At 35.7% G+C, this 72,089-nt stretch overlaps 1 protein-coding gene across 1 annotated transcript; it reads left to right on the top strand.

The window, feature by feature from the left end:
- Nucleotides 1-37,323: 37,323 nt before the first annotated feature.
- LOC124885741 lies at nt 37,324-37,866 on the top strand. The gene is made up of 2 exons (XM_047393994.1): nt 37,324-37,440; nt 37,558-37,866. The coding sequence occupies exons 1-2, from the start codon at nt 37,324-37,326 to the stop codon at nt 37,864-37,866; spliced, it is 426 nt and encodes a 141-aa protein (XP_047249950.1).
- The last annotated feature ends 34,223 nt before the right edge of the window (nt 37,867-72,089 follow it).

Genomic DNA, 72,089 nt, shown 5'->3' with positions numbered 1-72,089 from the left:
ATATTTGTTATACGAAACTCATGTTGTCGGCATTCAGACTCAGGACTGTCTGATACAGTCAACCAGATCAGTTTTTCACAGCCAAAACTATCTGAAACAATCATTCAGATATCCATGTCAGTAAACTTAGTTATTAGCCTACTAGTAGTATAATTATTCTGTATTCCAGTACTATAAACTCAGATATCAGTAAATCTATGTTATCAGTAAAGTTAGTAGTCAAAACTCAATATTCAATCCTAACACGATTCCAGTTACAGTCACTTAGTCATGCATGAATTCTCATGTTCATGTTAGTCAGTCAATTAGTATTGTTCATGATTATGAACCCCTTGCATTTAGCCTACCTCACTTGCATACCAGTACATTCAAAGTACTGACACATTTTTGCTATGGTGTCTTATACCATAGGTTTAGAAGCACGAGATCCAGGACATCAGTAGCATCCTAATTCAGCCATCAGAGTTAGCAGTGAGTCCTCATCTTTTGAGGAGATAATGATTACCTTATTATTTTAGTTTCTTAGTTTACTTCAGTAGTTGGAGTTCGTTGGGGAAATGTCCCGCCAACTCCTTATTTAGACAGCTTAGAGGCTTTCATACTATCATGTTCAGTTAGTTATTTTAGTTGTTTTGGGTATTTCATACCCCACCCGAATGCTATATTTTATCAGTTATTATGTTACAGTATTGGACCCTATGTCATTTCAGTTCATGTTTCCATATTTATATAGTATATTATGTAGTGTTCAGGTACAGATATCAGTCATGGGTTAGTTTGTGGTCCTTAGGGGTCATGAGCACTATGTAGCATTCTAGTTACTAGATTCGGGGCGTTACAAACTTGGTATCAGAGACTAAGGTACAGTGTCCAAGAAAGTCTAAAAACTGTATCTAGTTGAGTCTTGTACATGGGTGTGTTGTGCACCACACTTATGTGCAGAAGGCTATAAGATGTTTTAGGAAATAGTTTCCCTTCTTTCAGTATTTATGTCATGCCAGTGAGCATAGGCTCATAGTTAAACTCTCATTCTAATCCACTTCTTCTCTTTATTTATAGATCATACCTCCCAAAAGGGCTAGCAAAGGGGGAAATAGAAACCAGTCAGCGTCTCAGCCCATCTAGCCAGATTCATTGGATGAGCATGTCTCTCATGAAAAATTTAGGACTATATTTACTATTCTAGCCAATTCAGTCGCAGCTCAGAATGAATGGCCAGCTACTGTTCCAGCTAACCCACTGGAAAATTCTGCTGTAGCCAGGATTTGAGACTTTACCCTAATGAATCCTCTCTTATTCTCTAGTTCTAAGTTAGGAGAGGATCCACATCAGTTCCTCGATCAAGGTCAGAAAGTCACAGAAATCATGGGAGTGACTTCCAAAGAGATTTTATAGTTAGCCACCTATCAGCTATAAGACATATCCCATACAGTGTTTAAGCCATAAAAGTTAGACAGGGGTATAGATACAGAGCCTATAGAGTGGGAAGAGTTTGCTACTACCTTCATAGATAGATTTTTTCCCCTAGATCAGAAAGAAGCAAAGGTATTAGTGTTCACCGACCTCATACAAGGTACCATGAGCATGAAAGAATACTCTCTTAAGTTCACTCAGTTAGCTAGGTACGTTCCCCATGTAGTAGCAGATAGTAGATCCAGAATAAATATCTTGTGTCAGGGCTGTCAGGTAGAGTAGTTAAGGAGTGAAATACTGTGATTTTGGTTAAGGATATGGACATATCTAAGCTTATGGTCTATGCCCAATAGATGGAGGTGCAAAATCTTAAGAAGAAGAAGAGAAAATAAGAGAGCCAAAACAGGTAGTTATAGTTTTGCTTAGTCAAGGTGGCAGGATGGTTATTGTTCTCTATTTTTTAAGAAATTTTCAGACCCAGTTCACTCTTCAACTTGTGCACCAGTACCAAAGTTCAGAAATGATCGTAGTGATGGGGCATCAGGTTCTGAGGCCTAGGGTAGTGAGAGTAGGACTCTTACTTATCTGCTTTGAGAAGAATGTGGTAAGCATAATAAAGGTGTGTGTAGAGCATAAAGTAATGTGTGTTTTTGATGTGACGAAGTAGTCCATAAAGTCCGAGATTGTCCTAAACCCGTTCCTCGAAGTTAGCATGGTCATTCTTCAGCTCAATCCGATCGCTCGAAATGACAGGGTACCATTCCAGTACTATCAGTGGGCAATGCCCAAATAGACTCTATGCTCTTTGGTCCAAGCAGAATCAAGAAAGTCCTCCTGATGCAGCTACTGGTATGTTACAGATATCTCATTTATATGTTCACGCTTCTTCAGATTTATGATTTTTTTTTCTGAAACCTTGCAAAGCAGTTAAACTTTGGAGTCAGAAAGTCAAGCCTTCAGATTTTAGATATAGTTCCAGTATGTGTTGATAATTAGTAAAGGAAGACGATTCCGAACCCATTCCTGCCTTAGTGAAAAGTTTTGTACTATAGTCATCACGATATTTATGCATGCTACCCTTTTTAGTTCCACGAATACAGCTTATATCCACACGCTTCTCATAGAATAGTATGTATTTCAAGTTCCTAGTATAAGGAATTCCAGTTCACTCAGCGTTACAAATCATGTCCTATGAACATAGAAATTTAAGACTCAGGTCATGCAGCTCAAGACTCATGTTCCACCCCTAGTGCTTAGCCAAACTCAGCTTATGTCAGGTATACTCTCAGTTGAGATTCCTTGATAAATCTGTGATGTTGATGGTCGTCCCTCAGTCCTCACTTACAACGTCAGTTTAGTAATTGATATTCTATAAAGGACTTAGATAGTCTTACGGGACCATGGCTAGTCATTATCAGTTACTTAGCCATTTGGATTTAGTACATTAGTATTAGTATCAGCCCCATTTACTAGCATTCGGCACCTACATGGGTCTCAATTACAAACTTAGTTATAGTCTCTACTACAGTCTTAGTTATAATGCCAACTTCAGTTCAGTAATCAGATTAGAAACTCAATTCAGTTCCATACTTGCTTGCCTAATGCTATAGCTATCAATTACTCAGTCAATAGTATTTTAGTACCTCGGTCTATAGAATGTTTCCAAATTATGCTAGATGCCTAGCCTTTCATTCTCGATGTGATATAGTTTTTGCTCATTCATGCTCAGTTACCTCATTTAACCAGTCAATCATTACCTCCTATGCATAATATTCTACAAACTCAGTCTAGTTATTTAGACTAAGTACAGACCAGTCTCACGTGCTCAGTATTCAGCTATCAATTATTTAGTTAATCGGATAAGTCGGTATGTTGGTGCCTTCATGCTCAACGCCCTTATGAATATTTCAGTAGTCTCAGTTGCAGTGCATGGGGCTTAGTTACTTCATCTTAGATGATGTTCTAGACCTCAACTCATCTTGCCAAATCTTAATCAGGTTATGATTTTGTTACTCAGCTGTTTTATACAGATAAATTAATATAGTTTGTTTTCCATGTCCCCAGCTATGCGCCCTAGCTAAAATCTCATGAAAGAATGTAACCATTCTAAGATGAACCAATCAGATAGGTGCAAGCTCAGCTTAGTTCATGTATCATGCCTCAGTCTTAGATCTCAGATAATTATTATCAATCAGTTCCTAGGTGCCTTGTGCATCGCCTCAGTTTCCCTAGTAGCTCAGCCAAGTCAGCATTCCTAGTGAGACATAGTGTCCCAAGGGGGAGAAACACTATGAACCCCGAGCTTTATTAACATAAGCATCCCAATCTCTCTTCTCACGTAAGGAATTCAGTATGTAGTAAGAGATACTCATAAGTTGACCCTCAAGATCCAACTTTAGTTGTGAGCCATGTACTTAGGGGCTCAATTCAGTTTATGAAATTCATTTATGTATCATATTTCAGTCCCAGTCATGTTCTCATGTTCCCGTTCATGCATGCTCCTAGTATGATCATGGGTTTATTAGTATTCTCAGTTAAGTAATAGGTTTTTATCGAACTTACTCAGTTCCATGTTCATATTTCCATTACAAACTTGGTATCAATTAATATTTGCATATTCAGTCATGCATTCATATATCAGTTCAGTCAAATAATCATGTATCAAACATGTATTCTCATTGTGAGAACCCTAGTTCATCAGAACATTCAGTCATGTCAGTCATGAGATCATGCTCCAGTCGTCCATGTTCAGTATGTATGTTAGGTTGTCTTCCCCCCTCTCACTCAGTCTCATTCAAGGACGAATGTTCTCAATATCGAGAAATTGTAATACCCTATACTTTTCCTAGCTTGACACTATCCCAAGAATGTTAGAAACTTACTTTGAAAGATGAATCTATTTTTGTCCGCGTAGAATTTTTAAGATTTTAACTTTTTTCCATGTGGGAAATTGAATTATCTTTCCAACGATACCAATTTCATTGAAATCCAACATCGGAAGAGAAAGTTATGGCCGAAATACAGAAGGCAGTAAAACCATCCAAGTGCGATGGTGGAGGCCGAAGGACTGTCGGACTAGCAACGGACAGTCGCCCACGCCATTTTAGTAAGGTAGTGAGACCACACTCTGTCTAGGTACGACAGCATAGGCCGAAGAACCGTCAAACTAGCTACGGACCGTGACTCAGGCCATCGCAAAGGAGACAGTGAACCCCCTTTCTGCCTAGGTACGACGATCAGGACCAGCAGACCATCGACCCAGCGACGGACCGTTGCACCCACCATCGCACATCCCGCTCAGTTATTTTTAAGTCATTTTAAAGGTGATTTTTGGTCTTTTACCACCCATTTTGATCCCTAATAATATCATACCAAGGCTTATGCCTTTATTATTCATTCATAAGAACAAATTAGGGTTTCTCTCCAAGATTAATCCCTAAGAATAAAAAACCCTAGGTGATTAATTCCAAGCCAAGGATTCAAGTTTTCCTCCACTGATCTTTAAGAAATCACAACCTAGGTATGTATAGTGTTCATTTATGGACTTCTTTCATCCATAAAGCCCAAGAATCTCTTTTCAAAGTTCAAATGTATGGATTTTTATGAATTTCATGTTGGGCTTGCTTTTATTCATGTTGATAATGACTCATTGAATTCTAATCCATGTTCGGTGATAAATTTCATTTGGAATTGATTAGTATAGGTGTTGATTAATGTGAATCCATGATTAAACCCTTGAATGGTGAGGTTAGAGTTGAATCATGATGTTTACTTGTTGTATGATGTTGTCTACATATACAATGCTCACCATGTGTTTGATTAAATGCCTTTGTGAAGGAAAATTTCCCTACTAGTATGATAATATGAAATCCCCGTTCATGTACAAGTTCATGCATGTCAAGTGTTTGATGAAATGTCTTTGTCAATGTATTATGAATGTATGTGTGGCCATTGTGGTACTTTAGAACTTGTACTTTATGAATTCTCGAACTTATTATATTATGGCTTATTGATGTGATCATGTATTCAAGAAAGTTATGCTTTGTTAGTTTCATGCTATCGAGTCCTGGGGGTACTTGTACCGGATAATTTAGTTGTGTTCCTAGAGCCAGTGTCATGTTTGCACAATACTCTCAGTCAAGCCATGATCCATAGAACTCTGTTAGTCATGTGACTCAGGAAAACTCAGAAATCTCAGTAATCTCAGTGATCTCAGTATTCAGTAATCTTGGTAACCTCAGTATTCCTAGTAAATCTCAGTAACTTTAGTATCCTCAGTTGGTCCTCAGATCTCAGTAGCATTCCATCAGTCAATGAAACTCACTGAACTCAGTTTAGCTCCACTAAATAATACCATTAGAATCAGTTTAGTTCAATTAATTATGTTCAGTGTCCATTTAGTTGGGAGTAGGATTTAGCACCGAGTGAACCCAAGGATGGGGACTCACCTTTTATTCAGTGGAGAATGTGATCCTTAGAAGCGATCCTTGCATTCTAGAACTATGTTGCCAGTGTAGGTTGAGATATAGCCCTATGTGTATGGCTACTAATATATCTCGTTTGGAGTTATTCCTACAAAAGAGTTGATGGAAGAGCTTCCGATAAGAGAGGGTTACCTTACAGCTTGTCTTTTACCGTGGCATGGTATTGACATCCTTCCAGCTGGGGTTCAGGACTGTCAGATACAGTCAACCCAGTACAACACAGAACTCAGCTATTTCTATCATAACTTAGTCTATAAAATACAGTCACTCAGTATCAGTATACTTTTATAGGAAACTCATGTTATCAGCATTCAGACTTAAGACTGTCAGATACAGTCAACTAGACCAGTTCTTCATAGTCAGAACTATCAGAAACAATAGTTCAAATATCCATGTCTATAAACTCAGTTGTCAGTCTACTAGTAGTACAGTTATTCTGTATTCCAGTTCTAGAAAATCATATATCAGTGAATCCTTGTTATCAGTAGACTCAGCAGTCAGAACTTACTATTCAGTCCTATCACGATCTCAATTACAGTCACGTAGTCATTCATGTATTCTCACATTCATGTTAGTCATTCAATTAGTATTGTTCATGCATATGAACCCCTTGCATTCAACCTACCTCACTTGCATACCAGTACATTCAAAGTACTGACTCATTTGCGCTATGGTGTCTTATACCATAGGTTTAGAAGCACGAAATCCAGGACATCTGTAGCATCCCAATTCAGCCGTCCAAGCCAGTAATGAGTCCTCATCCTTTGAGGACATTATGATTACCTTATTATTTTAGTTTTTCTATTTACTTCAGTAGTTGGAGTTAGTTGGGGACATGTGCCATCAACTCCTTATTCAGACAGTTTAGAGGCTTTCCGACTATCATGTTTAGTTAGTTATTTCAGTTGTTTTGGGTATTTTATACCCCACCCAAATGTTATATTTTATCAGATATTATGTTTTAGTATTGGACCTTATGGCCTTTCAGTTTATGTTTCTCCATTTATACAATATATTATTGTAGTGTTCAGGTACAGATATTTGTCATGGGTTAGTTTGTGGTCCTTCGGGGTCATGAGCACCTTGTAGCATTTCGGTTACCAAATTTGGGCATTACATAAATTGTCCACCTTCTCTCCATAATCCCAAAATGCTTCCATACTATCAAAATTGTAATCTGCACATCTTTAGGAGTAAAACGAGACTCATATTACCATATTCTAGACGGGTCTAAAAATGAACACCAAAAATGGGTTAAAAATAAAAGGGGTTAAAACATAATATTATTTTAGTAATATGTTCTCCATAATTATCAGAGTCTATAGCTGAAGGCCCAAGTTAAAATGAGGTTCTAATCAAAGATTAACCATTTTCAAGTTTTACAGGTAAAAACCACAAAACCCATTTTGAAATCAAGAATTTGAAGTTTTTTTACTATGAAATTGAGGGGAATATGATAATATAATATTAGAAAACTTACCCATGGAAGAAATCTCGAAAACCCCTTTGGAATCACCCAAATCTGAGCTCCCAAGCCCCTAAAATGGTGAAAATAGGGTTTTAATACTCAACTTGGGTGAAAATCAAGAAAAATAAGATAGAAGTTATTAGGAAATGGGGAAAGTAGAATTCTAAATTGATATACAATGATTCTACAAAAACAAAGCATCAAATATCATCAAAATCAGAACTTCATAGATCCCAAAATATCAAAAATATGAATTTGGGTCTTATACGCAGGCAATGGCTGCTAAAGTAGCCCTTTGACCGCTAAAATGGTATGGTCAGGAGGTAAAAATACCGCTAAGCGGTCATATTGTCTTTTTAGTGGTCTGTCAAATGGTAAACAGCTACTAAACCAGCCACACCAGCACATCAACATTTGAAACTTACTTTGACCCTTGGAACTCATTCAAAACCCTATGAACATTAACTAATAGTGTAAATTGATTATAAAACACATTCCGGATCCATTGGAATCATCAAAAATTTCATCCGAGATTATTTTGACTAAATATGAGGCCCACACATATAGTTTTATTTTTCATATAATTTGTCTAATAGCCCAAAACATATCTAAAAGTCTCAGGACTAGAACCAAGGGTCCCCCATCTTAAAATCAATCTTCCATACCTGATGGTTCTGTCAGAATTCTCATTCGAGGTTATATACTAGGATTTTTGGTTTGAGATAAAATCCTAAATAGAAAAAGTTTCAAAATGAGGAAATGAGCCTAAAATCCAAATGGAGTGTCTGATAACCAAACCTACAGTTTCGATAAGTCAAAAATGGCCTATAGCTGTTGTGCGAAGGGTTGAAATGCTAGAAATGCATGCAAATCAAGGAAATGACCTAGAGGGCCATTATAATATCCACTATTAAAATGAATTTTGTCTACAAAAAGTCAATAGATATAAAGATCACAAAAGCTCAAAGGGACGAGGTACTGGCCCCTCATGCTCCGAGCATGACTTCCTCGATAACCTCCAATAAGAATTAATGCTTCCAAGGGATTTTGCAGGATCTTTTCTAACCAATTTTTGCACTTCAATATCAAACAACCAAAACTCATCCTCAACTACTAAACGGTCTCCAACTAAATCGAGGAACACAGATGCACGCAAATCCAAACCACAATACATTGATTCTACACTGATACCATCATAATTAGATAAAAACTCATCCTAGCCAAACACACACCAAGGCATGAGTCATGCAACTAACTCCAAAGCTAACTATGACTTTTTTTGGCTTTCCAAAACTGTTATCCACTCCAAGCCAAGAAGAAATTCACCCGAGTCCTTCCCAAAAACTCCATCACACTAACCTTGAAGAACTAAAGCTAATCCACTAAAAATCTATAATGGTAAGCTTGAGAATAAGACCATAAGACACTACCTGGGAACACATATGGGGATAACTAAGGTCTGCAATCTATGTCGATGCTACAACAGGTCAGGATGACCATCAAAACTGGAAGCCAGGAGTCTGAAGCATAACTACTCACCACAAAATAATCCTCTCCCAGAGGTACCATCAACCAAGGATAAAGCCATGTTGAATCCAAATCAATCATACTACTCCTACTGAGTAGATTATCCAAAATCCTAGCAAAAATTGAAACCTAAGGTCAAATCTAAAGAACTAATACCATGCCAATAGACTATCATCTGTACACCTATCAACCATAATCCGTCTGACCTGAAGAAGTCCAAAAAAGCTAGATAAGGTGTAAGCTTAGTCAGCCTATAGGTGAAATACCCATTGAGATAATTTTGAAAATGAAGGGTGCATCCAAGGTCTACAACTTTCTCAAATTTAAGGCTAAACTGCTCGATCTCATATACCCAAACTAAACTTAAAGATGGACAAGCATCCTCACTCTAAATCCATCATAGCTTCCAAATCGCCATCCCTAGGTGTCAAGTTTGATACTGAGCCAACATGTGTAAACTAAGGTCAAATACTCAAATCAACCTTATTATCTAAATTGAAATATCCTTACTAAATAATGCAAAACCAAAAGCAAATCGTAGCTGAATAATAAAATTACCATAGAGGATAAATAATCGGTTGAAAACACAAGCAATCAAATCTATATTTGCTGGAGAGCATGAACCACCAAAACATTCTTAAGAACTCAACAAGGCTGCAAAATGCACTAGTAATAGTAAAAATTCTAGCAACTTAGAGAAAAGCAACCTTCTCCTGAAACTGATCAATCCAATACTCCATCTAGGCAATGAACACTCAATTCACCAACTCAGGAAATGGTCACAAGAAAGATCACCTGTCTCTAACTCTCTAAGTTCACTAAAACAAGAATTAAGTATCATATTAAACAACATACTTAAGGTTCAATAGTCTCATATATACCTAGATGCCAACAACCAAGAGTAATAATGTCCTAGAAGCATAATTAATATTTCACCTTGAGGTTCAATTTCCCTTCTAGCCCTCAAACTTATATATTAGGATAAGTCACAATGTTCTACCCAATATCATATCCTAACATCGCTATCTAACATGCAATATATAGAATGCACCATCTCATGAAGAGTAGTAGACAGAAGTTTACCTCGATGTCGAACTACAATTCATGAACTACCCCATAATTTTTCACCATCACTCCCCATCCCAAAATGCCGCCACGCTATCAAAATTGTAATCTACATGTCTTTAGAAGTTAAACGAGACCCATATTGCTATATTCAAATGGGTTTAAAAATGAACCCCAAAAATAGATTAAAAATAAAAGGGGAAAGACCATACTTTTATTTTAGTAATATATTCTTCATAGTCATCAGAGTCTATAGCTAAAGACCCAAGCAAAAATGAGATAAAAATGAGGTTCCAATCAAAGAAAACCATTTTCAAGTTTTACCTGTAAAAACCCCAAAACCTATTTTGAGATCAAGAATTTGAAGATTCTTTAAAGACTAAATCGAGGGGAAAATGATAATCATATGATTAGAATACTTTCCCATGAAAGAAATCTCAAAAACTCCATTGGAATCACCCAAATTCAAGCTCTCAAGCCCCTAAAATGGTGCAAATAAGGTTTTGATTCTCAACTTAGGAGGGGGAAATCACGAAAAATAAAATAGAAGTTATTGGGAAATATGAAAAATAGAGTTCTAAATTGATATATAATTATTTTATGAAAAATGCATCAAAAATTTTAAAAATTAGAGCTTCTTAGCTCCCAAAATATTAAAAATATAAATTTGGGTCTTATACTCAGCGATGGCCGCTAAAACACCCCTTTGGCTTCTAAAATAATATGATCAGAAGGCAAAAATACTTCTAAAGAGGTCATCTAGTAACTTTAGTAGTCTTTCAAACTGTAAACAACATCTAAAGCAGCCACACCAGCACCAACAACTTTTGAAACTTTTATTTGACCATCGAAACTCATCTTGAACCTTATGAACTTGAACCAATGTGCAAATTGATGGTAAAACACATTTCAGATCCAATGAAATCATCTAAAATTTCATCCAATATTATTTTGACTAAATGTGGGGCCCACACTTACAGTTTTAGTTTTCATATAATCCACCCAATAGCCTAAAATAAGTCGGGAAGTCCCGTGACCTGAACAAAGGGTTCCCTAACCTATAATCAATGCTCCAGAGCTGATGGTTATATCAGAATTCTCATTCTAGGTCATATACTAGGATTTGTGATTCGATACCAAATCCTAAGTAGATAAAATTCCAAAATAGAAAAATGATCCTAAAATCCAAATCGACTATCCGATAACCAAATTGACAGTTCTGATAAGTCATAAATTTCCTATATCCATTGTGGGAAGTATTGAAAAATTGAAAATGCATGCAAATCAAGAAAATGACCTAGAGAGTCATTAAAAAATAAAATATTAAAAGCAATTTTTTTCGCAAAAGTCAATAGATATAAAGATCACGATAGCTCAAAGGGATGAGATACTGAGTCCACATGCTTCGAGCATGACTTCCCAGATAACCTACAAAAAGAAATGATGCTTTCAAGGGATCTTGTCACAAATATCCCCTTTTTAACCAACGTTTTCACTTCAATCTTAGACAACCAAACTCGTCCTCAACCAACAATTAGCCTCCAACTTTATTAAGGAACATTGATGCACGCAAATCGAACCACAAGACATTGATACTATAATGATACCATCATAATCAAATGAAAACTCATCCAAGACAAATGCAAACCAAGGCATGATTCATGCAACCAACTCTAAATCTAAATATGACTTTTTTTTACCTTTCCAAACCTACTATTCACTCCAAACCAAGATAAAACTCCAAACTAAGGCATACTCTGAGAATGAGAAGGATCATGACAATCACTTCTAAATTGTAGTGCAGACTCTTACGAACCAAAAATTGGATGCAAAATTACTAAGTGTTGTAATTTTTAGGGGTATGTTATTCGAGTGGGGGGATCAAGGTGGATCCATGGTTATTAATAAATGGCCTAGACCTATGACTCTTATCGATATTAAGAACTTTTAGGGCTTGTTTGGGTATTATAGGAGATTTTTGGAGAGTTTCTCTTCTATTTTTGCTCCTATAATGATGTTGACTCAAAAAAAGGTTAAGTTCTTGATTTTGATGATTTTGATGGTAGTATTAAGAAGTTGAATGATAAGTTGACTTATGCACTAATTTTGACCTTGCACAAGGATACTGATGGTTTTGAGGTATTTTGTGATCCATCTTGTGTGAAATTGGGTTGTGTTTTGATGTAACATGGTAGGGTTGTGTGATAGGTCATCAATTTGGTGACTTTCTAGCACCTTATGAACCTAACAATCATACTTTCCCACTTATTTGATGTCAATCTTTTACTTAATGCTCATTTGTGTAGGTAAAAATTTAAAATGGGAAGATGGGCAAGTAAACTTGATAAAAATAAGCTGAGGAAAAGGTGAAAGAGAAGAAATATGAGTATGAAGAGCCGAAGATGGAAATCAAGACTAGGAGTCAACCCTAAAGTACCGCGATCGCAGCTTGAGGATCGCGATTGCAACATAGAGTCAAGTCAAGCATCGATATCATGAGGTAACCACCATAATCGTGGGGGTCACGAGTGCAGTCAAGATTGCGCTATCACAATGAAGCATAAATTTTCAAGGGCAGAATTATAATTTGCTCAAGCAAATCAAGAGAAAGGTGACCATTTTTGTGATACTTGGCAAATGTGGAATTAGGGCTTAAATCAAGGTTTTTAGCTCATTTTTTATCATCTTACATCTTTTATCCATCATCAATTTTTCACTTTAGAAATAGTGTTGTACCACTCTTGAGCTAAGAAGACATTAGAGTAATTACTAAGTGAAGGATTAACTATTTCCATTGAAGATTTATTGAAATTTAAAGTTTAGATTTTCATTCTTTTTATCTTTAATGGATTAGTTTGGCGGAAATCTTGGTATATTCTTACTTTCTATCTTTATGAGCGGCTAATTCTTCATCATGAGGTTATGCTTGATTAGATACTGATTAATGCATGGGTGTTGTTTATTTATCTATCTAATTAGCTATTTATGGTGGATTTTTATTTTATCCCATATTTAAACTAAGAATTATGGGTGAAAACCCCAATTGTTTAGAATCCCATACTATCCTTGAAAGAAGGGTATTGGGTGGTGGGTACTTGCGAGCCGTAACTTGACTTATCTTATGGGATGACATCATCTTAGAAATAAGGGTGTTGTTTAAGTTAACTCATTTGATAGTGCTATCTAACAAAAATAAGTTCTAATTGAGGTATTGGATTGGTTGTTTTACCACATTCATGAGGTGTTTGAAAGAACCCACTAATGAAATTTAGTATTTTAGATAAGGATTGACACTAATACCCATAAATCTAGCCTACCCATGACTCGATATAAATTTGGATAAATTCTAGATTACCCATGCATGCGTTTGAACCTAGAATGGCATAACCCGATATCCGCTCCTAATTGATTACACTCTAATTATTCTTAGCCTTGAGTTAGTAATCTAGAATCTCCAAAATTGTTATAATTTCAAAAACGTTCAAACTCCCCCAAATACTTGTATCCTCGATTTGAATTTAGCAAGTTACTTTATTTCGAGCTTATTTGATCATCATTCATATTATTCCTCATGGATTTGACCACGACTCAAAGTTAGGTATTATATTAACAATGATTGCCTTACACTTAAATCAACGCGTGAGTTGAGCATTATCAAAAATGGCGCTATTGCTGGGGAAAAATTTTGCATTTGAGTTAGTTTGGAATTTTAGCTTACTTATTTTGATTCAAACTTGTGAATATGTGTTTGTGATTTCTTTCATTTCTTATGTTAGAAAGATTTTACTTTTTGCCTACTTGTCACTATGGAATCATGGAACAAAAATGCTTTTGGTGGCTGCAAATCTTATCTTGATGATCCATGTATATATTGTAGTGGACCCCTCTTTGAAAAAATTATAAATATTCTCCCCAAAAATAGGTGTGTGCACCATATCGATCCTCTTGGGAGTATGATTGTTCTTTATGTGGTAGTCGAGATGGAAATTTAAGTGATTGTCCAAATGCCCCCTCCCCTAGTTATGCTAAAAAAAATTCCAATTTTTCTTGTGAGTTTGATAGGTCTAATGATGTGATAAATGAAGAATAATGTGCCAAAAAAAAAGGCATTGAAGCAATGCTTCTAACTATTTTGGACCAGGTGACTACAATGGAGGAGGACATTCACCTCTTGCATCAATCCATGACAATATTTGGAAAGGAAAGTGAAAATGAAGAAAAACTTGACAAGGAAGAAATCATGAGGCAAGAATGGCTAATGAACCAAACTAAACAACTTGAATTCCATAAGGGTCAACTTGAGAGGGTGTTACTACTGGTGGAAAAATCCCACAAGTTGTATGTTGAGCGATGTCAAGTATGGATTAAAAATTTGAAATGGCCACTCAAAAACTTTAAAATCAAATTAAATGCAAGAATTGAAGCATATGATGTCCAAAGTCAAATGAATATGCATGATTAGGTTAAAATGGTTTCCAATTAAGATAAGAGTGAGCTTGATGTTGAAGAATTCTTAGTGTTTTGCCAACCTACCAAACCAAAAACAATGAAGGATGCCTCAATTAAGGAAATTATACTAGAGTTGTATGAAAAAGCCAAGAAAATTCTTCGTGAAGGATATAGCTTATTTTGAGGCGAGAATTTCAAAAACAATGCGACTTCGGAGTTAGGTAGACGACATTATTCCAATCAATTTTAGACATTATCTTGGTAGATATGACAAAATTTGAACCACCCAAGCAAATGATGAACTTTGGAGATGAGAAAGAAAATACTTACATTTTGGAGTTTTCCATTCTGAAAAAATGAAATAACATCCCTTACTTATAGGATAGTAAGTAGAAAATCCAATTTTTAACTAGTGGTTTATTGATGTTCTCACCTATACATAACAAGCCTATTCGAAAGTTTAATGTGAAGTTGGGAAAAAGTTTCAAGTCTTCAAAGTGGCGAGATAGAATGTGTGTCATTGTGCCCTTACCTTTTCCCAAGGTACCTAAAAGTTATATTGGTCAAAACCAATTCCGATGATTCAAATCTTTTAAATGAAGACATAGATATTAGTCAAAAGATGTAGTGCCGCGACTGTAACTAAGTCGCTTCTTCGGAGGCAATCCAAGGAATTTTTCTAAATATTTTCTAATGTTATTGATTCAATTTTCAGCTTGTTTTTTGGGTGTGTGTAGGTGATAGCATAAGTTGAAAAGGGCAAAGGACAGGGGCTCAAAACTATGCCCTAAAGCCAATTTTAAGCTGAAATTTTGCACCAAAATTAGTAGTTCCAGGTTGGAGGATTGTTTTGAGCCGAGTTTCTTTAGGAGTTTTACTTGTTTTCAACCTCAATTCAAAATCTTAAGTTCTTATCTCAAGAATAAAACCCCGAATAAGTATATTGGACTTTTATTTTATCATTTTCCTCTCTTAAGTAAGCTTACAAGGTATGATCTTTCATTAAATTCTCTCTAGAGTACAAATGATAATCACATTCCATTGTTTCTTTTGATTTGAATTTAATTCATTTGAGCTTAATTTTGTAGAATGTCATTGTTGGGATGAATATTTTTGAATGTGTGCCTTGTTTTACATACCCAATAGATAATTCTTGCTTCCATACACTAGTGCACACTATGTGTTCGATGAAACATCGACTTGTAGTTTGATTGCTTAATTGAGTGGTGGGTGATTTAATTGGGTTATTATGTTACAAATAGTGTGTCTGGTTATGAATTGGTACATTGAGTGAAACACCCTAGTTTATGGATTTTAAAAAATCTCCTTGAATTCTGATCTTTGTACCTAATACGACTCATGGGTACGAGTTGTATGATAGGGTACAGATGGTATGGTATGGTCGTATACTGACTAGTGTTGGTTAGTAGGATAGATTAAGGTTACTGGAATGGATATGACTTGGGGGTACGGGTTTTATTGTTAGTAATGGGTCATAGTTTTCCTTAACTTAATCTTAGACTTGGTTACTTAGGTTGGATCCGAGTATGAGTGGCTCATGATGAGCCATTAGCTAGGGAACAAATTATACCAGGGACTCGTATGGTAAATGGTGTTCAATTCCCCAGGTGTTTTATTCTTCCAGGAATACGGGTCATGGATACAGATCGTATGTTATAGTTACAACTTGGTTGGATGAGTCATATCCTGGACAGTTTTTGATCCAAAGGTTGAGGCTTAAATATGAGTAGAAGATACCAATCGTATTGGTAGGGTACGACTAGTGAGGGCAAGTTGTATCCCTATGACGAGAATTTATGCAACTTAAGTGGGGGTATTCTGTATATTTTCCTACTTATCCTAATAAATCTCCATGACTTCTAACCTACTTGGAAGGTTATTTACCCTAATATTCTATTCATTAACACTTAGAAACTCTTCCTAAACACTTCATAATTCTCTTAAGAGCTATTGAGCAAGGGGAGTTAGGATTTCAACTAAGGGATCAATTTGGGGCTTGTCTTGGTGATTTCTTTCCATCACAATCTTTGTTTAAGGAATGTTTCTCTTCCCTCATTGTTAATTTAATTAAAGGCATTGTTTGTATAAATGTTTTCATGGTTTTACTATTGCATGGTTTTGACTTTCAACTATGATTTGGGGGTTTTGATGTTTATGGCTTGGTTATGGTTTACCATGGTTTTAATTATGCTTTTATATGCATTAATGGAGGTTTTAGATGATTGGATTACATGGGAATGGTTTATTGGTAATTGGAATTTGTTTTGGTTATGTTATGCCCCTAATGTGTTTGACAAAATTCTTATAAAGATATGCTCATTGCATTGAGTTCTTTTAATGGAACTCTTGCATGTTTTAAACTTGGTAAAGGAATTATACATGGTTTAAATGGTTTAGAAAGGCTAAAGTCTAATTGATTATGCTTGTGGGAAACATGGAAGTCTCCCAAATGGTTTAATATGGTAAATAGAAGGGCACTTGAAAGTCCCCTTAAACTTATAAATGGTTGGCTATGGATGATACTTAAAAGTAAGGATTGGTATGATGATACCAATATCAATGGCCTTTGTTAATAAATCAATAATGGTTTGGTTATGTGGAAACTGGTTTTATTTGGTCAATAATAGTGGGATATGTGTCAAAGCCATGGAAGGTGAAGGTCCTAGGGGGACTAAAGTAGGAAACTCATATTTACCGATATGAGGGTGGGCTTAGTGACCGTGTGTATGATGTCACACTTTATTTTAGGGATGTACTAGTTATCCTATAGGATATTTCCCTAGTCATGCGGGTACACACACTAGGGCCCTTTCAGCAAGGGGAGCTGAACCCATATAACCCATGGGTGATTTAGGATGACAAAGCTACACTACCCAGGTAAAGGTTTTAAAGACATGCTAAACCCAGTCCCTTTTTTCCAACATGTTTATATATATGTATAGTTATGTGCATATGGATGGTTTTACTTAATTTTATAAATGGCATTATTTATCCTTATCCTAAGATCATGCTAGCGGTCACTCGCTAACCTCGTCTACTGGCGTTTGTATACACATACTATGCAGGAATCGACTGTTCCACTCCTTCTATATGGTGATTGACTCAGGGACAACATTTGGACTAAATGGTGAGATTCCATCCTTTTGGAAGGCTCCATTTAATGTTATGGATAGTTTTAGACATTTTGACTTTATTTTGGATATTGGATTTGGCTATGGTTGGGGCCATGTCCAAATCAGATTTCACTACACTTTTAGATAGAGGCTTTGTGGTAATTATATGGGTTGGTATGGGTGGGATCGATATAGGTGTCGTCCTTGGCATTAGAATAAGCCGGTGGGCTGACATTATGGACGATACTGTTGGTTATTCCATCTTATTATATTTTGGGATTAATTATGTTATGTTTTGGAACATCTTTTGTTATGGCATTATTTGGTGTGCTTTGGTATGGTTGGACTCAGTTGGTTTTGTCATGATTGTGATATATTCACAGGTTCTTTCTGTGGGTAGTTACACTAATAAGTTTCATGCTCAGAATTCAGCCAACTCAAGGTAGGCGGCTAGAGGTTAGGTTGGGTAATGGGGGTGGTCTCTAGTCCTAGTCAGACTTGGGATGCCTAATACGACAAGGTACTAGGGTTGGTTGTGAGCATGTTCACGTGTGTAGTTATTCTACCTTTCAAGCTCTTACCTTCATGCTCACCATATGTTTGTTAAAATGTCGATAAGAGAGAAACTCCTTATATGCTTGCAAAGGTTAATGTGAAATTTCTTGGGGCATTATGCGATCATTTTAGAGTCCAATTAGTCATAAATGTTAGATAACTAGTGGGTTTTGGTTGAAATTTTTAATGAATGTTGTGTCTATGGTTTGATCCATAAATGTGCTTATAATAGTATCCTCGAGTGAAGTCTAAGTAACCCAAGAGACATGAAGGTTGCCTTCCCATATAATAGATTAAGTGACATCATCTTTAAAGGTAAAGGGTCGTTTATGTTTCTATTGGTGCCATGAGTGTTTTATGAGCCAAATGGTAAATATATGAAGAATGTGTGACGATGTTGAGTTCAAAGAGTTGAGCATTGTGAGGAAAGAGCCCCATGAAGTGTAATGATAAAGTTTTCTTGAATCCACCTAAGTTTTTCTTTAATTATTTAGGAAGAGGCAAAAGTTCAAAAATACTTTCAAAATGTCATTGGAAGAAATGGAATGATTTTGAAAAAAATCAAAAATATAGTTTTATTTTTTAAAACGATCAAGGATGCTTTTGAGATTTTTTTTAATGATACCATTAAATTCAATTTTTGCCTGTCTCTTTACAAGGATGATTCATTGACTCGGAGTAACTTATGAAGCTTAAGTTTCTTAAATTGATTGGGAGGCTAACTTTTTGCTCTATGAGTATGATTCCATGTGGCAAGATTTTTGAATAATTCTTGTACATATGTGTAGTTTAGAACTTGCCCCGAGTGTATTCAAAGCAAAATTCTAGGCAAGTTTGGTTTGGAGGATGACTCGAGGCCATTTTTTACCCGTCACATAGCCAAATTCCCACCTTAACATTATTCCCTGGTAAACCCCTTTGACCCTTTTTGACCATCTTTATTTCTTATTGTAATGATAACTATTCTAAAATACCTAAAACCCTAGGAAAATCTATCTTTTGCACTTAACCTCCTTTGATGCATCACATGATTCTAAATAGTATATTATAGGGAAAAGCATAATTTTGAGGGGTTATGTATTTGGGAGAAGAATGTAAGGGTGGTTCAAATTCCTAGTTTGGGGAAAGAATGTTGTATGCTAAGATGATCAAAGAAAAGTGTATGTAAGTTTGTCAACTCATGTGCTTAAAATACTAGAGATGTGCTTGATGATAAAGTAGAAAATCTCTTGAAAAGGTTTAAGAAGTGAAGAAAGAAAATGGTAGATTTGAATTATTTGGTAAATCTTAAACAAAAAGTTAGGAAAATATGGGAAATGATTTGAAGAAGAATAATGTGAATAGTTTTAAATTTTTGGGGATAGAAAGGGGTGTGATATTGAATTGAAGGAGGTCTTTTAGTCACTTGAACCATATATATTCCTTTCCTCACCTTAAACCTTCATTTTTACCCGTAAGACCTTGGTAATTCCAAACTAGGTAAGTCTACATTAGTGGAAAAAACACAAAGGGAAAACTTATGGTTATACTAGTTGTACTTGAAATTCTTTGTGAGAGCGAGTGTGAATTCTTTTAATTTTTGAGATCCTTTAAGAATTTCAATGTCTTATGTGTGTGGAGTTAACTCTTGCATATGAGTAGCATCGATGCTTTGGGGTAGAGGGTGAAGTCTTACTCTCGGTTTGGGTAAATGGGTGAAGTAAGTTGCATTATGAAGATTGAGACAATCTTTAAAGATTTTATGTCTCCTCTCCAGATGCTTTGTTGATCTAGAAGGTTAATTGGATACAAACTTACATCCTTGCATCATAAATATGTTCTCATTGAAAAATTTTGGTTTGCTTGTTTCCATGATATGTTTGGAAAGTCTTTGAAGAGCCTTGTAAGCTTATTCCATTAGTATAGCTTTTTTTTGGATGGATTTGAGTTAAAGCCCCATCTCAATGAATTATTCTCGTCTGCTTAAGGAAAAGCAATAGTTTAAGTTTGGGGGGGGGGGGTGAAAGTTCGTCAATTTTATGACTTTCTAGAACCTTTTGATCCTAAATTATCATGATTTTCTATTGATTTGATGTCAATCTCTTACTTAATGCTCATTTGTGTAGGTAAAATTTGAAATGGGAAGATGAGCAAGGAAACTTGGTAAAAATGAGCTGAGGAAAAGGTGGAAGAGAAGAAATGTGAGTAAGAAGAGCCAAAACTGGAAATCAAGCCCAGGACTCGACTCTCAAGTACCGCGATCACAGCTTGAGGGTCGTGATTGCGACATGGAGTCAAGTCAAGATAGGGTGATCACGATAAAGCAGTATTTTTAAGGGCAGAATTGTAATTTTCTCAAGTAAATCATGAGAAAGGTGGCATTTTTGTAATATTTGGCAAATGTGGAATTGGGTCTTAAAGAGGGTTTTTAGCTCATTTTTTTTCTTCTTACATCTTTTATCCATCATTAATATTTCACCTTGGGAATACTGTTGTATTACTCTTGAGATAAGAACACATTGGAGTATTTCCTAAGTGAAGGATTAACAATTTCCATTGAAGATTTATTGAAATTTAAAGTGTGGATTCGTATTGTCTTTATCTTTCATGAATCAATTTGGTGTAAATTTTGGTATATCTTTACTTTCTATCTTTATGAGTAGCTAATTCTTCATCTTGGGGTTATGCTTGATTAGGTGGTGATTAGTCCATGGGTGTTGTTTATTTATCTATTAATTAGCTATTTGTTGTGGATTTTTATTTTAGCCCATATTTAAACTAAAAATTATGGGAGAAAACCCCAATTGTTTAGGATCCCATACTATCCTTGAAAGTGAGGTACTGGGCGAGGGGTATTTATGAGCAATAACTTAAGTTATCTTATAGGATGGAATCATCTTAGAATTAAGGGTGTTGTTTGAGTTAACTCATTTGACAGTGCAATCTTAGAAATAAGGTTCTAATTGAGGTATTGGATTGGTTGTTTTTCCATATTCCTGAGGTGTTCGAAAGAACCCAAGAAAGAAATTTAGTGGTTTGTTGAAAGATTGACACTAATACCTATAAAACTAGACTACCCATGACTCTAGCTAAGTTTGGATGAATTCTCAATTACCCATGCATGAGTTCATACCTAGAAAAAACGCCTACAATTTTCTCTCTAGCTGATACCCATGGCTACCTCTTCCGGTGGGATAATCCCACTGAAAAACTCTGAAAATTTGACTGTTGTTGACAAGGGAGGTAGTTCCAATGCAGATATACAAAAGTTCTAAAACCTATGAATAATCATGAAAAGGGGATTCTAATCCCATCAAAACCTGTTGTTTTAGTTGAAGGAGAGCCGAGTATAACATGGAAGGCTTCAGAAATAAGGAATTTGATAGTACAGAAGAATTTACAATTTGTAATTATTGGTAAATTTTCCTATGGAAAATCTGATGTTAATGAGTTCAGAAAAGAGATACCGAATCAATGTCGTATTAAAGTAGATTGCAATATTGGAGTATTGGATTCACAACATATTCTTATTAGAATGGGAATATTATAAGATTGTGTAAAGTTATTAGCTACAATTGCATATTACATAAAAACTAAGGATCAATTCTCAATAGCCTCATCAATAGGCAAACCATTAATAGTTTATTTAGCAACAATAAATCAAACAAGGCCAAGTTGTGCTCATGTGAAGGTGAAAGTAGATATGATAGATAAACCACTTTAAGGAGTAAAGATTAATGAGAAAGATGATGATACAGCGGTTATAAATTCAAAATGGATTCAAATTCAGTATGACTATATGCCCAAGTATTGTAAAGAATGTAGATTATAGCGATATGATGATAATCAATGTTGGAAGAAACATCCGGAGATGTATGAAGAGAAAAAGGAGGAACAGAGGAGACAACTGAAGCAATATTTAGAAGGCAGGAAGGACCAGCAAGAAGGAGATAATATGCAACAAGGGGGAATTAATTATAATCAATAATGAAATACAAGGAGGATCAAATATAATAAATATAAATATGACCATATAATTGGAGAATTGGAATCAGAAGTGCAGAAACAAGTCCTAGTGTCTCATACTTTTGAAGCTTTAACAAGTAATGAGAATCAGGACAAGGAGAAGGATACAGAGAAAAGTGTAAGAAAGCAACATATTCCCAAAGAAAGTACAAAATATTAGGTTAATAGTACTTTTAGGACAACAGATCACAATCAGGCATTAGAGAAGAAGGAAAAAAGAAAAGATTGTCAATAAATAAACACATTAGTATCAATGGATCAATAACAGAGTGCAAAATTAGTAGATATGGAGCAATTAAATAAAGCAGCAGTTATGGGGGAATAATATGAAAGCAAACAGTTGGCAATAGTATAATAGCAACATACAGAAGAAGCAGAAAAGGTACTTGAAAATATATTACCTTGAGCAATTCAGGTGGAAAATCAGAAATAAGTCAGTGATGTGAATAATGTAGACTTAGATGGAGGATATTTGACTAAAACCATAGAGAAAATAGGAGTGCAAGGTAATTTGTCTATAATGAAGATGAAATCAAATTAAGGTGTACAGAAGCAGAAAGATTAGAGAGTTAAAACTTAATCAATACAGACAAGGAATTCAATTAAAAATAATTCCAAATGAATGCTCTAATCTAGAATATCATATCAGTGAACACATAGAAATCATTCACTAGACTTATCACTTTACAAAAAGGATACTATTTCACATTTATAGGTTTAATGGAACCTTTCCAGGAAACAAGTTCAAGTGATGAATACAGAAGGAGGTTGAACATGAAGAATGCAACTACAAATTGTTCTGGCAAAATATGGATGTTCACTAAATACTTTATTGACATTGATGTAATAAAGAATAAAAACCAGTAACTTACCATTCAATGGACCAGTCAATAGACAGGAACTACAATTGTTGTTACTCTGGTATATGCTAAATATACTCAACATGAGAGGTTGTGTTTATGGGAGTCACTTATAGATAGTTCTTAGGCAATGCGACACTCATGGATGATAGGGGAGATTTTAATGTAAATATCAGTGAAGAAGAGAAATTAGGAGGTCTACCAGTCATAATGGCTGAGACTGAGGATTTCAACCAGTGTATTAATTTATGTTGAATTGAAAGTAAGTATACCTGGCGGAATAGAAGGACAGATAAAGAATGTATTTTCAAGAGACTGGATAGAGTGCTTTATAATGACAAATTATAGGATCTCTTTCCAGTTTTTGAATTAGAACATCTATTTAGAAGCGGATCAGATCACAATCCTCTAAAGATTTACTTCAGTACAGTGATGTAAAATATTCAAAAACCATTTAGGTTTCTGAATATGTGGCTGAAAGAACAAACTTGTTATGATGTAATTAAGGAAAACTGGGTAACAAAGTAATGGGTAATCCTTTTGTTGTGTTTCATCATAAGTAGAAAAGGGGTAAAAGTGCACTGGCTAAATAAAGTAAGGAACATTTTGGTAATATCTTCCAGGAAATAGCAACATTAAAAGATATCATCAGATTCAGAGAAAAATAGTTTGAGGAAAATCCATCAGCCAATAATAGGCAAATGTTGTTTAAAGCACTAGCTGAATTAAACTTGCAATTAAAGAGAGAAGAAGAATTTTGGAGGAAAAAGGCATGCTTGGAATGGTTTAAGGATGGGGAAAGAAACACTAAATTTTTTGATGTTGTAGTGAAAGGAAGAAGAAGTAGATTAAAGATTTCAAGAATCCAGAACGATGATGGGGAATGGATGGAAAATCAGTCAGACATAGCATAGGAAGCAGTCTATTTTTTCCACAGGCAATTTACTAAAGAGGAAGAGATAGTAAACTTTGAAATGCTAAATGAACTGCCTAGGGTAGCAACCGCTGAACAAAATAAAGATATGAATAGAGTTCCAGATATGCAAGTAGTTAAGAAGGTTGTCATGGCATTAAATTGAAATGGTACAGGAGGACCTGATGGTATGACAAAAGCATTTTTTTAGGATTCTTGGGAGATTATAGGTCAAGATATTCATAAAATGATCATATCTTTCTTTTGTGGGTTTGAATTACCAAAGTTTGTGACACATACAAACTTTGTATTGTTACCCAAGAGTTAGTTGTGAACATTTTTTTTTATATGAGACCCATATCCTTGAGCAACTTTCTGAACAAAATTTTTTCCAGAATTGTTCATGAGAGAATTAAGAAGGTTTTACCTTCTATTAGCTCAGATGAGCAGGCAGCTTTTGTGCAGCGAAGAAGCATTGCTGAGAATATTTTGATGGTTCAGGAAATAATCACAGATATTAGAAAAAGGAGTAAGAGTCCTAATATGCTAATGAAGATAGACATGATGAAAACATATGATAAAGTTGACTGGCATTTCTTTACTAAAGTAATGACGAAGATAGGACTTGGGGAATTTATGATTGATATAGTGTTTATACTAGTTGGAAACAACCGGTATTTTGTATTGATAAATTAACAAGTCAAGGGATTCTTCAAATCCTCAAGAGGTTTGAAATAAGGAGATCCTTTATCTCCTACACTATTTATTCTTGTAGCAGAAGTGATGTCAAGAGCTTTAAAGTCTTTGATGAATACTAAAGACTTTAAACATTTTGGAATGCCTAGAGGAAGCCTTGAAGTAAACCACTTTGCTTTTCCTGATGACATGATAATTTTATGCAAAGCTGATTTATAAAAAATGCAACAAGCGACCAATACAATTGAGAAATATGAAAAAGTGTTAGGTTAGAAAGTCATTAAGGAGAAAAGCTTTTTGTATTTACATAAAGGGGTGTCATAAGGAGTTTTGGTATTAGCTGAAGTGGTTACTGGAATTATGAGAAAACAATTCCCTTTTGCTTATCTGGGTTGCCCAATTTTTCATGTGAGAAAAAAAGGATTACTATCAATCACTGATGAGCAGAATTAGTGGAAAATTGGAAGGTTGGGAAGGAAAGATTTTATCTTATAGGGGAAGATCTATACTGATAAAACATGTCCTGAAGAGTATACCAATTCATTATTTATCTTCTATGGACCCTCCTTTAAATATGCTCAATACAGTTCAAAGAATGTTTGTTCAATTTTTTTGGAGTACACATATTGGGGGTAAGAGTAGGCACTTGGTTAAATGGAGTAAGCTGAGTCTTCCTAAGAAAGAAAAAGGATTAGGATTAAAGAGCATCAAAGATGTGTCAATGGCCTTATTCTGCAAGTTATGGTGGAACTTTAGAACTAAGGAATCTATTTGGAGCAGATACATGTAGAATAAATATTGTAGGAATAAACACCCAAATGATATAGAGTGGAAAACTAGTACTAGTTCTCAAGTGTGGAAAAAGATGCTACAGGAAAGGGACTTGGTGGAGCATCAAATTTATTGGAGAATAAGGATAGGAAATTCAAACATATGGTTTGATAATTGGACAAAAGAGGGAGATTTTTATACTCTATTACAGAATTCAAGGGAATGGAATAATCAATATCAATAGGTAAAGGATTTGATTCATAATGGAGTGAATTCACAGCTGATGTATCATCTATTTCCACAAGAAATTACAGATTATATCCTGAAATCCATTAGAATTCTAGCTGATAGACAAGGAAAAGACAGTCTAATATGGATGTTGGAATCAAATGGTAGATTTACTATAAATTCAGCCTGGAATTATATCAGACAAAGGGAGGAGAAAATATTGTTTATAAAAACATTTGGATGAAAGGTTTACCTCTTAGGATGGAATTCTTAATGTGGAGGCTGTGGAGATAGAAAGTGACTATTGATGATAACTTGAGGAGATGGGGAGTTGAAGGACATACTAGATGCTGGGTTTGTTTTCAGCCTGATCAAGAAAACATTTCACATATGTTTCTGAAATCAGGCACTGCTAATAGGACATGGTCCTTTTTTTCTATTTGTATAGGTATAAATATGCAAGGAGCTAGTCTAAGAGAACCCATTAACTATTGGTTGAATGATGGGAAATAGGGTGCAATTAAGGCTTACTATCAGTCAATTCCTAGCATGATCTTATGGGAGCTGTGGAGAAGAATAAACAATGGAAAACATAAAGGGAAATCTTTGTCAACTTATAAAATAATATACAATATCAATAGAAATATTGATCTGTTAATTAAAGTGAGAAATCCTAGAAAAGTTTTCCCTTTTCTGTGGCTAGAGACTTATCAGTAATTACAGCAAAAGAGACCTATATTTAAGTTGACAAAGGTAGAATAGCAATTCCCAGAAGAGGGTTGGTTGAAGTACAACACAGATGGAGCTTGTAGGGGTAATCCAGGGGTCACTTCTTATGCTTTCTGTCTAAGAGATGAAAATGGAGAGCTAAGGAATGCACAAGGAGCTCAGATTGCAGATACAACTAACATGGAGGCTGAAGCATATGCTATGCTTCAAGCAGCAATCCATTGTAATCTGTCCAATCAGGATAAGCTAATTTTTCAAACAGATTCTCTTATTATGCTGAAGATTTTAACTAAAGAGTGGGAGTGTCCATGCAATATGATAGATTATATTGAACAAATCACACAACTACTACATGATAAGCATGTAAAGTTTCAACATATTTTAAGGGAGTAGAATCAATTGGCGGATTATTTAGCAAACAAAGCAATTGATAATGGTGGATTCAGTATAACAACATTTCAGCAATTACATGTCAAAGGTAAGAAAATCCTTAACAGTGATAAGTTACAATGTCCATACATACGATTGTCATTGAAAAAGGATGAAGAGACTATAGGCTAGCAATCAAAACTGTCAAGAGCTATCTAGTCTATACAGATTCAGCCGTCAAAAAGGTACTTAAGGTAATGGGAGAGGGCTGAATGAGTTTGACCTAACCAATACAGCTGAGAAGTAGACTACACTTTTAAAAATAGTAGGTCTGAGTAGCCTTTGTCTCACTCCCTTTTATATCTTTCAACAAGCTTGTAATAAGTGGATTTTACAAGAAACATCAATCAAAATAAAGAAGGAGCAAGTATTTTTCTTGGATAAGCAATCTGACCCAGGGATCTAAAACCGTCATTTCAGCATCAAAAATAAAGAACCATTCCATTTATAGGAGAATACAGATTAGAAGGAGCATAAACATATGAAGGAAAGTTAAAGAGTTAAAGAATAAGTTGAATAAATGGTGGAAAGAAAATACTTACTTTAGGGAGCTGTATAAAGAAGGAATCTTCCAGAGCTTAGGCAAGGAGTTAATGATTCAGAGGACCAGCACGATGAATGGAGGATTGAAGGTCGTCGACACCATGGTTATTCACCTAAAGGAAGATGAAATGGTGGAGAAGAAAACAAAATGCATTTTGGAAACCCTATGGACATTTATATATGTCTGCATATTGAAGGATTGGGCTGGGTTTTATTTTACTTTGATTGTATTAGGCCCAATCTATTGAGTGAATTTCGGTGGGTTGGTCTATCTTGTAATAATTTGATTATATTAATAAAATCCCTATTATTTTTTTTAAAATGTTTACACCTAAAATGACATGACGCCAAGATTCAGTTCTAATTAATTACACTATAATTATTCTTAGCCTCGAGTTAGTACTCTAGAAACCCAAAATTTTGAAAACATTCAAAACCTCTCAAATACTTGTACCCTCAATTTGAATTTAGCAAGTAACTTCATTTTAAACTTACTTGATCACCATTCATATTATTTCTCGTGAATTCAACCCCAACTCAAAGTTAGGAATTATATTGAAAATGACCATGTTGCACTTAAATTGACCTGTGAGTTGAGCATTATCACTATGGCCTACACTTCTAGGAAGCTTAAGGTCCATGAGAGGAATTACCCAACTCAGGATCTAGAGTTGGCGGTGGTGGTCTTCACTTTGAAGATTTGGAGTCATTATCTGTATATAGTGTATGTAGATATTTATTCTGACCATAAAACCTAGTAGTATATATTTTACACGGAAGGAATTGAATCTCATACAGAGGTGGTGGCTTGAATTACTTATGGATTTTGACTACCATCAAGGTAAAGCTAATGTTATTGTTGGTGTCTTAGCAGGTTGTCTATGAGGAGCTTATCTCATGTTGATAAAGAGAAAAGATGATTGGTCAAGGACATTCACATGTTGGATAATTTGGGAGTTTATCTTTAGGACTACCAGGATGGGAGAGTGATTATTTAGGAAGTGGTTAAATCATTTCGTGGTGCTGAGGTGAATTAAAAGTAGGCTTTGGATCCCATACTTATGCAGATTAAGATGATGAAAGTCAATAAAAGGTTTTGGCTTTCGAGATTAGGGAAGATGGCAACTTGAGGTACCAAGGTAGGTTTTGTGTTCCTAACGTTGATAAGCTCCGGGAAAGGATTTTAACTGAAGCTCTTAAGTCTTGATATAGAGTTCATTTGGGTTCAACTAAGATGTATCATAACTTGAAGAAAATCTACTGGTGGAATAATATGAAAAGGGATGTTTCAAATTTTGTTGCCAAATATTTTGAAATAACCCAAACCAGGGCCTTGTCATAATGGGCATACCATGTCTAACAAGGACCGGAGATCACCCCTGATACCTATCCCAACCAAACATCTATCCACAAAATAATAACTAAATCCATAACTATTCCATAACATACCCAAGTCCACAGTTTGTCCTCACAAAGCCTCTAAAGAAAAACAATAATATCTAGTTGGGACATGCCCTCGACCATAGCCAAAACCAATATCCATGTCTAAACCATTAAAGGCATAAGAAAACTCAAAGCATTATTCAGGGATGAATGATCCTGGGGTGGATAATGTAAGACCCCTTAAAATTTTGATCATTTTATTTTTCACCCACCCGTATGTGTAATGTCAATTTTTAACTTGAATTATGGTTAGGACTGTTAAAAAGGTGTTTTGGGAATGTTTTGGATTTTTTAGAAAGGGTTTGGGGTCATTTTGGGATCCGAGGTAGTGAGGGTCCGCGATAAGTTTGTGTCACGGAGGTTAACCTCTGTGATATTATATGGCATTGAGGCTAACCTCCGCAATATTGGCATGCTATGGTGATGTTTTAACTTTTTTCCAATTTTTGTTTTATTCACTTGGGGTGAGGGGATTTAGGTCCTTTTACCTCTTGTACAACCTTTAAACATAAAATAAGCCTCTTTTCTTCAGTTTTCAAAGATCAGAATTATTCATTCTCTCTTAAGACTCAAAACCCATGAACATTCAAAGGTTTCACAGAGAATTCATCATTCGAACTCCAAACTTCCAGGCATGTTTCTGTTCCCTAATCTTTAATCTACATTGTGGTATACATTGAATGGCTTTTCATGTGATTTAAATTATGGGTTTTGAAATTGGGTTAAAAGTTTTTTGTTGTTACTGATTGAGTTGTTTGTCCCATGTTTAAATTAATTATTCATGCTTTAAATTGAGGTTTTTGAAACTGAATTGATGCATTATTTAAATGATTGAAATGGGAAACATAGGTTTCACCAAATTGGATGAATTTTGACGTGGAATTGGCATTAACGTCAGCCTAATTTATAATCTTGTTTTGAATATGGACAAATTGTGTGGTTTAACTTTATTTTGAACTCAATGCATTGCATTAATGGATAAATGGATATAAAAATGGATGTGGATGACCTTGGTGGTCATGGTTTAGACTTTAAATGGAACTTTGGAGTCAAAATGTGGTTACGTGGATTGGTTTAGCATGTTTAATTTAGCTTATAAGGATACTGGTATGACGATACCAAGTGGTAAATTCCTTAATGAATGAATCTTTAGTTAATGGTTGGAATTATGTGCAAATTAATTTTAATTTTGGCTTAAAGGGGGTTGTATAGCTCACCGTGAAGGTGTAAGTCCTAGGGGGATGAACACCAAAAACTAAATTTGTCGGTGTTGGGGTCTATATGATCGTGTTCTTGATAGATGCTTGATATATATATATATGGGATGGATATTGCGTATGTTGGATTTAGTTTTTCCTTGTTTTCTTCTCAATTCATGCGGCTCACACACATTGGGGTCCTTTCAGCAGGGAGATTTGAGCCCATATAGCCTATGGGTGCCTTTAGGACAGATCGAGCTACACAATCTAGGTTAATGATTTTAAACTATCATGTTCACGACCCTCACCCTATCCTGGCATCATATATATATATGAATGTGCGCATGTTGTTTTGACTGATTTTTGGTATGACATTATGTTAATACTTTCCCTGAGTTACATGTTACTGCTTATCCCAATGACCATCCTAAGAAACTATATCGTTTCATGATGTAGGTTTCAAAGACTTTTTTGTTGCTCCCATGCAGTATTAGGTGGTTGAGCATGTCTCCTGAGTTGCTGTGAAGTGGTGGGCCTCCTTTATTCGGAAGGACTTAAGATTTCATTATTCTTTCTTTTAAAACTCAGTACTTTTGGATTCTTTTTGGTCATAGTCAGGGGCATCTCCCGATGTAGCTGCTATTCTGGTTTTAGAGGCTATTATGGACAAGTGTGGGTTGGTTATTGATTGACTCTTATTTTTCATTTGAGTTATCTATTCATCTTTTGTTACTATGTTAATTGGCTACCACTTATTTATTTTATGATTATTGTGCTCTTGAGGTTAGGCTAAGGGGTTGGTCTTTGGTCCATGGTGGGCTTAAGATGCCCATCATGGCTAAACCATGGTTTGGGTCATGACAAGATAAAGGATATGTAATTGTATACAAGGCCAAGGAATGGATATACAACATAAACACATGAAGGAAGGGAATGATATACGGTAATACCATAACTACATATATAATTGTATGCACATAAACAAGGCTAACCCATAGGTGCAACCTAAAGTAGTCATACTAGTATCTTATGGCTTTCGATCTTAGTAGGAACTAGTACTAAAATAATTACGATCCTTAATCCATACATCTAAACATAAGATAATTATCCATAATAAAGCAATCATAAAGAAAGGAATTAGAATTATACCTCAAATCTCAGTATTGGATCAATAATCAATCTACCATGAACTAGCCATAATAATAACAATAACAATGCAAGTAATCGGCTAGTCTAGATAAACAATACCTAACCGAGCCCATCGTAAACCACCACCAAAATAGGCTTGAAATTTCAACCAACACTCAGAAACATTAGTCATACCTATACCTATGCAAGCTCTATAAGGCTAATAGATATAGGCGCATACTACTGATAGGGAATGCACATCTAAGGATAAATGCAAACAAAATTATAATACCATAACCAATCCAAAGTGTCATAATGTAACCCAGTTTATAAACTCAAACTATCAATATCATCATTAATTTTCGGGCTTAAACCAAAACTCATATCATTAATACCATCATCAATCACCAGATTTGAATAGGAACTCATATCATCATATATCGCTGGACTTGAACCGAAACTCATATCATTAACATCATTAAGTCCAGTACCAATAATACATACATACATATATATATATGCTCATACATACTTATATAAATATATACATACATATATACATACATCTATACATATATATATACATGGTTAGAACCGTGCTAAGAAAGTCTAAATCCATAAATCCATTGCCCAATATGACCTCCAGGGCTAAATCATCATAGCCGTGTAGAAAGGGTCAAAATATCTCTTGATCGTGGTAAAAAAATAGTAGTAAGACTATGGACCAAAATTTATCTCGGTCAAATCTCTAAAATATCATTTTGAATCTCAATGCACATAGGTTATTCATAAGATGATACAATCCCCCTAATGAACAAACCTATTTTAAAACTGAAAATGGTAATAAATCCCTTTTTAGGAAAAGAGTAGTAAAAATCATATTTTAGATGGGATCGTACCATTTTTTGTTTTTGTGAGCATGAAGGTACCAAATATATGTATCATATCACCACAATCCAAACAATGTGATTTTAAGCATCAAAACATCTATAAACTATGACCATGTCCTTTGCAAGGATAAATTACTTCTTGAAATCCAACCAATTTCATAATAACAAACTTTGGACCAATGTACATATTTAGCATAACCATAACATCATAATCCGAGAAAGCCATCACAATCCACCGATTATCATATTAAAGGTTTATTAGTCTCAACTATACCTACATGCTAGAAACCTAGAATAATAGGATCCTAGAATCATAATAAGTATTTTACCTTAAGATTCAATTTCCTTTCTAGACCCAAACTCATGAATTGGGCTAAGTCACGGTATTCTATCCAATATCACATCCTAACATCCCTATCTAATATGCAACATATATAATACACCATGTCATGACTAATAGTAGACAAAATCCTACCTTGATGTCAAACCACAATCTTTCAATTTCCTACAGATCATTTGCCTTCACTCCATAATTCCAAAATACCACCAAACTGTCAAAAATCAAAATCTATATGTCATTAGGAGTAAAATGAGACTCATATTGCTATATTCAAGACGGGTCTAAAAATGAACCCCAAAAAATGGGTTCAAAAATAAAAGGGGTAAAATTGTAATTTTATTATAGAAATATGTTTCCTATACTAATCACAGTCTACAAGTGAAGACCCAAGCAAAAACGAGATAAAAATGAGGCTCAAATTAAAGAAAAACCATTTTCAAGTTTTAGAGACCAAAACCCCAAAATCCATTTTGAAATCAAGAATTTGAAGTATTATTAAAGATAAAAAAAGTGGGGAAAATAATAATTATAAGATTAGAAAACTTGCCCAAGGAAGAAATCTTTCAAACCCTTTTGAAATCGCCCAAATTCGAGCTCCCAAGCCCCCAAAATTGTGAAAATGGGGTTTTGAATCTCAACTTGGATTGAAATAATAAAAATAAAATAGAAGATTTTAGTAAATAGGGAAAATAGAGTTATAAATTTTTATACAATGATTCTACGAGAAAAATGCATCAAAAATCATCATAATCAGAGTTTCCTAACTCCTAAAATTTCAAAAATATGAATTTGGATCTTATACTCAGCAATGGCCACTAAAGGGGCACTTTGACCACTGAAGTGGTCTGATCAGAAGGTTAAAAACTACTAAAGAGGTCATATGGTTGCTTTATTAGCTGGTCAAATGGTCAACGGCCACTAAAGCGGCCACACCAGCACCAACAACTTTTGAAACTTATTTTGGATCCTCAAAACTTATTCGGAACCCTTTGAACATGAACCAATAGTGCAAATTTATTGTAAAACACATTCTAAATCCAAATAGGATAATCAAAACTATCATATAATATCATTTAAATTAAATGTTGGGGCCACACCTTAGTTCCATTTTTTATATAAATTTACCCAATATCTCAAAATGAGTCCAGAAGTCTCGAGACTTGAACCAAAGGTCCACCTAACCTACAATCAACGTTCTAGAGCTGATAACACTGTCAAAATTATTATTCAAGGTCATCTAATAGGAATTTTATTTTGAGACCAAATCCTAAACAATAAAAGCTACAAAACAAAAAAATAAGCATAAAATCCAAATGAACTATCTGATAACCAAACTGAAAGTTTCAGCAAGTCATAAATGGCCTCTAGCCACTGCGTGAAGGATGAAAATGTCAAGAATCCATGCAAATTAAGTAAATGACTTGGAGGATCAATATAGATATAGACCCCATATTATGTTTGAGATGATCCACTATCTAATTTGATACTTCATTCTACATTAATTCATAATCCAATCCATCTTATTTGATAAATTCATTATCTTTCAATGGGTAGCTAGAATGAACCTCAGACTGATGCATAAATGATGGACCAATATTGGTCCAATTATCAAACCAAAGTATAGGGGTTCCACTTCTTGGTTCCTACAATAAAAATTGTTCCACTTTTTCAGTATTTTTTAACATAGCCTTACGCACTTGAGATCTTGCTTTCCATTACTCCAAAGTTGGTAGCTATTTTTTAACAATACTTTTTCCATAGAAAATTAGTCCATCAATTAATCTGTGCCCTAATTTCACCATAATTTAGCATTCCTAGCCTAATAAATATGATTAAGAGATCTAAACCTGATGTGTAAGCAAATGCTAACATATTTGAGGCTTTTAACTCTAAATAATTATGAAGTTTTAAGCAACTTTTGGTTGTTTTTGATCGTTTTCTTGAGATATTGTAGTTTTAGAAAGGATGGGAGGAAAACATAGGAAAGATGAACAAAATAAGTAAAATCTGGTACAAGTGAGCTGAATAAATCTGACCACATTTTCTTGCAAGCCGTCAGAGATGTGGTAAGCTACCAGAAAAAGGCGTCAGGAAGAATAGTGGAGAAGAGTTGCTGGATGAAAGTGATGACATTCTCAATATATCATCACAAGTGTGGGAAGCCATCAGAATATATTGTCAGAGTGAGGCAGAACATGGTGAAATAAGCTGAAGGTCTGACGACATTTTCTACACTCCATCACAAGTGTGGTAAGACATCATAGGACATCATCAGAGTGAGGTAGAACAGGTAAAAATGGCATGACTTCTGATGACATATCTGAGACGTCGTCAGAAGAATGATGACCAACACTAATATGGCGTCACCTAAATCCGAGCCTAGCCATGATTTTGTTATTTTATTTCCTTAATTAGGCTTTAGTATAAAAAGCAGTTTTTAGGGTTTTAAGAAAGGACATTTTCATTATTCAGAACAAGTATTTTGGAGGGAGAAACACATACATTGTTCTCTTTCGCCAATTATTTTTAGTTTCTTTCTTATCAACTATTCTTGGGTTTCTAACTTGGGATTTAATTGAAGAAATTATTTGTTGTTTTCCATCTATACGTAAGTTTATCATTATCATCATGAATTCAACTTGTGATTTCCTTCGTGAGATCATGAGTGGCTAATTTCATTAGCCGGGGTTATGGGATCTAAGGATTAGGGTTTGATATGATGCTAGGTGTTTAACAGATTCAAAGAGTAGTAGAATATCTTGAAATTTTGTGGTTTTAACTGAAATCTAGTGGTTGCAACCATTAGAGTATGCCTTAGGTTTGATTTGCTTCTACCGGAGGAATAGACTAGAGGACGGGAATTATTAACAGGGACTCAGAAGCTACCAACATTCTGTTTAATGATTAATGTCGTAACTGGATTAATCTACCTAATATAACATCCGATTGGATATAGATAAATTATCTAAGTTCGAGAGAATAAGATAATAAATTTTCTGGTGAGGTCAAGAGATAAGTTAGATAGTATCATAGTCAGGGATATTTTGTTGTTCTACTCATTCCGAGGATCTCTAGCATTACCTGGTATCTGTCAATACCCAAAACCTTTGGTGATCATAACCTTGGAGTGCCATTTATATTGATAACAACTCTAAAAATTCAGAAAGTGAAGATTGATACATTGTGAACTTTAAACCCCCCTACTTTCGGAAATGATAAACTACCAGTAAAGCATTTTGTAAATAAATTAACGTTCACACCCTATTTCCTGTGGGATTCGACCCTAACCTAGTTGGGTTTTATGTTGACAACGATCAGTTACACCCATTCAAAAGTGTAATTTGAGCATTATCAAAAATAGCACCGTTATCGGGGAATACGATTGTAGATTAAAAATTTTGTGTGCGAAAATTTGTTGATAGTTAAGTTTCCTTGATTTACGTTTATTTGTTGTTTTTGTTTATTGTAGGTACTATGTTGTTTATGTGAAAAATGATAAGTTCCGGCGTACCAATATTACCAATCAACCCGGAACCTCAACTAATTGGAAGAATAACTAAGCAACAGAAAGTAGAAAGATTAGCTGATTTAGCCAGGGCTCAGGTGAATGAGCAAAATTTAGGTCAACAAGGACATCACCAAAACCCTGATGATGAGGACTTGGTGATAAGGAATTGCTGAATCCTCAAAACCCAAGAAGAGCGGATCAAGTTGCTGCACCAGTGCAGCAAAACGTCAACAAAAATCATCCAGATTGAAGTACATATGGTCAACAGCCTATGCACTATAAGTTTGATGATGATGATGAAAGAATGGATGGAGATGGTGCAACAGGTGCTATCATCCCATTACCATTGGCACCTGGTGCAAAGTTCAGCATAAAAAGTACCATGATCCAACTCCTGAATCTCAAGAGGTTATTTGGAGGCTTTCCTGGTGATGATCCTAACATGCATTTAGTGAAATTCATCACCATCTGCAAATCCTTTGATAATTCGGGAGTTAGTCAAAATACAATTAGATTGAGGTTATTTCCATTGTCTCTGTCTGGAGAGGCAACAATGAGGTTGCCTCTATGTCCGAACCACAATATGACGGGCTTGCATTTGATGAAGACCTTGTACAGAGCTTTCAACTCAATGAAAAAGCCAATAATTGACAACGCTGCAGGTGGTTTGTTCATTGACCTCTCTTTTCTGGATGCTTCTGACATGCTAAGTAAAATATCTAAGCAAAGTCAAGCTTGGCATACTAGGGATTCTATAGTGGCTAGCCCTACGATTGCTAGTGGTATTACTGCAAAATAGTGTAGAAAGAATGAGGAGTGAGATTAGGATATGGCCCACTTGAAGACGCAGATAGACTTGCTGGCTAAACACTTGCTATCCGGCAAGACTAAAATAATTAAGGCTGTGGACGCTCAAGGTACTGTATCTATAGGTGCTGATGCTGAGGCCAACTATGTAAGTAATTAGGGGGGTTTCCGAGGCAGTATCCAAGGGAACCAAGGTCGGACTTTCTATGACAAGCCTGATTATAAAGATAGGGATCAGGAACATTGGAGAAATAATAATGACAGGAGTGGTTTGTATGTTCCTCATGGAAGTCGGGATGCTGCATCTACTAGTTCTGGCAAGATGTCCATGAAGGACATGATGAAAAAGTTGTTGAAGGGAGTTGAAGCTACTAACTCAGGGGTAACTAATATGAAAAGTGAGTTTTCTACTCTTAGTCAGTTAGTTAGCTCACACTCTGCTTCTATTAAGCGGTTGGAGCAACAGATGAGCCAACTTTCAGCTACTCTGAACTAGAGAAAAGAGGGCACTTTGCCTAGTGATACGGTTTAAAACCCGCAGACTGATGGCTCTTGTTTGGTGATTACCACTTGGAGTGGTAACATATTATCTAGCCCTTATATGGGCAAATTCGTAGAGAAGGAGGTAAGTGTTGATGAATCAGAAGAAAGAAATCTAGTAAAGTATGAGAAGGTGGATGTCTTTGTTGACATGTCAGAGAAAGAAGACGACAAGAAAGAGGAAGTGGTATAGAAAAAAATGCCAAGACCACCACCTCCATTTCCGCAGAGGTTAAAGAAGAAAGAAGATAATGAAAAATTTGGCAAGTTCATGGCAGTAATGAAACAACGGACAGTGATGGTGCCATTGATGGAGGCACTTGAGCAAATGCCGAGCTATGCTAAATTTATGAAGGATCTACTGACGAAGAAGAAGAAAGTAATCTATGAGACAGTGGATAATCTCCACCATTGTAGTGTTGTTTTGTCATAGTCCTTAGTACAGAAAAAGCCTAATCCTGGTGCTTTCACTATTCCGTGCACAGTAGGACCCATAAAATTTGAGAAAGGTTTGTGTGACCTTGCCGCAAGTATTAATTTGATGCCGCTGGCCGTCTATAAGAGGCTTAATGTAGGGGAACCTACTACTACAAAAATACAACTCGTGATGGTAGATAGGTCAATCAAAAGACCTGTAGGTATTCTACATAACGTGCTGGTGAAAGTGGCCGACTTCATTCTCCCTGCGGATTTTGTGGTTCTAGACTGTGATGTTGATTTTGAGGTGCCTATTATTCTGTGAAGACCATTATTGGCCACAGGGAGAGTGCTAGTTGATTTGGAGCTCAATGAGCTCAAGTTTCGAGTTGGCAAAAATAAAGAAAAGTTTAAAATGCGCTCATCCACAGTGAATCAAGAAGATATAAGTGTATTTGCAGTCATGGATGTATTCTATATGGATGACAAAAGGTATCGGTATGATGTCTTAGCGAAGTCTAAGTAGCCAAGATAACTGAGTTGTGCCGCGACATTAAATCAGGCGCTATTGGGAGGAAACCCAAAATTTTATTTTCATTCATTTTTAGGTTAGTTTTTATTCTTATAGTTAGGTTTTCAATACCTGGAAGGTGAAATCAAGATTATCTGCTAAAAAGGACCCTGACGACCTTTATAGTAAGACGTCACACATGTGATGGCTTACTAGAAAATGACATCAGAGAGGTCTACTATAAAGAAGTGTCTACCTAACCCTAACGATATTGCCTAACAAGTTACCACAACTCTGACGGCATTCTTTTATGTCGTCAGGTATTACAGGACCAGATGTTAAGTTAGATCCGACCCAGCCCAGGCTTAAACTCTTTACCTTCCCGATAGTTTATTTATTTTCCATGTTTAGTTATTTCCTTCGTTAGCTAGAATATATAATATCTTCCTTTCTTCTTCAACTTGATCACAACTAAGCAAGAAAACCTTTCCCGTGAGAGATTGGATTGAAAGAAAAGTGACCAACTTCCTTCTCTCATCCATATTCTCTCAACTCAAGCTCATACTTCATACGATCTAAGCTCCATTGTTAAGGAAGTGTGAAAGTCAACAATCAGGTATGCTCGATGCTTAAAACTCTTCTTTCTTTTGGGTATGTATAATAGGAGAAATTCAACCTTAGTTCAAAGGAGCTTAAGTGGATTAAAGAACTACAATATACTTTGAATCTAGGGTTTTGCTAGGTTCTAACTGAAAAAGATCTAAAGAGCAGCTCAAGAACTCAACTTAAGTTAAAATCAAGTCAAAATTGAAGTAAAAAATCAATGAAAAAGAGAGTTGAAAGATTGTGTTATGAGCTGAAGACATTTATGGTAGGACGTCACATCTATGACGGATTACCACAAATGTCATCATAAGTTAAAGAAAAAAAGATGAGGTTCTGTTAAGGTCTGATGACATATCTGATACGTCGTCACAGATATGACGTCTTACCAGACAGTGTCATCAAAAGTTGAGAAATTTTAGTAGTCACTGCTTGAGGCTGACGACGTCTATGGTAAGCCGTTAAAATACGATGACTTACCAGAGATGCCATCAAGCCTTTGAACTAACACTGAATTGAACCCTTTTCAGGGATTCTAAGCAACCACTGATGCATCTTGTTTATTTTTATGATTTAGAACACTAAAAATTGACTCTAACTTGCTGCAAGAATAAAAATGGCACCCAAGAGAAAGATTCCTAACACTCCAAAGAAAGTGGCAAAGCCAAAATTGGTTTGGAAGCTTATTAATGAGGAATCCGACTATGAAGATGAAGAACCACTTCTCAGGTGGAAAAGAAAGAAACCAAGCCCAAAGGAATCTCCTCTACATAAACCCATTCGGGTGGAGAATAGTGATGATATTGAAACTACTACCCAACCTAAGAGTGAGTCCTCTGAGCAAGAGGGTTCTAAGAAAACTGATTTCGAACAACCTGAGTCTGAGAAGGCTGAATCAGAAGAGTAGAGGTCAGAGGAGACAGAATCGGGACCACCATCCTAAAAAAATCAAAGTGATGATGATTCTCCAATTCGGAGAGCTATAGTGAGATGCAAAAACCTGAAGTTTAAAGATAATGTCAGATGGCTCATTTTGGGAGCTGAGAAGGTATATCTTGATGGTCTACATAGAACTCAGCAGAGACCTGTTTGGAGACCTATCTTTGAAGAAAAACAAATCATGACCAAAGGATTGATCAACTACCCGGAGGTAATGAAAAAGTTCTAAGATTATGGCCTAGAGTGGACTACCAGAACAAGAGATTTCTATAGTCCAGCAATAGTACGGGAGTTTTATGCAAACTACCAAGCAAACCTGGAAAACAGATGCAAAGAAGGTGACAGAATATTAAACATGCCATTACTGGAGAAAATTACAGTGAGGGGAGTAATGGTGAGTATCTTGGACACAACAATCAACCAATTTCTTCATGGGACGAACTTCAAGGATACTTCACCCAAATTCTATGCTCATTTGAAAGATAAGGCAAATCAGCACAGATGGTTGGCTACTCATATAGCGGAGGGAGAGCCTATTTGGTTGACCAACCCAAATGAAAGGATCTACAAAGCTTCTCTGACACCTGAGGAAAAGTTCTGGTAGGGCATAGTGCGCACGTACTTGATACCTACAGAAAATGATAATCTACTCAGAGATAACAGAGCCGTACTAGTTGCTAGTCTAGTGACTGGGATGTCCCTAGATTTTGGTAAAATTATTGCTGAGGTGATAAAGATTTGGGTGTCTTGTCCTGACACTACATATCCATTCCCGTGTCTGATCACTAAGCTATGTGGAGCAGCAATGTGCCCAATATCGTAGGTGTGGATGAGGATGTCGCTGCTAGAAAGACTCACAACCAGATCCGAAGTGAGGAAAATCTACCTGTATTGAGTCTTGAGAGGGGAGCAGAGGTAGCAGTTGAGCCTCCTATTCTAGATTCTAGTTTAGTGCCTACTGTGGAGGCACAAGCTCCTGAGGCAGCAACAGTACCACCGCCACCTTCAGCACAGGCAGGTTCAGTGCCTACAATTAAGTCAGCTCTATCAGCTTTTGCAGCACCAGCAGGACTTGCTTTCAACTTGTTAAACTTTAGAAAAATTGATAGACAAACTCAATTGTGCGAGGCTCAGCTAAAGCAGTTTTCCAAGAAATTTACAACTGCAGTAGATAAGAGAATCAGGGCTGCACTTGAGCCTTATGAGTCCTTTCCTGCTAGGTTTTCTAACTTGGAGAATTGGTTTGATGTACGAGAAAGAGAAATGTCAAGTACAGAGCTTAAAAAGTTCAGATCTAAGTTTAAGTAGATAAATACGGAGTTTGGAGTGATTAGACATCTCTAGTGTATTACAGTAACAGAAGATGTGGCTAAGGAGCCCGAAGGTGAATTAGAGTTGCTTAATCTTACTGAGGAGCCTTTGCAGAAGAAGAAAAACAAAGGAAAGAAAGATGAAATAAGAGAAGGAAAGAGAAAGAGATAAGGAGATAATGAGAATGAGGGCAAAGCCGAGAAAAAGGCAAAGAAGAAGAAGAAGGCTCAGAAAATAGGAGAAAAAGAGACGATATAAGTAAGTGATGAGGTAGCATCCACTTATAAAGAAAACCTAAAATGGGAAATACAAGCGTCCCTAGAGGACCATTCGATAAGGAAGGAGGCGCTCCGAGCTAGAGTCGTAGGATCCTTATCCAGTGCACCTCCTTCAGATACAATGGTAGCTGAGGCAGCGCAGCAGTAGGCTCCAGATATAAGTGTCCCAACTGGAGATGCTGATGTGGGGGTAAAACCCCATGATCCTCGTACTTGATCTCTACTAGGTATGCCTTAAACCCTTAGTTTAATTTTGTTTTGATTTTAAGTTGAGGGTGTAGAGTAGCATGTTGTTGTAGCATATTCTATAAATAACTAGGAGTACTGCAAGTTCTGTAGGTAGTCAACTAATTTTTTTTTTGATTTTGAACACCTCTCCGAAGGTTTGTTTTGTATGACCGTGTGAATTGCCTTAAATTGTGCCTATTGAGCATCTAGTTAGGGCATTAGTTTTGTGCTTAACAATCACAGTTGAATAACTACATGAACCAGATAAGTAGTAGTTAGTGAAATGCTTGTGTGCCAAGTGTGTGTGAGATCTTACTGTGTTCCCTGTGGTATTGCTGAATCTAGAACTTGCCCAGTTCATTTTGCTTTGGTTGAGAGATAGGGGTTACGAAAAGATCATAGGCCGTTTTTGAATTTAAGTCAATTTTAGCCTAAATGACCTTCCCTATAATGCATTATATCCCTTGGTCCCTGTTTGAGCCTAAATTGACCATTTTCTTTCTATGAAACCCATCACCTTCCCTTTTTAAATCATAATAAACCTATTTTAGCCCTAGTCCTTCTTGGACACTATGCACCTCAATGTAGGCAAACATCCTAAGTTAAGGGTGGCTATCATAGGGGTGTGTGATATAAGTTGGGTATGAAGAAGGGTAGAATAGAAGGGAAAGAATCAAATAAAAAGAATAAAAGGTTAGGTGTTGGTGAAAAATAGCAAGTAAAGAAAATCTGTTGGAATAAAAAGAAGTACACCCATTCTGAAAGTGTGATCAAGAAAAGAAAAAGAGAGAAAAATAGGTTAATAAGTGGACCCCACAAGATAAGGTAGTGCCAAGGAGGTTAGTCACTCTAAATGCCATTTAATACCATACCATCCCCTATCCTACGTTACAAGCCTGAGAAAGTCCTATAGTGATCCTAGCTTACATGTTTAGATACTTCGGTAATGACGATAAGGGCAAGCATATGGTATTTGACATACACTAGTTGAACTTCATTCTGAGTGCGAGAGTCTTTGTGATTATCCCCATAATTATACCTTGATTACTGATAATGAGAGAAAATGGGAATTTCTTTGTTGTGAGGGAACACTAGTATCTTGCTAAGTTACTTGCTTGTTTAGGTAGTGTACATTAAATGCATGATTGGTGGCACTTAGTGATGCCATGGGTAGTATCCTTTGTGTTACATTGTTTCTTTTCAATAAATTACACAGTAGTTTAAGTTAGTTGACCTTGGAGGTGGTAAACTGAGTTTTGGGCTAAAAATTGGTTGTTGACTGATGAATGTTCGTTGTATTCTCTTAGTTGTGTTTTGGTTTCTTGAGGACAAGCAATTGTTTTAAGTTGAGGGTGTTGATGTGTGATCAGATGCTAACACATTTGAGGCTTTTAACTCTAAATAATTGCGAAGTCTTAAGTAACTTTTGGTTGTTTTTGATCGTTTTCTTATGATATTGCAGTTTTAGAAAGGATGGGAGGAAAACATAGGAAAGATGAACAAAATAAGTAAAATCTGGTACAAGTGAGCTGATATAAGTCTGACGGCATTTTCTTGCAAGCCGTCAGAGATGTGGTAAGCTACCAAAAAAAGGCTTTAGGAAGAACAGTGGAGAAGAGTTGCTGGATGAGAGTAATGACATTCTCAATATGTTGTCACAAGTGTGGTAAGCAGTCAGAATATGCCGTCAGAGTAAGGCAGAACATGGTGAAATAAGATGAAGGTTTGACAACATTTGCTACACGCCATCACAAGTGTGGTAAGCTGTCATAGGACATCGTCAGAGTGAGGCAAAATAGGTCAAGATGGCATGACTTCTGACGACATATCTGAGACGCCGTCAGAAGCGTGACAACCAACACCAATATGGGATCACCTAAATTCGAGCCCAGCTATGATTTTGTTATTTTATTTCCTTAATTAGGATTTAGTATAAATAGCAGTTTTTAGGGTTTTAAACAAGGAAGTTTTCATTATTTAGAACAAGAATTTTGGAGGGAGAAACATGTACATTGTTCTCTTTTGCCAATTATTTTTAGTTTCTTTCTTATCAACTATTCTTAGGTTTCTAACTAGGGATTTAATTGAAGAAATTATTTGTTATTTTCTATCTATACGTAAGTTTATCATTATCATCATGAATTCAACTTGTGATTTCCTTCGTGAAATCATGAGCGGCTAATTTCATTAGTCGGGGTTTTGGGATCCAAGGATTAGGGTTTGATATAATGCTAGGTGTTTAACGGATTCAAAGAGTAGTAGAACATCTTGAAATTCTATGGTTTTAACTAAAATCTAGTGATTGCAAACATTAGATTATGCCTTAGGTTTTATTTTCTTCTAACAGAAGAATAAACAAGAGGACGGGAATTATGAATAGGGACTCGGAAGCTACCAACCTTCTGTTTAATGATTAATGTCGTAACTGGATTAATCTACCTAATATAACATCCGATTGGATATAGATAAATTATCTAAGTTTGAGAGAATTAGATAATAAATTATCTGGTGAGATCGAGAGATAAGTCAGATAGTATCATAGTCAAGGATATTCTATTGTTCTACTCATTCCGAGAATCTCTAGCATTACCTCGTATCTGTCAATGCCCGAAGCCTTTGGTGATCATAACCCTGGTTTTCCATTTATATTGATAACAACTCTAAAAATTCAAAAAGTGAAGATTGATACATTGTGAACTTTAAAACCCCAACTTTCAGAGGGTACTCGAAAGAAAAATGCCTCAATACAATGGACTTTCTTGAGCTTTCATTAGCGTACAAGTAGGCTATGCTTACCTCCCTCTTAGATTGAACTTTATTATGACATTAGTATAGGATTATGCTAGATTTTGGTGGGTATTTACATCTTAGTTTATAATTTTAGTAATTAATGATTATTTAGTCAGCTAGAGGGCATTTTTGGTAAATTTTATCCTATTTCCTACCATATCAGACTAGTTTTATGCCCTAGGAGTAGTTTGACCTACTAAATATATTGGGATAGATTTATAAGCCTTGGACACGATTTTATAGGTGTTTTCCTAGATAAGGATTTTTGAGACTAGTAAAACGCTGTAATGATCCGCCAGGTTTTTTTCTGCATATCCGCTCATTTTTGTCTTTTAGAGCTTTCCTATAGCTTCCCCAAGTCATTTATGACTTGTTGGATCTGATAGTTTAGTTACTAAGAGGTTCATTTGGTTGTAAATTGAATTCCCTATTTTGAAGTCTTCACTAGATAAAATTGGCTACCTAGAAAAAATTCAATCAGACAACCTTGTACGCTAATTTTGATAGTGCCAATAGCTTTGAAACATCAATGTTAGGCTAGGTAGAGCCTTGGTTCTGGTCCTATTTCTTCTAGACTCATTTTGGGCTATTAGGTGAAACTTAAAAAATTGCACCAGGGTGTGGGTCCTACTTTTAGTTGAAATAAAGTTGGATGGAAATTTCAACTGCATCATTGAATTAGAACATCAAATTGATTGGGTAACATAGTTTGTTCACATATATGGGGTTTCAAATGAATCTCGAGAGATCGATGGAGACTTGAAAAAATTCCAAGTCTTCAACTGGTGCACTCAGCTGGTGTATTCGCTTATGCACCTACAAGGTCACTTAGTAGAAGGGTTGCTTAAGAGACCTGGTTTTCCCAGCTAGTGTAGCTTAATAATGGCCTTAATGTTTAAGCAATGACTGCTTAAGCTTCCAAAGGTTGCTTAAGCGATAACGTGCAGAATTTTCGAATATCGCAAAAACGACACTTGGCCGCTTAAGTGACTATCGCTTAAGCGGAATACCCAAATTAGCTCGTTCTGACCTATTTTCTCACATTTTTAGAGTGTGGAACCCTAGGAAGCGAGGAAACTTGGGAAAACATTAGTAGGTAATTTTGGGGTGTTAGTAAGCTCGAATAACATATTTCTTCTATGAATTATTGGTAATTTTCCTCATTTATGTGGTTAAATTCCCTATTATCTCAAAATCCCTAAAATATTCTAGAACTATTTGAGCTTAGAATTTATCTATTCTTGAGGGCAAATATTCCTTAAGCATAGGGGAACGCATTGACAGTTTTAAAAGAACTATTTTGCAAGCAGGCCCCACGTGGGATTTTTATGTGATTTTGGTCCTTGAGTGCCAAAGTGTAATATAGGTATCATTATTCTTATTTTGATGAGTAGATTATGATTTTAATGGCATGGTATCTTGTGGAAGCTTCTGAAAGGAAAATCAATGGTTCTTTGGGATTTTCTTCGGCGTCCAGGAAGGCTAGGTTTACCAACCTCATATTTTGAGCTAATTCATAGTATATTTATGATACTATTCCAGACACAGTACGTAAATTAGGTCTTGGAGCTATAATTAGCATTATTTGGACTGTTTAGACTATTTTGAATAGTAAATTAGGCGCAATTGATTTAGTTACCCATGTTTAGGGTTTTGTGGCTTTTTTTTAAACCTAAAATTAAATTTAGTTACCTTAGCCTAGTCTAGGGTAGTTTTTTCTGAAGAATGGATCTTGAAGATTAGAAGTGGGCCCCTCTATCCCGTCTTAGGCCAAGACTTTTGTTAAGTTCCCTATAGACTTAATGGGCGTATTTTAACCTTAAGGTTGCATGTTTTGGAGTTTGAAGAGACTATATTCTTTATTTTTATGATAGTTTGGTACCTGTGAGTTGATGTGATTTTTGTTTAAGTTTGATAATTTATTAATATTGAGTTCTGGTTTATGTTCAGCAATTAATGAAAGGAGTTTTAGTTCAAGACTGACAAATGATGGTGATTATATAAGTTTCAATTTGAGTCTAGCATTGACAGGTTATTTATGGTATGTTATGGCATGGGTGGATTAACAGTTATGGCTTGATATTTGGTAAATTTATGGAAATTGATTATTTACTTTCTTGATTGCACCTTTCGGGCTGCTTATGGAGGCCCGCATTGGGTTATCTACTTTCCCACACTTACTGGCTTATGATGGCCTATCTTGTAGTATTTATTATGATTTATTTCACATTATATCTATTTCAGCTATTTATTTTAGTATTGGATCTTATTTCTATGTTACTCTTTACCTTGACTTAGCTTATTTATCTTGCATCCTTGTTGTACTTGTATCATGAATCTTAGCCAGCCAATGATGCCTACTGAGTACCTATGGATTTGATACTCACTACACTTTTATACCCTTATGGCACAAATTTGAGTACTAGTGGCTACTATTCATGTGATGATCGTGCTATTTAGAGTTTGGAGGAACAATGAGCTCTCGATGTTAGAATTTCCCTTTTCTTCCTTTTCTACATCTATCTTCCCTTTCTTTATTCGAGAATGGTGTATATTAACTATCACAGTACTTGTATTCCTTTTTGCTAGAGCTCTTGTGCTGACACTACTAGGTCATGGGATGTTATTTCTATCTTATCTATCTTTTAGATTATTATTATTAGTTGAATTATTGGTAGGTACTTACATGTAAATTTCTAGATTTTATGCCTTTTTCCACTAAACTAGCCCAGTTACTTCTGTCTTCGGGCTGTGATTTGGCTTACAAACTAGCAATTTAAAGCAAGTGCGTAAATAGGGTCTTGATAAATTGGTATCAAAGTCAGGTTCACCAGTATTGTTGGTACAAGAGCAAGTGTCTAGTAGATTCCCATAGATTAGAATAATGACGTTCATTTCTTAAATTTGAGAGCTATAAGACTTTCTTAAAAGTTTTTCACTTCTTTTACTCATTTCGTGCTAAGAGTATAAGTTGGTTTCTAAAGAATTCTTTCATTTCACTCTTTTATAGATGGCTAGGAGACGTTCTACCGCTATATGAGATAGGATCTCAAGTTCGAGACTAAGAATCCTATCATTGTTCATGGATGACCTAGGGGTCGAGGAAAACCTAGAGATACAGGCTCAGCCATGGACCAAGATAGAGGGCCTTCACCAGACCCTATTCCTACTTCTGAGATAGATATTCTTCTGCCCTTACCAATGGTAGGCTAGGGACCAACCTAGGCTCTACCAGGGTTAATTTCTTCTTTAGTGCTCAGGATACATTGGTTCATATTCTGGGATTAGTTGGTGGTGTACCATATAATGATGCACAGTCTATATATTAGGGTGGTACTAAGGTAGGTCCATAGCCTATATCAATGGCTCCCAGAGTTGAGGTCCCTTTTGCACCGGTGGTTACTCAGCCAGTAGTTGCTCAGTCGGTAGTTGCTCCAACATTGTTGACCGTGAGGTCCCTTTCTATGTCTATTAAAGAGCAGAAGATGCTAGGTAGATTCTTGAGATTGACTCCACCTAGATTTTTTGGTGCAACAGGTGAAGATGCTTTTGAGTTATTAATTGCTTATGAGGATAGGCTCTGTAATTTAGGCCTAGTTGAGACTCATGGAATGGATTATACTATTTTTAGTTTGACTTGGCAACTTAACATTAGTAGAGAGGTTATCTTGATTCCAATCACACTGGATCTCTCTCATTGACAAAGACTTAGTTCTTTGAGATCTTCCTAGAGAAGTATATGCCTCGTAGCTTAAGGATTATTTAATAGATCAGTTCTAGAGAATGGAGCAGGGCTCCATGATTGCTACGATGTATGAGGCTCAATTTTATGAGTTGGACAAGCATGCTACATCTATTCTGACTATCGAGTATTAGAGAGTTTAGTGCTTTATTTAGGGATGTAAACTCTCTCTCCGTATGTCTACATAGAGTTTGGTTGTTGTGGGTAGATCTTTTATTGAGGATTCTAATCATGCTTAAGTTATGAAGGATATACATCATGAGGCCCAATGGGAAAGTAATAAGAGGTCGTGATATCAGGGTAGTTTTAGTGGGAGCCTTAGTGGCTTATAGTTCAAAGGTAGTGGTTCTCAAGATAGGTACTCTCTGCGTTAGTGAATCAATATCAGTGCCAGTCGAGTAGGCCCATTTAGGCTGCACCTCAGATTACTGATGGAGGCTATTCTATTTATAGTGATCATCTTAGCCAAAGTAATGGTCAGCCTCTGAGGGGTTCAACTTCTGTATATTCTATTTATGGTGGTTATTTTAGGTTAATCAAATCTTTTAGTTTCAATATAGTGCTTGGGGCATGTTATGGTTGTAGGGTCTGTAGCCATTTCTTAAGAGAGTGCCCCAGTCGTAGAGCAATTGTTACTTTAGTTCAAAGTTTCCATTTATTAAGGTAGTTCTGCCCCCAATTAGACATGGTATGCATATTCATCGGGGTGGTTCCTAGGATGCTCGTGGAGGTTCTTAGGTAGGTAGGACATAAGATCAGCCATGAGCACAACAATATAGTGGGAGTGGCCAGTTATATGTTGTCTAGACCTGAGGTTGAGTCTTCTGATGCTGTTATCACAAGTAAGATTTTGGTGTGTCATCAGTCAACTTTTGCTTTATAAGGTGACGATGAAGAATTGATATCCTATGCTTAACATTGATGATTTGTTTGACCAACTTCAAGCAGCAGTATTCTCTTTGATTGAATTGAGATTTGGTTACCATTAATTAAGGATTTGGGTTGAGGATATCCCAAAGATAGCTTTTAGAACCCATTATGGATAATGTGAGTACTTAGTGATGTATTTTGGGTATCCCACTGCCCCAACCACTTTCATGAATTTGGTGAACCATGTGTTTAGGCCCTATTTGGATTCGTTTATAATTGTGTTCATCGATGATATCCTTATGTATTTGAGGAGTAGGGAGTAACATATGGAATATTTGAGGATTATGCTCCATACTTTGAGAGATCATAGGCTCCTTGCCAAATTCTCTAAGTGTGAGTTCTTTCTTGAGTCAGTGATATTCCTTGGAAATGTAGTATCTATTGATAGGATTATGGTAGATCTTATAATGATTGAGGCTATTCGTGATAAGGAAAGACCTATATCTCCATTTAAGGTTCAAAATTTCATTTGAATGGTCGGTTACTATAGATGATTCCTTGAGATTTTTGCTACTATTTTAGTACCGATGACTAGATTGACTCGAAAGGAGTTTCCTTTCTAGTGGTCCAAGGAGTATGAGCTGAGCTTCAGAAAGCTTAAGGGATTTCTCACTTTAGCTCCTATTTTGGCTCTTTCTATTGAGAGTGAGGGATTCACCATATATTGCGATACTTTTGGTATTAGTTTGAGTTGTGTGTTAATACAACAGACTCAAATAAAGAAAGGCAAAATAAATGTAGAAAAGGGAGAAAAGGGCAACTCTAACTTCAAGAGCTCACCTTGCCTCCGAACTTTAAATAGCACAATCGTCACATCAACAGTGGCCACTAGTACTCAAATTTGTACCAAAAGGGTATAAAAGTGTAGTGAGTATCAAATCCACGGGTACTTAGTAGGCATCATTGACCTACTAAGCTAAATCATGATACAAGTACAATAAATGTAAGATAAATAAGCTAAGCCAAGGTAAAGGGTAACATGGAAATAAGATTCAACACTGATTAAATATCCAAAATAGATATAATATGAAAGAAATCATAATAAATACTACAAGATTGGCCCCCATAATCCAATAAGTGCGGGAAAGTAGATAACCCTATGAGGGCCTCCATAAGCAGCCCAAAAGTTGCAATCAAGAAAATAAATAATCAAATTTCCATAAATTTACCAAATATCAAGCCATAACTGTAAATCTACCCATGTCATCAGTTTGAGGATATGAGATTTTGTATCATTCGTGATTAAGTGTTGAGTATTGAGTCTAAAAGGGGTATCATAGATTCTGAGAGTATTCTGAGATTTGATAGTTGCATTTATATTTCTAGGGTTGGTGACTTCATTTAGTTGTTTTGCATAAGAATTATCATTCTAGTTATTTTATTCACCCTGGTATATCTAAAATGTATAGAGATTTGAGGCAACATTATTGGTGAAGTGGTATGAAGAGAGATATAGTGGATTTTATAGCTCGAAGCCTATGTTGTCAGCAGGTGAAGGCCAAGCATTAGAGACCTAGTGGCTAGATTCAGAGGTTGCCCATTCGTGAGTGGAAATGGGAGTAGATTAGTATGGACTTTGTTTGTAGTTTGCCTCATAATTCCCATGGTTTTAATGGTTTTTTTGGTCATTGTGGATTGATTGACCAGGGTTTGTGAGATAGTCTATTTACATAGAGTACCCATATAAATTATTTAAGACCAGGGTTTAGTATTTACTTCTATCTTTTGGAGATCTTTTTAGGAGAAATTAGATGCTTGGGTGGATCTTAGTACAGCCTTCCACCCTCAGACCAACGAGCAGTCAGAGCAGACTATTTAGGTTCTCATAGATATGCTTTGACTCTGTGTTATGGATTTTAAAGTTTAGTGGGTGCAGCATTTAGCTTTTGTTGAGTTCGTGCATAATAATAGCTACCCTTCAAGTATTCGAGTCCCTGTATAGTAGGAGATATCATTCTCTAATTGGGTGTTTGAGACCTCTTAGATTAGGCCCTGTGGGACCTACTTGCTTTAGGAGTCGATAGATAGAGTTAGGGTGATTCAGGATAAGTTGGGAGTAACTTGAAGTAGGCATAAGGCTTATGCGGATCGTAGAATTTGTTCCTTGAGATTTGGAGTTGGAGATTAGATATTCCTCTGAGTATCGCACAAGAAGGTTGGGATGAGGTTCTAGAGGAAAGAAAAGCCCGATCATAGGTATATTGGACCTTTTGAGATCCTTAATATAGTTAGAGAGGTGGCATATATGTTAGGATTACCCCTAGATTTTGTTGTTGTCCATCCGATTTTCCATGTTTCTATATCACGGCATTACATTCCTAATGAGTCTTATATGCTTCAGTAGGACTCTATTTAGTTGGATAAATGGTTGATCTTTGTAGAGGATCCTGTGTTCATATTTGCAAGTGATATCAGGCAGTTGCGCTCTAGTGAGATTCCAGTAGTTAAGGTTTAGTAGAGATACTGCCTTGTAGAGAAGTCTACTTGGGAGATCGAAAGCGAGATATGGGCCCAGTATTCTCACCTGTTCAAGGCTTTAGGTATATCCTAATCCTTTACTTTTGTGGAAGAAAGTTTCTTTAGTAGTGGATATTATAATGACCCTCTAAGCCATTTTCTACATTTCCGCTTATTTTTGTTATTTAGAGGTTCCCTATAGTTGTCCATGCTGGAGTTGATAGTTCAGTTAACGGTTCAGTTCATTTGTTTTTTAGAGAAAATTCCCCATTTGAAGTATTTACTAGTTAAAATTAGCTACCGTGTGAAAACTTCAGTCAAATTGCCTTGTATGCCAATTTTGACAGTTCCAACAACTCCAGAACATTGATTTTAGGCTAGATGGACCCTTGGCTTGGATCCTAAGGCTTCTGGACTTATTTCGGGAAATTCGCCATAATTTAAGAAAAATGGCACTTAGGTATGGAACAGACTTTTTGTCAAAATGATTTCGGATGGAAATTTTGACTATGTCATTAAATTTGAAACGTCAAATTTCATAGGGCAGCATAGTTTTTTTTGCGTATACGAGATTCTAAATGAATCCCGATGGGTCGGTGAATACTTGGAAAAGTTTTAAGTCTTCAGCTGGTGCATTCATTTAAGCGCCCATTGGGTCGCTTAGTGAAGGCCGCATAAGCGGCCAACCAGCCACTTAGGCAACCTAGCTTGCCCATATAGTGTTGCTTAAGCGACATGTGCAGAAGTCGCCATGTCGCAAAAGTGGCACTTGGCTGCTTAAGTAACTACCACTTATTTATGCCAGTGCCCACTTAAGCAATACCTGGTACTATTAAATGCATTAATTAGCCCATTTTCTCCTATTTTTCTCAAATTTTCAAGAGTGTAAAATCGAAGAAAGTGTGGAAACTTGGGTGAAACATTAGTAGGTGATTTTGGGGTGTTCATATACTCGAATAATGTATTTTTTCTCTGAATTCTTCATAAGTTTTCACAAATTCCATGGTTAAATTCCCTATTATTTCCAAAATTCCTAAAATTTGGTGTCTTGATTCTAGCACCACTTGAGCTAAGAATTTACCATTCTTAAGGGTAAATGTTCCTTGAGAATAGAGGGAGGGACGCATTGATAATTTCAAAAGTGTGATTCTATAAGTGGGTCCCATATGGAATTTTTACATGATTTTGGATCCTAAGCACCAAAGTGCAAGATGGGTATCAGTGTTCTCATTTTTATGAGTAGATTATGATTTTGATAGCGTGGCATTTGCAAAAGCTTCTCCAAAAAGGAAATCGATGGCTTAACAAATTTCTTTAGGCTTTTCTTCGTTGTAAAGGTGGGCTAGGTTTACCATATTTCTTTAAGTTTTTCCATTTTTTTGCTTATTTTTGTTGTTAGAGCTTTCGTATAGTTGCCTCAAGTCATTTATAACTGGCTAGGACTGACAGTTCAATTACCGTGTAGTTCATTTGGTTTTTAGAACTACTTTCTCATTTTGAAGTCTTCGCTAGTTCAAAACAAGCCACCGGGTGAAATATTAAGTCAAATGATCTCATATGCTAAATTTGGCTGTCTTAATAGCTCAAAAATGTCAATTTTAGGCTAGGTGGACCTTTGTCATAGGTCCCGAGCTCATTTCGAGCTATTGGTCAAAAGTTAAGAAAATGGCAAGTTGGGTATGGGACCCACTTTTTATCGAAATGACCTTAGATAGAAATTTTGAATGCACCATTGAGTTTGGAATGTTGAATTTGATAGGTTATCATAGTCCATTTGCATATACAAGATTTTGGTTGAATCCCTAGGGGTCGGCGGAGACTTAGAAATTTACAAGTCTTAGCTGGTGCTGGTACACCCGCTTATCGCGAGTCATGGATCATGATCGTGACCTGGCAAGCATTGATAGAAGTCGCGTAAGAGACACTCACAATTGCAAAAAGGACATCCTCAACACCGGTACTAGAGTTACATATGCGACTACTGTTCATTGCAAAAACGATCAACAACAAGGGGACGACTACTGTGATCGTGGTACTATTGCTGTGATTGCAACTACCAAGCATCTGAGAAGGGTATAAATACCTCCTTTTAGCTTGTATTTTCCCATTACTCATCCATTCTTATGATACTTAAATCATAAGGTGTGGAATAACTTAGGGATAATATTGTGGGTGCTTTTGGGAGTTTGGGTAAAGATCTATTACACGTTTTTCCTTGAAATTTGTAGTAATATTCCTCCATTTCTATGGTTGATTTCCCCTTTTATTATCTAAAATCAATATACCTTGCTGACTTGATTTTAGCTCCAATATATCTCAAAATTCACCATTTTTATGGGTAAATGTTCCTTGAGCACATGAGGATGCTGAGTTAGTTTTGGAAATGGGATTTTTGTAAAGAGGCCCCACAAGGGATTTTGCGTGATTTTGGCCTAAAGAACCAAAGTGCAATATGGGTATCATTGTTCTCATTTTGATGAGTAGATTGTGATTTTGATAGCTTAGCAACTTGCAGAAGCATCTCGAAAGGAAAAATTAGTGTTGTAGAGGATTTTTTTAGCTTTCTACGGAGTGTAGGAAGGCTAGGTTTTTTCCTCCTCATATATTGAGCTAAATCATAGAATGTTTATGATATTGTGTTAGATTTAGGATGAGTTTTAGGTGTTCGTGATATGATTGGCAATGCTTCAGTTAGTCTGACCATTTAGGCTATTTCGACACCGTAATTTAGGCATAATTGGCATAGTTTCTCATGAATTTGGCAAAATCTCCATCTTAGGGTTGATGAGGCTTAATAACATCTAAAGCTGTATTTAGATACCTTAGCCTAGTACAGGGTATAATTTACCTTGTAACGGATTTTGGGAATTTAGTAGTGGGCTCTTTGATCCCCTTAGGCCAAGATTCTTGTTGCCCTTGTAACCTTTTATAAGCTTGTTATACACCTTGAAAAATGCTTACTAAGGTAATATTGAGGATATTTGTCACTTAATGGTTATGATAGGTTGGTATGGGGAGTTGATGCTTATTGATACTATGATAATGATATATACACACACACATATAAATATATATATTTATATATATATACCGATTCAAGTCTGGGTATCGATTATGATGTTGATTACATATTTATAGGTTTGATCCCGGGTATTGTCTATATTGATTACATATATATGTATGTATATATATATATATACCAATTTGATTCTGAATATCGATTGTGACCATGATGATACATGTACTAGTTCAAGTCCGGCAAAGGGGTGTGATATTGATAATATGGATACGGTTCAAGTCCAGAAATGAGAAAATTGTTATAGTGTGGTATGATATAGACGAATTCTAGTTGGAGCATGGCGGTTGGTAAGTGATTTTCAGGTTATACTTTACTTGATTGTACACTCTAGGATTATGTGAGCCTATGTTGGTTACTTACTTTTCTACACTTATTGGCTTATGGGGGCCAATTTTGTAGTTATAATTGCTAGTTATTTATGTTATTATTCTGATTTATTTATTTTATCGTGTACATCAACATGGGAGTTATTCTCAGGTTTTCCCTTTTTCTTTACTTAGTATGTTATCTTGAATTTATTGTATTTATATCCTGATTTAGCTTAGTCGACCAATGACACCTACTAAGTACCCGTGGTTTTGGTACTCATACTACACTTCTATACTATTTTGGTGTAGATACAATTGTTGGTTGCTATCGTTGATTCAAGGATCGTGTTGTGGTGGATTTTGGAGATAGGGTGAGCTGTTGGAGTCGAAGTTGCCCCATTTCCTTGTATTTCATGTCTAGTTTTTTTAGATAGATTGTATTGACTATTCTAGAAATTATGGTGTGTTTTAGTAGCTCTTGTACTGAATCTACCAGGTCATAGGATGGTTTTCTATAGTATGGCTACCTTTCAGACTATTTCTATTGTCTTGCTTAGTTATGAACTGAATTATCTATTTTGCCCTTTTGGGGAATTTTCCACCAAGTTAGCCCATGGAGAATAACTCTAGGCTACTGTTCAACTTACCTATTGATGGGGTTTAGTAGGTTCCATCATGACTTGTAAATCAGGTCGTGACAAGATCTGAGTACTAGTAGCCGCCACTGACATGATGATTGTGTTGTTTAGAGTTTGGAGGCAGGGTGAGACCTCGAAGTCGGAGTTTTCCATTTCCCTTTTTTTCTACAGTTATCTAGTCTTTCTTTATTGAAGATATATATTGACTATTATAATACTTGTATTCCTTTTTGCTAGTGGCTCTTGTACCAACACTACTAGGTCATGGGATATTATTTCTATATTATCCATCTTTCAGACTATTATTATTACTTGAATTATTGTTGTAGGTTCTTGCTTAAAAATCTCTGGATTTTATGCTTTTCCAACTAAATTATCCCATTGCTTCTAGCTCTGGGCTATGGTTTGGCTTATCTACTGGCGGGATAAAGTAGGTGCCATCATGACTCATAAATTGAGTCGTGACACAGGCCGATCAATTTTTCTCTAGGTAGTTTGCTTAGTTTAGCTCCTTGTAGACTCAAGAATCCTTTAAGTAATGGACTTAGAGTAAATATTGGACCTTAATATGACTTAGGCAATTGATGGATTCTGGTTAGTTTTATTGACCCTAATAAAGTGATCTTTCAGGCTCCTCGTACCATTCACCTAGACTTGATAGTTAATATACCATATCTTATTGACTTGTCCATATTACCTAGTAGTCATATTAAATGGATTAGAAAGAAATTCATTATCTTGGAACGTTATGACACTTGGCCCAATTATTAACTTCTGATTTGATTCCTGCATTTGGTTGCTGCCTTGATATTTATTATATTGTGCTTGTTTATGTCATATTTACTTTATAGAACTTTTTTACAGGTTTTGGTTGAAGTCCAACATTCATAATATATATGCAACACTTTATTTTGATGAGTCTATTCTTAGTTCCAGTTCAAATTTTACAATCATGGTTCGAAGGGGGTTTCATGTATTTTTTTAAAATCAAAGTAAGGCTACTAACCTATTTATTAAATAAAAAATCAATATTTACAATAAATATAGGCCCAAAAGTGACATGGCCCAAATTGAATAAAATTCAGAAAACATAATATCTTCCTAGTATAATTAGGAAAGTGGAAAGAAATCTCTCGAACTTTATCTTCTCAGTTCTTTCTACCGATTTGTTCCTTGAAATGACTTTTTATGTATTTTAATTATTCTAGAATTTCTATGTTAATCAATCTTGGATCTCCTCCCTCACAACTAAGTCCTTGAATCTCACCTTTTATTATTTATTATCTTTCTTTTATCCTAATGGATTGAACTTCATATGAAGCTAATACCATCACTGATTCGAATAAATTGACTCAAGAAGAATAAGGTGATAAGATTATGATCCATGTGTTTGTGTTTCAGGGTAGTCGTACATCATATCTGGAGCTTCCAAAGTAGATCTAATTTTACCATTGTTTGAATAATCGACCTAATCAACACCTCAAGCTCTCACCATGTATAGTTATTTGTACTCAAGAAAATTACTTCTAACAACAAGCAATATCATTTCCATGGTTGCTCCTAGAAACTCAACGTTACTATTCTGCCTCTTCACCCATATTTGACTTTGTTGTTTTGATGATAGTTGTTGCTTGAGGATGTTCAAAAGTCACGGACACTTGAATAATGGAATCTCACATTTAATCTTCCTCTCAAGTAATTTATTATTTTTTAATGTCTCTTTTGCCTATTAATTAAATTGATGGATTGAGTTTCCAAGAAACTAATACCACCACTAGATTTAAGAATAACTTCAACAGAAAATAAAGAACACTTTGGATCTAAATTTTTGAAGGGATCTTATAGGATTTACATCACTAATTAACGTTACCTACAAATTGACTGAGAATACTTACCCAATCTTTTATCTGGTTATTTGTGGTAAATGATATCCTATACATTGTAACTTGCTGCTTCTACTATATCTTCATGTTGTTGATGTTCTTGTTATTAATCTTGAGTTATTCTTCTAATATATGGTGTTCTTGACTTATCCAAGTTAATAATTTTTTGACCTTTCACTAGAATTTCTGCAAAGTTATTGTAATTAAATCACTTGCAAAATCAAACACTAGGTTAGTAAAAAAATCAGCAAGAGTGTTACCTCCCCAAAGGAAATGTACTATTCTTGCTGAAATGGCATCCATTAGGGATATAATAGATTTGAACACCATTTTCAAACTCCATGGTACATCCAATTACTCGTAAAGTATTTTCACCATAGTCCAAGAGTCACTCTCCACAATAATCTAATAAATGGAGTTATCCCTACAATATAAAAGGCACTTTCTGATATCTGTAGCTTCTGCCATCAAACTGGTAGTATAACTGATTCAAGAACCTTTAGCAACCACAAAATCAACTTCACTATTTCTGATATAGAAAGTAATAGAGCTATGACCAGGGTTTCATTTTGAAGAAGCATCAGTGTTTCCCTTTAAGCATGTAATACCCCGCAAAGTTCTCTTCTAGTCTGAGCCTTAGAGCATTTTCGGTAAAGCAAAAATTCGAGTCTAAAAATTTCAACAATATCTTCCTAAGTATGAAACACTTTGAATCATATTGTATTTCTATAATTTAAACTTTTTTTTTATTTAGAGCATTGAATGAGCTTTCCATCGATACCAATTTCATCAAAATCCAACATTAGACGAAGGAGTTATGGCCGATTTACTAAACGGTATCGGAAACCTGGCGGGGCACCAAGTCCTTGGTGGACCATCAAGTGTCCCGTCATGCCAAGATAGAATATCCCATTTCTGGCTCCCGAGTGACGGCCAAAGTGGTGGACCGTTAAAAAGTTGACGGACCGTCAAGGGATCCGTCAGGTCAAAACAGAATAGCCCATTCCTGACCCTCAAGTGACATACGATCTGGTGGACCATCAAATTCCTGATGGACCATCACTTCGACCATCACGTTGAGGTAGAATGTACCAATTTTGGTCCTCGAGTGACGGACGACTTGGTGGACCATCAGTCCCTCTGACGGACCATCACATCGACCGTCACAGACCCCGATCAGAAGTTTTTAACTCTTTTTCTTTAAAGGGAATTTTGTTCTTTTTCACTCTTTCCCCAACATCTATAAATACCCACTTAACGGTTGAAGGCCTTATTTCTTTTCTCTTCTTTCACCCAAAAACTAAGGTTTTCAAAATCAAAAATTCTCTCTTCTTCCACCAAAAATTTAGAGAGAATCAAGAGTAAAAATCAAGAATTCTTCCGAAGGCTTTCAAGAAAGAGTTTCCCCAAGGTATGTAGACGTTGATTCTTGGGTCCCTTTCATTCAAGAAGCTCAAGTACCTTTTTCTAAATCTCCAAGATTTATGTTTATGAATTTTTAATGATTCTTGTGAGTTGAAATTGATGTTCTTGGTATGATTGAGTTGTGGTTCATGTTTGTCTACAATATTATCAAGCCTTGGCCTTAGTATATGGTATTTGTGTGGTAAATGGATTATGTACTTGTTGTTGATGTTGAATGACCTCCAAGATGGGTTACTTATGTAGTTTGTATGAATCTATGATAATATATGAGTAGAAACATGTAAATTTGGTTGTTCATGATGAGTAGTTGGGTTATTATACTTATGCCTAAGTTGTGCATGTGAGGTGTTCGATAAAATTTCTAAGAGACTAGAAATTAATCATTGTAGTTAAATCGTGATCTAATGACTTCTAAAATACGGTTATGTGTCATGGTCGTTGATGTGTTCATGACTTTTGGGTGTAGAATTGGTTGATTAAGCAGAGCATGTCTCCTATAGTTTTGATAAAAGCTTAGGAGAAGCATTTGGTCCATGATAGTATGTTGAATAGGAAGCCCCAAATTATGAGCTAGTCTACGCATGCCTAGTATTTGATAAAATGTCTAAGTAAATGAATTATTCCATGCTAGTAGGAAATCCCAAAATAAGTGTTAACCTATGCACGTCTAGTGTTTGTTGAAGGACCTTAGTGAACGAGTGGAGATGTGATGGTTGTAAATTCCCTATTATATGCCCTTTGATATATTCTAAGTTTTTAATATATGCCAAGTGATTAGCAACTAAGATATGACATGATAGTATGAAGTTTCCCAAGCGGTGTGAAATCCAAATACATGTTAAGACCGATATAGGTATGAAATAGTTGAGGTAAAACCTTGTTAAATGGAGTACGATCTAATAGCATGTTTCTTATATGTTATTATGTGATTAATATCCCAAGATGCTTAAAGCGACCCTTTGGTAATTGTGATTATGAATAGAGGTCTATGTTTCCTAAATGTTGGATGTGATGCCTTAAGGATTTTTTAGGGGGGGAAAGTATATTATGATTTCTAATTACTTGGAGAGATGCTTTAATAATTGTGATGATGAATTAATTATGGTGAAGATTAAGGTATGATTGCGATAATACATGAATAATTGTGATAATACATGAATGATTATGATGATGAATGAATACTTGTGTTTATGCATGAATGATTGTGATGGTGAATGGATGATCGTAATGATGTGAGAATGATTACGTTTTACTTTTATGTTATCGAGTCCTTGGGGTATCTACACCCAACAATAGAGCTGTTGTGTAGAGCCCATGTTAGTTTCGCGATAATTCCAATCGAGCTACAATTCTCAGAACTCAGTGAACTATAGAACTATGTATCTTCAGATAAGTGTGGAGCTTAATCAGGCTCTGTAATCTCAGTTATCTCTGTAATCTCTGTATCGCTAGTAATCTAACCTCTGTCCTGTAATTATCTCAGATCTAATAGTATTCAAGTGATTCAATTCTAATATCAGAAGCAATTTGAATAATCTATTCAAGGCCTACATCGTCAGTCAGATGCTATGATTCGATACCTTTTCGTCAGATACGAAACTAAGTAATCTCAGCGTAACTTAGTCAAGTCTCATGAGAAATATAATCAGTACCAGATTTAGCTAACTCTAAGTTCAGTTAAGAATCAAATTAGTGTCTTTCAGTTGGGAGTAGAAACTAGCACCGAGCGAGCTCAAGGATGGGGACTCACCTACTAGTGAAGGGTGTGATCCTTAGAAGCGATCCTTGTGCTCCAGAACTACGTAGCCAGCATAAGTTTAGATATTACACCTACTAGATGAGGGTGGATGAGAGACATCATACCTTCTAGATGAGGGTAGATGAGGTGGCTTGACCTGTTAGATGAGGGCTCCACCGTTCTTATATAAGGACCTGATAGATGAGGGTCATATAAAGATAATGTCCTTACCTGTGGCTTGGTATTGACACCCCTCCAACCAGGGTTAGAGGTTGAACCCCTAAGAGATAGTAGGGGCATGTCGATTAAGTAACTACTTCCCACGGTCTCAATTTCAGAATCATTCTCAGACTTCAAGAAAGAGCTCAATTCAGTGTACAAAATTTAAGGTTGTTAGATATAGGCCATTAAGTATGATTACTTGCTAATTCGAAGATCCGTTGCTAGATAAGCCGATCTCAAAATCATTTATAAAGAAGTATTATTATCCACAGACTCAAAAACAACCTGTTAGATAGGGTTGCTATCCATTTTAGAAGCTTCAGATACTCGTAATCTTAGTATGTTCAGAGATTATCAGAACTCACTCCTTGATGAAAGTGCATCCATATTTCCCAATTATCAATATCAGATGAGTCAGTGATTCAGTATCTCAGTGTCAATAGTGAGTTCAGTTTGCAGGAAAGTAGTATCTAAGTTCCAGTCTCTAGAGTTGTGATGATTGTGTTCATGTTCTGTGTATTTATGTATGTGTTCTCGTGCGATGTTTTCATGACTATTCAGTTTACATATTGTGCATACATGAGCCCTTGCATTTAGCCTTACCTCGTGTACATACTTGGTACATTTTTGTATTGACGCATTTGTACTATGGTGTTTTATTTGACACCATAGTGTCAGAGGCATAGGATTCAGAGTTTCCATAGCAGTTCAGTCCCAGTTAGCAGCAGTAGTAGTGAGTCCTCTTTCTTCAAGGATGAATCTCAGTTTACTATTATTGCATCAGATTTTTTTTATATTCTCAGTTGACAGAGTTAGTTGGGGACATTTCCCATCAACTCCATAGTTCAGATAGATTAGACATTTTTCAGACGGATGCTGATGTATTAGTATTCAGTTTTCAGTTTGAGTATGTATAGATGTGTTGAACCTTATTGCCAGTTTCCGTATTTATTTCAGAAATTATGCAGTGTACAAGTAAGATATCAGTAAAGGGTTAGCTTGTGGTCCTTCGAGTTCATAAGCACCGTGTGACATCTCGGGATGGGATCTCAGGGCGTTACAAAGCAACCAGTTTTAAGGGGCAACCATTTAACTGCTCTGAATGAAGAAGAAATCTTGAACCTATGTAAAGAATTTATGATATGAACTCACTCTCTTCCTGCTATGTCTATTTTGAATGTAACCTTGATAAACTTGAAAATAGTTTCATTGGTTTCCCAGAGAATTTTTCTCTCTTGATATGTTCAAGTAAGATAGTGTTCATTCTTTTCAAAATGAACCCGAGAAAAATCATAGGGACAACATTAAACACAACTTTTATTTTCCCATTCCTTTTTTGTTTTCTCCATTGCCTCAAACTTTGTGTTAGATCAAGTATTTTCTCTACAATACGAATTACACCACAGTAATGATTCCACATTCTTTCAATAACTTCACCTTTTAGTAACAGATGATTAATTATTTCACTATCGGATTGTTAAATAACTATAATCTTTAGCAATATCAAAATCCACCTACGCATTAGGGCAGCTATAGGAACCATCCCTTTCCATATCCTACAAGTAAGAAAAGAATGTTTGAAAGGCAACCTTTGCTCCAAATAGCCTTTAAGTCCTCATTATTATCAGTTCTTTTCCTCCAAAGTTCCCAAGCATTCTTAGTAGTAAACTTGCCATTACTATTTCTAGTCCATTAAGGTTTGTCCAAAACATCCTCATAGCATACTGTCATGACCCAATTACTCAGGTCATGATGGTGCCTATAATAACCCATTAATAGGCAAGCTAACCCGTAGCTTAGAACTACTAGTAACGGACTACCAAGAGAAATGGAGGAAGAATACAAAATAAATGAAATAAAAGACTGAAATAGATAAAATAGTCCCAAAATCTGATGGAATCAGTATAAGAGCTTTTAAAGTAATAAGATCACCAAAAAGTACTAAATGAATATACTGATACAACCTATCTTTGAATACAACATAGAGATTAGTCCAATATATAGAAGGGAGAATAGAAATGATCTGAATGCTAGGAGATCACCTTATGTCTCCGAACCATAGCTGCTTCACATGATGGACACAATATGGCAAGAACCCGTAATATGATCTGTAGGCTGTAGAAGTATCGTATGAGTGCCAAACACGTGGTACTCAATAGGAAACAACCGACTGATCTCCAAAGATAATGCAATATACATAACATGAAAGCAAAAATGTAATCTACACTCAATTATCAAAGGAAGTAAAATAGTAAAGCTAAGGAGGCTATAATGATAAACTATCCTATTCTATCCATAATTAAGAACCCTAGCACTATACCGTATATCGTTTGTCCATATACAAACAAAGAGCAGGTAATGTATATGTAATTGTAATGGATATACAACATTAGCACATGAAGAAAGGGAATGATATAGGGTAATACCATAACTACATTTATAAATGTATGCACATAAACAATGCTAACCCAAAGGTGGGAAGGATATAGGGTAATACCATAACTACATATATAAATGTATGAACATAAACAATGCTAACCCAATGATACAACCTAAAGTAGTCACACTAGCATCTTATGGCTTCTTAATCATAGTAGGAATTAGTACTAAAATAATCAGGATCTCTGATCCATACATCTAAACATGAGATAATCATCCATAAAGAAACCATAAAAATAGGAATCAGAATCATACCTCGAATCTTAGTACTAGATCAATAATTAATCTTCCATGAACTAGCCATAATAATCACAATAACAATGCGAGTAATTAGCTAGTCCATACAAATAATACTAAACCGATCCTTTTATAAAACACCGCCAACACAGGATCGGAAGGGTTTACCAAAACTCAACAACAACAGTCATACCTTTACCTATGCAACCCCCCATAAGGCTACAAGATATAAGCGCATACTGGTAATAGGCAATGCGCATGCAAGGATGAATGAAATAAAATCCATTGTACCATAACCGATCTAAAGTGTCATAATGAAACCTAGTGTATAAACTCATATTTCAATATCACCATCAATTGCCAGACTAGAACTAAAACTCATATCATCTATATCATCATCAATCATCGGACTTGAACCGAAACTCATATTAACAATACCATCATCAATTTCCAGACTTGAATCGAAACTCATATCATCAATCTCATCAAGTGCAGTACCAGTAATACATATAAATAAATGGCTAGAACCGTTGATAAGAGAATGTAAGTCTATAAATCCATTGCCCGGGATAAGATTTGGGATTTAATCATCATAGAAGTGTAGAAAGAGTTGAAATCTCTCTTGGCCGTGGTAAATAATAGTAGTAAAACCATGGACAAGAATCAATCTCTGCCAAATCTCTAAAACATAATTTACAATCTCATTGCACATAGGTTATTCATTAAGATGGTACAATATTTGTTATGAAGAAACCCATTTTAAAAGTAAAAAGTAGGAATAAATCCCTTTTAAAAAAAAAGAGTAGTAAGAATCATATCTTAGATGGGATCGTACCATTTACTATTTTAGTGAGCATGAAGGTACCAAATCTATGCATGCCATCAACCAGTATCCAAAAAATGCAAACATAAGCATTAAAGTATCCATAAACTACGACATCGTCCATTACAAGGATGAATCACAATCCAGAATCCAACAAATATCATAGTAATGGCCTTTGGCCCAATAATGTACATATCCAACATCATCATAATATGAGAAAACCATCACAATCCATTGAGTATTGTATTCAACATTATACTAAAGGTTTATTAGTCTCAACTATACCTACATGATAGCAACCTATAATAATAGGATCCTAGAAGCATAATTAGTATTTCACCTTAAGGGTCAATTTTCCTTCTAGCCACCAAACTCAAATATTAGGCTAAGTCACAGTGTTCTACCCAATATTACATCCTAAAATCCCTATCTAACATGCAACATATATATACCATCTCATGAAAAGTAGTAGATAGAAGCCTACCTCGATGTCGAACTACAATCATTGAATCACCCATAAATTGTCAACCTTCACTCCACAGTACCAAAATGCTGCCACACTATCAAAATCACAATCTACACATCTTTAGGAGTAAAACAAGACCCATATTGCTATATTCAAGACGGGTCTATAAACGAACACCAAAAATAGGTTAAAAATAAAAAGGGTAAAACCATAATATTATTTTAGTAATATGTTCTCCATAATCATCGGAGTCTATAACTATACACCCAAGCTAAAATGGGATAAAAATGAGGTTCCAATCATAGAAAAACCATTTTCAAGTTTTACCGGTGAAAACTCCAAAACTCATTTTGAAATCAAGAATTTAAAGTTTTTTTGAGGATGAAATCGAGGGGAATATGATAATTATAATATTAGAAAACTTATGCATGGAACAAATCTTGAAAACTCCTTTGGAATCACCCAAATCCGAGCTCCCAAGCCCCTAAAATGGTGAAAATAGGGTTTTGATACTCAACTTGGGTGGAAATCACAAAAAATAAAATAGAAGTTATTAGGAAATGGGGAAAGTAGAGTTCTAAATTGATATACAATGATTCTACAAGAAAAATACAAATTTGGGTCTTATACTCAGGCGTTGGCTGCTAAAGTAGCCCTTTGACCACTAAAATGGTATGATCAGAAAGTAAAAATACAGCTAAAGCAGTCATATGGTCACTTTAGTGGTCATTCAAATGGTAAACAATAAAGTAGCCACACCAGCACCATCAACTTTTGAAACTTGGATTTGACCCTTGGAACTCATCAAAAAGCATATGACATTAACTAATAGTGTAAATTAATTGTAAAACACATTTTGGATCCAATGGAATCATCAAAAATTTCATCCAAGATTATTTTGACTAAATGTGGGGTCCACTCTTATAGTTTTATATTCCATATAATTTGCCCAATAGCTCAAAATAAGTCTAGGTATCTCGGGACCAGAACAAAGGGTCCCCCATCCTAAAATCAATGTTCCAGAGCTGATAGTTCTATCAGAATTCTCATTTAAGGTCATATACTAGGATTTTTGGTCCAAGACAAAATCCTTCATAACAAAATCTCCAAAACAAAGAAATAACCCTAAAATCCAAATGGACTAACCGATAACCAAATCGACAGTTTCGACAAGTCATAAATGGCCTACAGCCGCTGTGGGAGGGATCAAAATGCCAAAAATGCATACAAAACAAGGAAATGACCTAGAAGGTCTTTACAATATCCACTATTAAAAGGTATTTTTTCCACAAAAGTCAATGGATAGAATGATCATGAAAACTCAAAGCGACGAGGCACTGGGCTCTTATGCTCCGAGCATGACTTCCTTGATAACCTCTAAAAAGAAAACCAACTTCTGCACTTCAATATCAGACAACTAAAACTCAGACTCGCTCACCAACTGGCCTCCAACTAAATCGAGGAATGCTGATGCACACAAATTTGAACCATAACACATTGATACTATGCTGATACCATCATAATCAAATGAAAACTCATCCAAGCCAAACAAAAACTAAGTCATGAGTCATGCAACTTACTCCAAATCTAATTATAACCTTTTTTGCCTTTCCAAATCTATTATCCACTCCAAACCAAGAAGAAATTCACCCGAGTCCTACCCACAAACTCCATCACACTAACCTTGAAGAACTGAAGTTGATCGACTAAAAATCCAAAATAGTAAGCATAAGAATAAGCCCATAAGGCACTACCTGGGCACATATACGGAGATAACCAAGGTCTGCAATCTATGTCAATGCTACAACTGGTTAGGATGACCATTATATGGAAGCCAGGAGTTCAAAACACCACTATTCACTATGAAATAATTTGCTCCTAGAGATACAATCAACCAAGGATGAAACTATGTTAAATCCAACTCAATCATGCTACTCCTACTGAGTAGATAATCCAAAATCCCAGTGAAAGCTAAAACCCAAGGTTAAATCCAAAGAACTACTACCATGCCAACGGACTATTATCTGCACACCTATCAACCACAATCCATCTAAACTAAAGAGACCAAAAAAGCTAGATAAGGGGTAGGCTTAGTCAGCCTAAGGTGAAATCCCCATTGAGACAATTTGGAAATAAAGGTTGCATCCAAGCTCTACAACTTTTCGTTATAATCTCAACTCCAAGCCTGAACCGCTAGACCTCAACTACCCAAACAAAACCAGAAGATGGAAAAGCATCCTCACTCTAAATTCATCATAACCTTTAAATCTTCATCCCAAACTGAGCCAACATGTCTAAGCTAAAGTAAACTACTCAAATCAACCTTATTATCTAAATCGACATATCCTTAATAAATCATGCCAAACCAAAAGCAAAACATAGTTGAATAATAAAATTACCATGTAGGATAAATCATTGGCTGAAAACACAAGTAATCAAAGCCATATTTGCTGGAGGGCATGAACACCAAAACATTATCAAGAACTCAACAAGGTTGTAAACTGTACTAATAATAGCAAAAATTCTAGCAACTTGGAGAAATGCAACCTTAGCCTGAAACTAATCAATCCAATGCTCTATCAAGGTAATGAACACTTAACTCACCTACTAAGGATATGGTCACAAGAAAGATCACCTATCTCTAACTCTCTAAGTCCACTAAAACAAGAATTGAGTATCATATTAACCATCATACTAAAGGTTCATTAGTCTCAACTAAACCTGCATGCCAGAAAAATAGAGTAATAGGATCCTAGAAGCATAATTAGTATTTCACCTTGAGGGTCAATTTCCCTTCTAGCCTCCAAACTCATATATTAGGATAAGTCACAGTGTTCTACCCAATATCACATCTTAACATCCCTATCTAACATGCAATATATATAATGCACCTTCTCATGAAGAGTAGTAGATAAAAGCCTACCTAGATGTTGAACTACAATCCATGAATAGCCCATAAATTGTCCATTATCACTCCCCATCCCAAAATTCCACCACGCTATCAAAATTGTAATCTACATGTCTTTAGGAGTAAAATGACACATTACTATATTCAGACGAGTCTAAAAATGAACCCTAAAAATGGATTAAAAATAAAAAGGTTAAGATCATAATTTTATTTTAGTAAGATGTCCTCCATAATCATTAGTGTCTATAGCTAAAGACCGAATCAAAAATGAGTTAAAATGGGGTTTCAATCAAAGAAAAAACATTTTAAAGGTTTACCAGTAAAAACTCCAAAACCCATTTTGAAATCAAGAATTTAAAGTTTTTTGAAGATTAAATCAAGGGGAATATGATAATTATATGATTAGAAAACTTTTCCATGAAAGAAATCTAGAAAATTCCTTTAGAATCACCTAAATCTAAGCTCCCAAGCCCCTAAAATAGTGAAAATGGGGTTTTGATTCTCAACTTAGGGTGGAAACCGCGAAAAATAAAATAGAAGTTATTGGGAAATGTGGAAAATAGAGTTTTAAATTGATATATAATGATTCTACTAGAAAAATGCATCAAAATTTGTCAAAATCAGAGCTTCCTATCTCCCATAATGTCAAAAATATAAATTTGGGTCTTATACTCAGCAATAGCTGCTTAAACACCCCTTTGACTGCTAAAATGATATGATCAGTAGGTAAAAATACTGCTAAAGAGGTCATATGGTAACTTTAGTGGTCTGTCAAACTATAAACAACAACTAAAGCAGCCGCACCCACACCAACAACTTTTGAAACTTTTATTTGAACCTTAAAACTCATCTAGAACCTTATGAACTTGAACCAATAGTGCAAATTGATTGTAAAATATATTCCGAATCCAATGAAATCATCAAAACTTTCATTCGAGATCATTTTGACTAAATATGGGGACCAAACTTATAGTTTCATTTTTCATATAACCTGCCTAATAGCCCAAAATAAGTTTGGACGTCCCGGGACCTGAACTAAGGGTCCCCTAGCCTACAATCAATGTTCTAGAGCTAATGGTTCTATTGAAATTCTCATTTGAGGTCATATACTAGGATTTTTGGTTCGAAACCAAATCCTAAATAATAAAAGCTCTAAAATAGGAAAATGAGCCTAAAATCCAAATGGATTGTCCGATAACAAAATTGATAGTTCCGATAAGTCATAAATGGCCTTTAGCCGCTGTGGGAAGGATTGAAACACTAAAAATGCATGCAAATCAAGAAAATGACCTAGAGGGTGATTACAATATCAAATATTAAAAGGAATTTCATCTGCAAAATTCAATGGATATAAAGATCATGAAAGCTCAAAGGGATGAGGTATTGGGTCCACATGCTTTGAGCACGACTTCCAAGATAACCTCCAAAAAGAAATGATGCTTCTAAGAGACTTTGCCACAAATATCCCTTTTCTAACCAACTTTTGTACTTTAATCTCATATAACCAAACTCGGCCTCAACCACTAATTAGTTTCCAACTAAATTAAGGAATGTTGATGCATGCAAATCCGAACCACAAGACATTAATACTACAATGATACCATCACAATCAAATGAAAACTCATCCAAGCCAAATGTAAACCAAGGCATGAGTCGTGCAACCAAATCCAAATCTAAATATAACCTTGTTCTACCTTTCCAAACCTGCTATCCACTCTAAACCAAGAATAAATTCACCCGAGTCCTGTCCACACAACTTCATCATACTAACCTTGAAGAATTGAAGCTGATCCACTAAAAATCTATAATGATAAGCATTAGAATAAGCCCATAAGGCACTACTTGACACATATGGACATAACCAAGGTCAAAAATATATGTCAATCCTATAACTAGTAAGAATGACCTTAAAATTGGAAGCCAGGAGTCCCAAACAAAACTACTCACCATAGAACAATAAGCTCCTAGAGGTACCATAAACCAAGAATGACGTCATACTGAATCCAACTCAATCATACTACTCATGCTAATTAGATCATCTAAAATCCCAACAAAATATGAAACTTGAGGTCAAAGACGAAGAATTAATACCATGCTAATGGATTATTATCTGCATATCTATGAACCATAATCCGTCTGAACTGAAGACTAAAAAGGTAGACAAGGGGTAGGCTTAGTCAGCCTATTAGTGAAATCACAATTGAGACAAATTTTAGAATAAAGGTTGCATCCAAGCTCTATAACTTTTCACAGAAATCTCAACACTAAGGTTGAGCCCCTTGATCTGAACTACCAAAACCAAACCTGAAGATGGACAAACATCCCTACTTTAACTCCATCACAACCCTCAGATTGCCATCCTAGGGAATCAAGTCTAATACTAAGCCAACAAGTCTAAACTAATGTAAAATACTCAAATCAACCTTATTATCTATATCGACATATCCTTACTAAATCATGCCAAACCAAAATTAAAACATAGCTGAAGAATAAAATCACCACGGAGGATAAATCATCGGCTTAAAACACAAGCAATCAACTCCATAACTTTTGGAGGGCATGAACCATCAAAACATTCTCAAGAACTCAACAAGGCTGCAAACTGCACTAGTAATAGCAAAAAATCTAGCAACTTGGACAAATGGAACCTTAGCTGGAAATTGATCAATCCAATACTCCATCTAGGAAATGAAAACTTAATTCGCCAGCTTAGGAAATGGCCATAGGAAAGATAACCTATTTATAACTCTCTAAGTCCACTAAAATAAGAACCATATTACGGTAAGAAAAAAGTGTTCAACTTCACAACAGTACTAATATCAAAGCTATTTCCAGTAGACAGACCCAACAAACTTGAAAGGTGAATCTAAGACCTCTTAACACTAGCATAAAAACCACCACCAAAAGATAAACTAGACAAAATAAAAAAGAACCCCAAATCGGTTAACCTCAAAAATGGGCTACACAACCCAATGGATAACTCTAGAATCATAAATGAACCATGAAAGGTCGACTTACCTTCAATATCGTAACCCAATTAACAACTAATCTAGCATACCCAACAGAAGGGAAAATAACCAATCTTACCTCACTACAAGAGAGAAATCATCCAAAAAAGCTAGCTGCCCAAGCCAATGAATCAAAACTACGAGGAATGTAATTCTAACTAGATAATGCTAGACTAACCATTGACCAAGCAAGGATCCATTAGTATTAGACATTGATAATAACTATAACAATAGTATAAACATCAATATAAGGAATAGGTGGTTCCAAAAATAAAAATCAATAGTAAGTACCATTCTAGGGCTATAAGAAGGCTAATATGCCATGGTAAATGGGACTCAAACCCAAATGCTACACCTCAAGCAAATATCAATATGATCCACTCTATCCATTACTAAAAAATATCTTTGGGGGTAGTCATATAATCATGAGCCTTATATTAAGGCACACAACAATTGATATAAACCTACCAAGGCATACTATCATCAGTGGGTTTGAGAACCCCAATACACACAACTAAAGAAGTAAAGGAAGAAAATAAAAGCACAATGATCAAGGAGAAATCCAAAGTCACATACCTAATAGGCTCGAGGGAGAATGAATCTAAATGGGTCCAAAATTAGATTGATCATCAAAATTATCAACTGAGGTGCTAATCACACTGCCTCCAATTAAAAGTGACACAACACTACGATGCTGATCTAAATGAACTGAGTGAATAATAATCCCATGCTGGGACACTCTCTGGACTAGTGTCCAATATTACTACAGCAAAAATAAGCTCCAGAATACTCTAAAATACTACCCTTGCTGATTCAGAATGACTTCCCTGGCCTGAAGGCCTATGATAAATACTACACAAAATCCAATGAGAACTCTGCCTGCTGTGACTACCATGAGTAACCGAAGATCCATTCATAGTATTAAACACTACCTATGTCGACTATAAGTAAAGCTAATCTCTATCAAGAGAATCCTTTCCCCGAGATAAAATACCAATAACACTGTCTGAAGACATGGACTTTTAGGGATACCTTTATAAGTCTTAAATCATGATCATTTTATGGCCCTTGCATGGTCAACAACCTAAGAGAAAGAAGACCCAACTATTAAATACTCTGAAGCCAAATAGAGTGGCAATGCTAATCCTCTGATAAATCCTCATACAATGTCATTCTCTAAAGGTTATAGCCTAGGAATAAGCCTGGCCCACTTGAAAAACTCGATCTCGTACTCTGAAACCATCAAGGAACCCTACTGAATACCAACAAATCCAACTTTAGCTGGAGAACTACTTGATAAATCAGATATTATCCCTGGCTGTAAGGCAGCTGCAAAAATACTTAGGATCCTCAATATTGAACCTCAAAAGGCTGAAGCAATCATAAACCCCATTGGATCCTGAGCTGGCCCCAAATCCTCTGGCTAACGCTGAAGATCTTCGGCATACATCCTTAACTTCCTGGTCTGACGCTGTGCTGAAATTTTAGAAATTCATGCTACAGTCCCAAACACATCTATCGAAAACCTCACATCCTTCATCTGGGATGGAATAGAGTCTAAGAATATACTTGAGGCTCATAGAAA

The sequence above is a fragment of the Capsicum annuum genome, chromosome 7, assembly GCF_002878395.1.
Source record: "Capsicum annuum cultivar UCD-10X-F1 chromosome 7, UCD10Xv1.1, whole genome shotgun sequence".
NCBI lineage: Eukaryota > Viridiplantae > Streptophyta > Magnoliopsida > Solanales > Solanaceae > Capsicum > Capsicum annuum.
Note: the sequence above shows the minus strand (reverse complement) of the source record. Positions and strands in the feature narration are given on the sequence as shown.

What these genes read in the sequence shown, in the direction of transcription:
- LOC124885741 (XM_047393994.1), top strand. Translation starts at nt 37,324, where the DNA reads ATGCCAAGACCACCACCTCCATTTCCGCAGAGGTTAAAGAAGAAAGAA. An exon ending in TGATGGTGCCATTGATGGAG is followed by an intron (nt 37,441 to 37,557) that starts GCACTTGAGCAA and finishes GTTTTGTCATAG; the next exon opens with TCCTTAGTACAGAAAAAGCC.